This window comes from Pteronotus mesoamericanus, unplaced genomic scaffold (genome assembly GCF_021234165.1).
Source record: "Pteronotus mesoamericanus isolate MK-2021 breed Mesoamerican mustached bat unplaced genomic scaffold, CSHL_Meso_final contig_1242, whole genome shotgun sequence".
Taxonomy (NCBI): Eukaryota; Metazoa; Chordata; class Mammalia; order Chiroptera; family Mormoopidae; genus Pteronotus; species Pteronotus mesoamericanus.
In genome coordinates, this window is record NW_026555053.1 from 2,506,606 (window position 1) to 2,575,931 (window position 69,326).

General features: G+C 50.5%; 3 protein-coding genes across 4 annotated transcripts in view; 2 read left to right on the top strand and 1 right to left on the bottom strand.

Annotated features, from left to right (window-relative positions):
* The first annotated feature begins 4,861 nt into the window (after positions 1 to 4,861).
* On the top strand, positions 4,862 to 27,691 carry CPEB1 (cytoplasmic polyadenylation element binding protein 1). The gene is made up of 10 exons (XM_054588558.1): positions 4,862 to 5,270; positions 14,601 to 14,827; positions 16,658 to 16,910; positions 18,799 to 18,912; positions 19,186 to 19,275; positions 20,145 to 20,281; positions 22,815 to 23,013; positions 24,203 to 24,297; positions 24,814 to 24,894; positions 26,194 to 27,691. Exons 1-10 carry the CDS (start codon positions 5,117 to 5,119, stop codon positions 26,302 to 26,304), a joined length of 1,461 nt encoding a protein of 486 aa, XP_054444533.1. The 5' UTR covers positions 4,862 to 5,116; the 3' UTR covers positions 26,305 to 27,691.
* A 1,919-nt stretch (positions 27,692 to 29,610) lies between these two features.
* On the top strand, positions 29,611 to 32,617 carry RPS17 (ribosomal protein S17). Its single transcript, XM_054588570.1, has 5 exons — positions 29,611 to 29,718; positions 30,001 to 30,152; positions 30,741 to 30,846; positions 31,387 to 31,452; positions 32,495 to 32,617. The coding sequence occupies exons 1-5, from the start codon at positions 29,716 to 29,718 to the stop codon at positions 32,573 to 32,575; spliced, it is 408 nt and encodes a 135-aa protein (XP_054444545.1). The 5' UTR covers positions 29,611 to 29,715; the 3' UTR covers positions 32,576 to 32,617.
* A 19,524-nt stretch (positions 32,618 to 52,141) lies between these two features.
* PDE8A (phosphodiesterase 8A) overlaps positions 52,142 to 69,326 on the bottom strand; it is an 81,526-nt gene continuing 64,341 nt past the window's right edge. For both annotated transcript variants that reach the window (XM_054589154.1, XM_054589158.1), the window contains exons 12-23: positions 67,547 to 67,624; positions 65,680 to 65,750; positions 65,248 to 65,412; positions 63,982 to 64,030; positions 63,633 to 63,768; positions 61,957 to 62,155; positions 60,793 to 61,010; positions 59,023 to 59,155; positions 58,373 to 58,540; positions 56,678 to 56,807; positions 55,685 to 55,796; positions 52,142 to 52,480 (exon numbers count right to left, since the gene is read on the bottom strand). In XM_054589154.1, the coding sequence (XP_054445129.1) occupies positions 52,444 to 52,480; positions 55,685 to 55,796; positions 56,678 to 56,807; positions 58,373 to 58,540; positions 59,023 to 59,155; positions 60,793 to 61,010; positions 61,957 to 62,155; positions 63,633 to 63,768; positions 63,982 to 64,030; positions 65,248 to 65,412; positions 65,680 to 65,750; positions 67,547 to 67,624 (1,496 nt within the window). In that variant the 3' untranslated portion in view covers positions 52,142 to 52,443. The remainder of the gene's footprint in view (positions 52,481 to 55,684; positions 55,797 to 56,677; positions 56,808 to 58,372; positions 58,541 to 59,022; positions 59,156 to 60,792; positions 61,011 to 61,956; positions 62,156 to 63,632; positions 63,769 to 63,981; positions 64,031 to 65,247; positions 65,413 to 65,679; positions 65,751 to 67,546; positions 67,625 to 69,326) is intronic.

The window sequence follows — 69,326 nt, forward strand, 5'->3', positions numbered from 1 at the left end:
ACTTTGAAATAATTTGCAGAACTCCTTTGAAGATTATTAAAAGCAGTCAAGACCAAAATAACCCAGTGATCATATTTTTACGGTGGGATGTACAAAATAAACCTTAACGTTTGCTGTTACACCTTAATCTATAATGTGACTTCTAACGTAAGCGAAAATTAGAAGGCAGCTGTCCTTGAGTGTCCTAGCCATTATGTGCCTTCTCTCCTCAGCATCACTTTTGCAGTTCCTAGAACATAGATTAACAAGAAGTCGTTCCCTAATGTGAGCATCCAGGGAGCTCAGCCTTTAGCTTTGGTGAGTAGTGTCACAGACAGTTAACAAGTGAGCCAGGGTCTTTGCTGAAAGGCCACAGGGAGCCCTCGGGGGTCCTTGTTTAGGAGGATGAGCACCATGAAGAGAGAGGTGGAGTGAGAAGGGGATGAATTACCTGGAAGAGAGAATCTGGGGTACAAAAACCATTTTAAACTTCTCTAAGTGCGGTCAGCAGATCAATAGCATCGTCAGCACTTGGGAGTTTGTTAGAAATGCAGATTTTGGGGCCTGACCCAGATCCACTGACTCAGAATCTGCTTTTAAAAGATTCCCCAGTCGTCTGCATGCCCATCAGGGTATGAGCGGTACTGCTCAAGAGAGACCTGCCGTCTCCCGGCTTTCGGGGTCAGAGTGCACTCAAACTGACCCTTGACAAGGGTCTGACTTCCTGCACGTTTGCTCTTTAAGTTGCCAGAATGGTTTTGCAGTCGTCATTTTGGTTTTCTTGATGTTGGGGGAGAAAATAATTCTTTTACATAGTCTTTTTAGAGGTGTAATGTTACACGTGCTACTTTGCGGACTTGCTAGAATTTGTCTTCACCAAACTGTCAAGTCAATCAGTCATTTGAAAGAAGCTAAAGGGGACAAATGACCTCCCCATCCTGTCTCTGCCATTCGTGGGGACTGGAATTTGGGGAGGATATGTTTGTAGTATGTACTATAACAGCGTGCTTGTTTAAAATCTAAACAGGAAAAAAAGCAGGGGGCAGATTTTATTTTGTATTGTTATAATGTTTGTTCAGTAACTAAAGGAAAATAAATCTATTAGAGCCTGCTAGCCTCACACAGTAGCTGCATTTTTTTGTTTTATTTATTTTTTATCAACGTTGTCCACCAACATACAGACTTTTCACATAGTTATAATTATGGTATAAGATGCAGCTCCCAACTCCTGCAACTATTTCTCTCCCTCCTCGTCTTCCTCTCATCCCTGGGCTCCCTAGCTCTGATCCTCCGGTTCATCTTGGGCCTCTACTGCCCTATTTTTTGTTTAAGAGTTTACACAGATTCCTCACTATGTGCCTGAGCATCAGTTTGATATCCCAGCCTTGGCTCTTCCTGACTTGACTAGCCTTTCTCCCCTGTCGCCTCCCCAAAACTACATCTCTGGTTTCCTACGATCAGCTTGTGACATGTCTGCCCGGGACGCCCAGGGCCCTCCAGATTTCCTGCCGTCACCACCTGCCTTTGACAATGGAGTCAGCCCTCACGGTTTCACAAGGCACAGTTCTCTCCTCATCTTGCTTCCCTGTTTGCCAATGCTTGAGAAGGATGGTGGCAGAGACCCCTGAGCACATGTGTGCAGACGGTGCTAGAAGAGGGTCATCAGAGGACAGACAGGTCCTGTGCTGAGGATGCAGAACTCTGAGCCCTGGAGCTGCGTCCCTGACTCATCTGTCTTTTTGAGTCCACCAGGGGATGCGTTAGCTTACACTGGCGAACTTTGAACCTCAGGTCAATTTCCCTGAGTTCTGTTGCCTAAGGAATTTGGCAGATTAAAGAAGATAACTGGTATTTTCAAAGGGATATGATTTTTAAATATCAAAACAAATGAAGGAACTTCAATCAGAAACTTTGTCTAAGTGTTGATAAAATAAACTTAGAGGAGAACGTGTTTAAGCTGAGATGTTGTTCAGATAGGTGACCTCAGAATGAGAATCAGCTCTCCACCTGTGCTGGTTACCAAAGATAGCTTTGAGGATCCAGCTGGTGCTTCACAAAAGACTATCAAGAATATTCTCCGATAAAAGGACGGAGTTCCTGCCCAGCATCACATGTGGGTTTGAGAGGCAAAGGTGGGCTTTCGCACAGGAAGATCAGCCTTTCCCTTTCAGACCGTTAAACTCCGCGTGTTAGCCTGTGTCGACAACTTCTCCCACTTTCTCCCAGTGGAGCAAAAGGGGTAGGTTGGGAGAGATCTAATCGGGAAGCTGTTAAAAAGGAGGCCTTTGGAGTAAAACGTTTCAGACCACAAGTGGCTGCAGATGATAGAGCGATCCTGCCTGCCTTTTGCCCAGGACAGTCTCTGTTTAAGCTGCTGTCCTGCCGTGATTATTACTATTTGCTCCCTCTCTCTCTCAGACGTGTCTTGTTTGGGTGATAAATCATATGGTCACCCTATGGAAAGTAAAATACTGATAAAATTTTTTGTGCCAGACACTGTACTGAATGCTTTGTGCCGTCCTCACGAAATACCTGAAAGGTCGCTGCGGCTGTCCCTCGGCAGGTGAAAAGATGCTTAGAAAGGCTCGGTGACAAGCCCAAGATCACACAGTGCAGACCTGGTGAGCAGGGCACGGTCTGTCAGACCTGCATAGCGAGGTCATTTCTCCCGCCCACCGCACTGAGGGTTCGGCAGCCTCCCGGGTTTAGAAACCAGTGAAGGAGTCCTTTATGTGGAAGGAACGGTGGGAGGGAGGAGGGACCCCAATAAAGGTGACATCTGCTGTGGCGTGCCACGGTGAAGGCAGAGGGAGCCATGTTTAGATCCACCAGCTTCGTTTGTTCCTAAACGTCCTTCCACAGAGCCGCCACTCAGGCCTGGGGTCTTCGGGGGCAGCGTGAGAAGGCAGCGGTCGCTGTATAGATCAGTGCTGCTCAGACTTCCTGTGCTACATATTCAAGGGAACTCCTGTTGGGCTGTGGACACATCCCACAGACTTCAGGCGGGGCCTGAGGGTCTGTGTTTATAACAGCTCCCCGTGATGGCGATACTGCTGGTCTGCCACATTAGACGCTGGGCAGCAAGATAATAGGCACTGATTAGGTTCTGCCTGCGTGGGGCCCGGTGACACCACATACGTGGATGCCCTGATTTGAGAGGAGAGGGGACATTGAAGTGGAAGGGAGGGACCATACAGGCAGCTGGTTTACGGGGGAATGGGTACTTAAGTCTGGATGCTTTAAAAGGAAGCGTCATGTTCTGTAATTGATACCTACAAACCATTTTAAAAAGTCTATCCTTAGCTTGGAGGAAGGGTGGGTGTGGAGAGCAGGGTGGGGTGGGAGCAGTGCCGGCCCGTGCGGCAGTGAGCCGAGGCCCCGGCACACACGGACGGGGAGCCGGACGGGGACCGCGGGGATGGATGACACAGCAGCACAGCTCTAAAAAAACCCTCCCGGGGAGGCGTCCCTCCCACAGGCTGGCCATGCCCTCTGTGCTGAGGCTGGGCGCCGGTGGACACGGGCGTGCTGCGGGCAGCACCGCTGGCATTCCTGCATCGCAGCGTTGTCCCCCCTGCTGCCCACCTTGGACCCTGTCAGGGTGGGCAGGTGGGCAGGCGGTCCCAGGTGGGCCTGCTTCCAGTGTCGGGTTACTTCTGTCACATGGGGAACAGCGGGGTGGGTGCTGCCTGCCGGGCCGGGGGGCCGGGCCGGGGTATTGGCTGCCCCTCCTTCCTGAGACTTGTGTGGGAGAGGGACTGAGGCAGGGAGGACGCTGGCGAGGACGAGATGATGGAGCTGGCTTTGTGGCTGCAGCTGTGAGTGGTCACAGAAACAGGGCCTTGGTCCTGGCAGCACCCCTGATGCGAGGGGACCAGGCAGTGGATGCAGTCAGGGGTGCTCACAGCCGGCAGGATGGCTCTGAGGCCCCCGGACGGGCAGAGCAGGCAGACAGGAGGTGCCGAACAGGGCTCCTCTGGGGCCTAAGACCACTTCTGAGGCTGTTGCTCGTGTTTTGGACTTGGAGATGCTGGGGAATATTTCATCCCTCTGGGCCTCGAGTGGCGGGGGGGGAGGGTGGGGGGCACTGGGCCTGATACATGTATGGGCTCCTGATGGATGCCCGTCCTGCTGGGGGAGATGACCAGCCATGGGTTGCCGTAGTCAGGGCAGGTCTCCCAAGGCGTGCCGTGTGGGCCGTGGGCCATACTTCCCGCAGCCCCGTGACTCCCCCGCCCCCTGCCAAGGCTGACCCCTTTTCTCTGTGCTCAGCTGCTCCAGACACGCCCGGAGCGCCAGGTGTTGTGCCCAGGGTGCACGTGTGCAGTGTTTTTCTGAAGGTTATCCCATCCCTCAGTGGAAAACGCTGCTGTGTCAGGGTGCTGCCCAGGGGCCACTTGGAGTCCATGGATGTTTGCTCGCAGGACCGCGGAGCTTTGCATTGGGCTGCAAAACCAGGGCTTGAGCAAGCAGCTGGAGGGAGTCCAGGACTAGAGTGTTTTTGGGTTTGGGGGTGGAGAGCAGAGAGAGGGAACGGGAGGGGCAGGAGGGCAGCGCCACAAGCCGGCAGGCGCAGCTTTGGCTCTGCTGTCGGCGGCGGCAGCGAGGACCTCAGTCCTGCCTGAGGGCCACTGAGCCACCATTGCTGGAGACCGGAGGGCGCTGCCTCGCGACCCTGACTTACCGGCACCGCACCGGCTGTTCCAAGTAGCTGCTCTGCTGCCTTTTCCCTGGGAGGCGAGTCTCCTCCCCGCCACCGTCCCCTCCCGCTCCTCCCCGTGCTGTGAGGGATGATGCCGCTCTCTGCTGCACGGCTCAGCCGGCTGATGTCACTGGCAGCGGGAAGCATCAGCAGCCTGATCACATGCTGGCCAGTCTGTAATGCGGACGGGATGGGGTGTGTGCGTGGGGAGGGGGCTGCATGGCCGCTGCTCTCGCTCTAACGCCCCCAAAAGTGCAGAGGCAGCCGCTGCAGCATCCTGCCCGCTTGGGCGTTTGGTCTTTAAGCCTGGGGAAACTATTATTAATATTATTTATCGTTGCTAATACTGGGGCAAACAGCCCTTAACTCTGGGGTTTTCCTGTCGTCCTGTCCGAAACAGACTTCCCGGACTCTGAAGAAACAGTCACAAGCAGGATGCTTTTCCCCACCTCTGCGCAAGATTCTCCCCGGGGCCTCCCAGATGCAAATGACTTGTGCCTTGGCCTGCAGTCCCTCAGTCTCACGGGCTGGGACCGACCCTGGAGCACCCAGGACTCAGATTCCTCAGCCCAGAGCAGCGCACACTCGGGTGAGTGCCAGGAAACGAGTTGGCTGGGGGAGGGGGCGCATGGGTGGCCAGCGGAGATATCCACAGCAACAGTTGTTCTGTTCCCTTTTGCATCCCCCCCCCCCCCCCCGCCAACACACACACACAACATGGAGCTGTTTTGCAAGAGATGGAAATGCTGGCCGTGAGCGTGCAGGACAGATGGTTGCTTGTAAGGGCAGGCATGGCTTCTCTGCTTTCCCTGACAAATTCCCCGGAGTTGTTAGTCTGCACCTGGGGTGGCCCTGAGAAAGGTCCCCAAGGTGACAGCCCCAGGCAGAAAAGATCCAGATCAACCCCCTGTGCTCAGGCCTGTCTTAGAGATGATGAAGCAAAACACTTTTGGGTGGGGGAGGGGACTTCAGGGGCTTGCTTACTGGACGCCCAGATGCTATTTTTCAGTGGCCCCTAAGGCTGGGGAGCTCTCGTGCAGGATGGGTGGTCCCCGCGTCCTGGCGAGTGAGCTGGGTAATCCTGGGATGTCGGAATTGGCTCAAGACAGGTTAAGAGCATCGATCCTGGAAGGGGGTAGGCAGGGCGAGCAGGGTGGAGTAGCTCTCAGCTACAGAGGCCCTTTTTCTTTCTTTGTGTTAAGGGTGACCAAGTGGATGGAGGGCGGGCCACTCCCCTTTAGGAGTGATTGTCACTTGGAGGGATTCACTGGGGATAGATTGAAGGGGCCTTGGCCCCCTTGAATGGCTTCTCCTCAGACCTCCCCTCTTCCCTCTTGTGGTACAAGGTGGGGGGGGGGGCTTGGTCACAAGCAAGTCTTAGAGTATTCAGGAAGAAATGTGAACTTAAGAAATACTGTAGGTATACTTAAAAATCTGCGTATTTTGCTTTATGGGAATTATGCCTTAATAACGAATACGGGCAGCAGCCACTTTAGCCGAGGGGGAGGGGGGCAGCCATTTGCTGTTGGTGCTGAGGGAGCCGCTGAGCTGCCACCCTTCCTGCCTCCCCGGCTCCAGACCCTGGCCGTCGCGGCAGCCAGGTGCTGCCTCGTGGATTCCTTGGGCCTCCACCCTCTTTAGCGCAGGTCTTTTTTTAGTACTTTTCAGAGCCTGGGACTGTTGTGTCTGCTGGCATTTTAGTGCCCATTTATTTCAGTAAATTCCCATTGGATTGGGGCTCGGGGTTTGGGTGTTTCATATTGGGTTGCAGGTGGGGAAGCGCTTTGCCGTGACTCCCTCTGGGTGGAAGCACTGGCCTTCACCTACACGGGCTTTCCCAGAGCGGCGGGGCAAGGCCCTAGGGCAGCACGGTGTCACTGTGGTGTTCTGGGCTTGCAGGTCTCGGTCCACAGCCCTGGTGGCTGCTTTTTGGGGGTCCTCTGAAGCCAACCTGTGTGGCCTGCAAAGCTGACCTGGACTCTGTCCCGCTGTTTCTAAGCCACAGAGAGAAGAGCTCCCCCAGGAAACAGACTTGTCTGTGGTGATCAGGGTCCAACCAGGGCTCTGTCTTTCACTGGTGTCAGGCTGGGGTGTGGCCCCTCTTCGGCTCTGGTTGCCTTTGCTACTAGGGCCCTTCCGAAATGTAATCACAGCACCCAGACGTGCAGGAGGGCCCGTCTGGGGGCTGGGAGAGCTTGGCCTGAAAGTCGCTGTGAAATTAGGCTGTAAAAATAGCTTGGGATATTACTCAGCAATAAAAAAAGAGTGCAACCCTGCCATTTGCAACCACATGGATGGACGCAGAGAGTATTATGCCCAGTGAAATAAGTCAGGCAGAGAAAGACAAATACCATATGATCCCTCTTATAGGTGGACTCTAAAACACAAAACAAACAAAACGAAGCAGAACCAGACTCACAGATACAGAAAACAAACCGGTGGTTACAGGGCGGGGGTTGGGAAGCGGGTGGAAAAGGTAAGAGGGAATAGGAAGTTCAGACTTCCAGTTAGAAAGTGAGCCACGGGAATGTCATATGCAGTACGGGGAATACAGTCCATTTTACTGTAGTAACTGTGTATGGAGACAGACAGATACTAGACTCACCAAGGTGAGAACGTTATAAGGTATAGAAACGTCAAACTGTTAGGTTGTACACTTGAGACTAACATATAGTACGTCAACTACACTTTAATTAAAAAAAAAAAAAAAAAGAATGGCTTGGGTCGAGCCTTCATTTCCCCAGCCCTCCCACCCCTGAGAGGCCTGTGCTTGCAGCTGTCTCTGAAGTGGGGGTGGGTCAACGTCGCCGCCTTCCGTCTCCGGCTCTTGAGTGATAAATGTTGCATGACTCTGTGGACCAGGGAGGGACTGCGGCGTGACCTTTGCGTTCATAGGGACCGAGGGGTGGCCCTGCTGGTGCCGTGTCCTACAGGCAGAGCTAGTGTGGACACGTCTTTCTCTCTGAGGGGTGGAGGCACACTGTCCCCAACCCCCATGTTGTCCTTGGATTTGGAGCTGTGGCGAGGGCCGTGTCCTCGTTTCCTGCGTCCTGGGCCTTCTTGGAAAGCCCACGCAGGCGCTGCCTTCTGGAGTGGGGTGCAGCCCTCCCACCACCAGCTGCACTCTCGCCCGCCGTGCGGGAACATGCAGCCCGCGTTCCAGGGCCCACCCTGCGTTCTTGGCTGAAGACCAGCTCGCTCCGTCTCTCCAGGGTGGCCCTGGGCACTGGGAGTCGCCCTTGCAGGCAGCCTGGTACCCGGCCGCTTCTGCCTCCACATGGACTTAGTCCACGGGCTCTGCTCAGCGATGTGTTGCCCAGGCAGCCGTGGCTTCCCCTCCAACCGTCTGCCACCACCCCAGGTGCCCAGCACTGTGTGGGGCAGCAGGCTGGGAGAGGGCAGGGCTCTTGGCTGAGACGTCTTGGCTAAATTCATTCAGCAAACATGCATCACGAGGCACTGTGCAAGGCGCTGGAGGTAGCCGCAGTGAATAAGACTGTTACCCTTAAAAATCCCCGACTGTAAAGGGAAAACGATAAGAAAGTGTACCAAATGCAGCGGGGTGGTTGCTACAGTGGGTTGGTTGGCTTGTGTTTGTTTTTTGCACTGGGATGACCTTTTCATTCGGTTCTCTGCAGGAGACTGGTACATGGGGCCTCCCCCTAGGGGTGGGTCCTTCTGCTGCGCGGATGTCGTGGGCCCCACTGGCTGCAGCACGGAAAGACCCTGGGGTAGAATCTGTGTTGGAGGCTGTGCTTGCGGGGCCAGTGTTGGATCAGATGGGAGGGGTCCCACTTTGTGGGGTCCCTTCCTTTTAGACATTGTGTACCCCGTGATCGCTGTCCTCAGTGTCCTGGGACGGGGGTAGCATGACTAATCGCCAGCATTATTGACTGCTTCCTGTGCTAAGTACATCACGTGATTGTATTGCTTCCCGGTCCTGGGAGGTGGGTGCCGGTGCTGGTCCTGTCACTCCCAGAGGCTGCCAGGCGCCCAAAGCAGTCCAGCTGCCAGGTTCTAGCCCAGGTCTTGGTGGTTCCGAACCTCTTCTGCTTTCTGTTACGCCCGTGTTCCTATGTACAGAACCCTAATGTGTGGGGCAAAAAGACAGAGTAGGGGGCCCCCATGGACAACTCTGGGGCTACTGAACCACAGTTACGGTTGCCGAGGTCCCTCAAGACTGTGCCACCCGAGGGATGGTCTTCCAGCCTCCCCCAGCTGACTCTTGTGTGCGGCACAACTCGGCAGGAAGTGGAACAAGGACTCATAGGGATGCCTGTACAGAAGCCCACGGGCAGGCCAGATGTGGGCCCGGATGCCCGCGCGCGTGTCCTCTTCCGCCCTTTCCCGGAGCAGGCCCTGGGGATCGGCTTGCTCGCGCGTCTGGCCTCTGCCGTGACTGCCGACCCGGGATGCTGGGCCCCGGCTGGGGACCCCTGGCTGCAGGCGGGGCGGCCTGGGCTGAGAGGGGCCGGCACCCTCTGCATTTTGCTCCCACAGCTGCTGTGCTTCCAAACGGCCTTTCTGACGCGGCATCCAGATGGGGGATGGGTCCCCCTCTGTGTGACATGGCTGTCCCGGGCCCAGGGTCTCCTGCAGCTCTGCCCCAGCTGCCCAGCTCCGGCACCGCGTTCCCAGCACACAACACAGTGCCTGGTCATGGCTTTCTGATAAGCAGTTCCTGACCGAGTGGCGAGTGCTGACCACCGTGCTAATCCCTGGTACCTCTGAACTGCAGGGTTCAGACAAGGTCTCTCCCCTTCTCCTGCCTCCTGCTCATGTTGATCAGCTGGATGGGCAGGTTCTTCGGTCCCCAGGGCCTGGTGACGCACTCCCAGGAAGTTGTGTGGTGCGCTGGAGTGGGAGTCCTTGTGGTGGGGTCAGGTAGTCTGTGGAGGAGTCACTCTGCGTGGAGGGAGGAGGGGCCCTTGGGAAGCCCCGTGACAGAGTGGGGTCCCTCCCAGGTGAGGTGGGTGGCTGAGGGCATGTCGTTTCTCCCATCAGTGAAACTTCTAGAGATCGAGGTCGGGGAGAAAGGCAATGTCAAGGGCCACCCTGGACCTGTGGGACCCACAGCCAGAAGAGGGAGTTGACACTGAGGCTCTCCCCCTGAGTTGCAGGCTGGGGTCTGGGGTGAGTGCCGCACTCCCACTGCCGACCTCTGTTCCTTCAGATCGAGTTTGGACACAACCTAGAACCAAGGGTTGGAGGAGGGAGGAAGGGCTCCAGGGACGCAGCCTTCTGTCTCAGGGCAGGGCTGCCAGCTCCCGCCTGCGTTTCTCCTGAGACTTCTCCCGTTACGTAACAGGCGTCTGACTGTGTGTCTGGGGCCGTGTCTTCCGTCTTCCGAGCTGAGCTCAGGTCCAGACTGTGTCTTCCACACAGGCCTCCCTCCGGCACAAAGCTCCCACTGCCATTGCTGCCTCCACCATCAGACTCTGGGTGCCTTTGTCCTCTTGGGCAAGGCTTCAGAAAATTCCCGCAGTGACTCAGCTGTGAAACCCACAGGAGCTGGCAGAGAAGGATGGCAGTGGAGAAAGTTAACAATCGATCTAAAAATACGACTGCTGATTTGGTCTCTTGCACTCGCTAAGGGAGCGCTAATGAGTGGAGCCCTCTGCCAGGCCCTCTCCCCCGTGACATCCCCGAGAGCTGACTATGGCCGGTGCCGATTGCTGCCAGCATGTGAGCGGGCATGGGCGCCTGGGCTCCAGGGAGACCCCACTGTGCTCCCTCATCACTGTTGCACCCCGGGGTCACTGTGTGCTTGGCCACCAGGGTTGGAGGCACTTGGCAAGCCTCCGACTTTTTGTCGACGACCCCTGAGCAGGGCAGGTCAGGACGGGAGCCCAGCAGTGGGGATGGTGGGACCCCGGCCTTGACGAAGCTCGTGCCCTGTGCTGGGGAGTGGGGTTTGAGAGAGTCACTGGCCTGCAGCATAGGGACCTGTGGTTTCCACAGGATTTTAGGTTCCGTGGCTTCATGAGAGTGCCTTTCCTGTCCAGCCGTCCCTCTTTCCAGTTAGGAGGAAAGGACCCGCCCATGACCCACTGCGTTGCGTCCTCCCTCCTGACCTGCAGCGTGTGGAAATCAGTGCTGCTCACTCAGCACATGCACAGCAGGGGCGGGGCAGCTCCGAGGGCTGAGCTGGGAGCAAGGCGGGTTCCATCTCTTGACGTGGGGTCTCCGCCTGGGACCTCGTTGTCTTTGCCTGTAGATGCTCAGAGAACCACCTGGCCAAACCCTGTGGGCTTTACGCCTGTAGAGGGACAGTCACTTGACCATGGTGACAGTTTCCAGAAGCTCGGCTGCTTCTGTGGGGGGAGGAGGTATCAAACCCGCTGGGAAACCCTGGGCACTTGTAGTCATACCCCTACTGAGGCCTCGGTCCCTTGTAGTTTCGTCTTTGCGGAACACAAATGCACAGCAGCGCTGACATGTCCCAGGTGTGTGAATTCTGGGGCACCCTAACCTTACACTCTTCCTGAAGGGCATTGCCCATCACCTCAAGCCCGCACCCCCATTTCCCTGTGTGGTTGGCAGAGCTCAGCGAGGCTCTGTGCCTGCTGCCCGCTCTGGATGGAGAAGTGATGTCAGGGGCTGTGGGGTCCCAGCAGATCCTGGAAGCATCGGCAGGGGAGCGCGACTCCGCGGCCTGCCCCTGCACACATCCCGTCGGCCTCGAAGGACGGGTCTGAAGCCAGTGGCTGTGGCATGTAACTGGACTTCTCTCAGCCACAGTGCTGGTGATAGGCTGGGCGGGGGCGCGCTGAGGTTTCTCCCCCCAGCGCTGAGTTGTCTGTAAGTCAGCACTGCGTCCTTAAATCGCGTTGCTCTGATGAAAGGAGTGTGGCCTCAGCAAGCATCCTGGCTCCGAGGCCGGGGCAGCCCCTTTGGGTCCCCACTTTGCAGCAGGTATTGAGCCAAGTGCTGTGGGTGGGGTGTAGGGACGTGGATAATGTGCTTGGTTGCACAGGCAGAACTCCCGCAACATGGGCCTGCAGGTATCTGTACAGGTATATTTTGACATGTTTAAAAGGAGATTATTTCTTCTTCTAGGCGGAGACTCCAAAGCTACTCAGACACCATTTTTCCCTCTGGGGAGTCCAGCCCCTCTCACGGTCTGCTGAGCTCAGTTGCCTCGAAAAAGGCAAAGAGAGTCAAATGGAAATTGACTAGTTTTCTTTCCCATCATTAAAAAAAACAAAAAAACCTTTTTCTGGGAAATAATTTTAAACTTATGGAATTTACAGATATGAAACAGAAATCATGCAGAGGATCCTGGTATTCCCCTTTATCTGGGTTCTCCCATTGTTGACTTGCATGTACCTCCTTATTACTCACTCATTCTCTGTACAGGGTGGGTGGGGCACGAGCAGGTTTACAGTTGTGAACACGCAAAACAGAGTTTGTTCTGGTGTTATTAATCCATGCGAACAACTGTAAATCTTCTTTTACTCCATCCTCTGTGTATCTAATATATGGAATTTCTGAACCATTAAGAATAAAGACATTCTTACATTCATACACAGTAAAACAGCTGTCTGCCTCTCTCCCTGTCATCTCTCCCCCAGCCCTGCTCCGTGTTTTCAGAGTTCCCACGTGGTTCTTTTTTTTTCTCTTGGGCTGTAGTCACCATTGTGCCATAAGAGCTGTATTTAAATAACCGACTGTTTCTAAGTCAAGAGAAATAATTAGACGTGAAAGGTTTTGAGGGTGTGGTAAAGGGGACTGATGAGGAGCTTAAAGTACCAAGCACAGGTTTTGCTAGATCAGTGCTTCTCAAACTTTAATGTGCACACAGGCCTCCTGGGGATTTGTTAAAATGCAGGTTCTGATTCCATGGGTCTAGAGCGGGACCCACGATGCATCTGTAATGAGTTCCCACAGTGGCCAGGCCCCAGAGAAGTGCTCAGCCCTGGATGATGGAGCTCCCCAGGCACGGCCCTCTGGTAGGTGGATGGTCAAGAACGTGAAGACAAGACGATGTGAAGTTCTGGGTATTAAAAAAAACAAAACAAACAAGTTTCTAATGAAGATACAAAACTTGGAATCAGAAAGAATTGGTTCCTACTCTGTCACTCACTAGCTGTTACTTATATAAACGCCTTGGGTTCCCTTTGTTAAAATGGAATACCCTGTTGTTAGATAACACCCCGTTGTTAGGATTCCGTGGAGATTATTTACCGGAAGTGCTTCTGAGGGCGTCCGGCATGTTGTGGGCGTGCAGCACATGGAAGCTGCTGCTGGCGAAGGGCAAGAGCGCGATCAAACGTGGTGCGCGTGAGAGCCCAGGACTGACTGTGCGCTGTGAGCACGCAGACGCAGAGGTCGTTTAGTGGCCAGCGTGGGCTGTCCTGCCTTTTTCTTTGGGACAGGCGTATTATCAGATTAGAAGATGGGGTCGAGATCATTCCTAGTTTTGACACAGGACTCTGACAAAGCCTCAAGATTTCTGTGTGGGCATGGCAAAAAAAAAGAAAAAAAAGGTAGGCGAGTTGACCGATTTGTGGCTGGTAGAACAGATGTCCCAACAGAGTGAACACAAAATTGGTGAATGAGAAAAGTGGTCCACAGTGGCACCCATATTGCTTTTCCACTCTTTCAAATGCACTTTAAAAAAAAACAAAAAAAAAAACCTTGGGTGAAGGCATAGCTCTAGCCCATACTGATTGTGCACAAGCCCTCTGGGCGGCTGCTGAGGGTGGTTATGCCTGCTGCTTTGCGCTGGGTCTCCCTGACAACTCTTGGAGGGCTAACACACTGTCCTTTACCTTGTCTGTCTCTGATGAGTGCTCCTCCCTCAGTCCTCCTCCTCGGAAGGTCTCAGTATCTGTGCTTGTTCGTTTGTTTTAACCCCAAGCCCAGCAATCACCATGGGTTCCTTCATGCCCATGTGGGCAGCCTGTGCAATCTTTCAGACTCCACACAGTCCACTTCAGCCACCCGCGGCCACACACCCTGGGTCTTCCCCCGCCGGTCCTGTCAGCCCGCTGCATTCCTCTTGCAGCCATCAGCCCCCAGAAATGGCTGGATTTCCATTTGCTTCCGATGTGTTCAGTTTCCCTGTCTTTCGCTGATAACACACAGCCTGTTCTTCATCTTTCCTGGGCTCAGCTTCACTCTCTCTGGATGTTTCATGTGTATATTCTCCCATGTGCCGCGCACTTTCCCGACAGGGTGGTGAAATAGTTGGTATCCCACCCAAGATGCCACGGCAGAGCAGACACAGGCAGAGTTTCCCAGAGCACATGGCCCAGTGAGGAGGGTCAGGCCTAGGCTTCGTCCCAGGTTTGTCTCAAGCCAGAGGGGCTCAGCCAGAATGCCGTTCCGCTTCTATCCCGGAGGATCGAGGTTCGGGGCTGCAGTGTGTGAAGGGACCCTTCAGGGGAGAGGCGTGCTCCTGCTGCCTCAGACCTCGGGGGCGGGGGGCGGTGGCACAGAGCCCTCGGGGTTAGCCGTGTAGGGTGAGGCAGTGGGGGCTGGCGTAAACACTTTGGCCAGCGGGGAGGAGGGGTATCGTTTGTGCCGAAGGTGTCTCCGGTGGCACCGTGAGCATGTGTATCCAGACCTTACTAGCAGCTCTGACTGGGGTCCCTGGTGGCACAGTTTCCCAAGTGCTGACACTGACCCCTGAAGCCTGGGTGGCAGAGAGCAGAAGACTTGTTGCTTCTGTAACAGCAGGTCCTCTGGCGTGTCTTCAGAAAGCTGTCCTGTAACTGCCCCTCCTGGCCCCGGGCGGCTGGTGTCGGTACCGGATGTGTGTCTGCCCGGTACACACGGACTGTGGTTCTGGGGTGCATTCAGGGGCTCTGCCTCGGCCTGTCTTACTAGGCGGCCGTGGGAGGAAAGGGAAGGGCTGTGGGCTGGAGAGAAAATGGAGAGGTCATGAGACTCTTTTTTTTTTTCTTCTTCCTAGTACTGAGCATGCTTCACAACCCACTGGGCAACGTCCTGGGGAAGTCCCCCTTGAGCTTCCTGCCGCTGGACCCCCTGGGAGCTGATGTGGTAGACAAGTTCCCAGCGCCCTCGGTCAGAGGCTCCCGCCTGGACACGCGGCCCATCCTGGATTCTCGTTCCAGCAGCCCCTCCGACTCAGACACCAGTGGCTTCAGCTCTGGATCAGACCATCTCTCAGACTTGATTGTATGTAGCTTGTCAGGGGTGGGCCATGGGCACATGTCCCCTCTCACGCAGACTGGGAGGGCAGAGGCCACCATGGGCACATACAGAGCGTTTCGTCCCGACAGACTAGAGGGTTTCTTGTGTGCCCATGAGCAGTGCCCTGCAGGGCCTGAGCTGAGGACGGATATAAGAGTTCCCCCAGGAGCTGCTGGGCAGCAGTTGTTCCATAAGTAGACATGGGAGTCCTCGCAGTGTTCTGTTTCCTGACCAATGCAAGGTTTTCTTTAGTCTTTAAACGGTATCATTTATGTATTTCTATGTATGATATCTCAGAATTTTTAAGTGAGAATTTAAAAAATTCCACGTTAGTACACAAGTTAGCACTACCCGGGTGTCACGTTTTTTTACAAACTAAGAGAAGACCATCCGGCAAAGGTATTTTGACTTGGTTTCCAGTGAATCTCGCTTCAGGGATGACGGTCTGGACCCAGACCCGCAGAATCTTCGCGGTGTGCCTGTCATTCGCAGGGGCCAGGGTTTTAACCGAGACCTGACTGACTCCGGCTCCCGAACCCTCTCCTGACCCACGCCAGTTCTCTGCCTAGACCACTGTGAATCTGTGACAGGCTGCCTCCAAGTTAATTTGCACCCACACTCCTTATGTACAGCCCTGTGTGACGGGGCACCCCTGCTGAGTGGAGCTAGCGAGTGGGTTAGAATAGACGGGGAGCGGGGCCCACCAGGAGAAAGTACGTGGGGACGGCAGTGAGAAATCATCCCACGGTCAAGCGCAACGTCAGGCGCCTTCTCATCCTGGCCTTGCTCCTCCCTGAGCGGACTGTGCAGTGACGGGGGTGGCTTCTCCTGCCCGCTGCTCCTCCGTACCCAGGACCGGCAGCCTCGGTGGTGGTTACAGCGTCCCGTTCCTAGCACTGCTGTTAGCACCCACCTGGTCCCTGTCAGCTGACCCGGGGCGTGAGCTGGCGCCGGTGTTCCCCCCGCGCCCTGGCTCAGGCTGCTTTAGAGGGGTCCCCTGTGCTGCTCAGGGCCGCAGTCGCCTCCCCGGTGGTGAGATGAGGTGCCCCTGCTTTTGTCACTTTGGATGGGGCTCCATCTTAGAAATTCACCTCACGGAGCTTTAGTATTTCGGGATTTTGTTTAAAGAGCTTTCTCAGGTAACCTCACCTCACGGGTGAGTGGGTGAAGGGATTTGGACAGGCAGCTCACAGAGGACGGACTAGAGGCAGTGTTTGAGCTTTTGGGAACTATTCTGTTGAATAATTATTTTAGTGTGGGTTTTTCTTTTGTTTTTGTTTCGTTTTTTGATAATGTGATATCATTTACCCACTTAAATCAGTGCAGTTTACAGCCTGGGCACAAGCTTGTAGTGAGACACTCTGATACATTTCTGATAGAGCCCCTCCCCTCACACGAATAGAAGGCATTTTGACATTTTAGACCGAGGAATCTGACCAAAGAAAACACGAAATGTGAAGAAGCCACACCTTAAAGTATTTATTTATAATCCTGAAAACTTGGCGAGTATCTAAATACTGGCAGTAGAAGAATAGTTCAGGGAAATGTAGCTTGTTCCCGAAATAGACTATCATAAATTAATTAACATTTATGAAGACTGTCGGGCAAAATGAAAAAAAAATGTGTTGACTTGGGGGAGAAAAGAATCTGTTTAAATTATAGTAAGACAACTAATCTTAACAATGCTTAGGAAGAAAGTCTAAAAGAAAATATATCAAATGCTTAATGGTATTTTCCATAATTTTCATAGTGTGATTATCACTGTTACAACAAAACTGTCCTCTAAAACCCGTGCCTTCCTCTTTCCTCCCCTAGTCAAGCCTCCGCATCTCCCCGCCTCTGCCCTTCCTGTCTCTGACAGGGGGTGGCCCCAGAGAGTCTTTAAAGATGGGGGTTGGGTCCCGGATGGACCAAGAGCAAGCTGCTCTGGCCGCCGTCACTCCTTCGCCAACCAGTGCATCAAAGAGATGGCCAGGAGCTTCTGTGTGGCCATCCTGGGACCTCCTGGAAGCTCCCAAAGACCCCTTCAGCATTGAGAGAGAGGCCAGGCTGCACCGGCAGGCCGCAGGTGAGCGGGCGGTGGGCAGGCTGGGGCGCGAGGCCTCATTCTGGGAGCAGAGTGAGCGGCCTCGGGTCACAGACTGGAGAGCTGTCTGTGAGGAGGACTGGGTTGCATGGCGAGGTCTCTGGCTCTGCAGAGCCGCTCTGGTCTGTGGCGTGAGGGCTCATGGGGACAAAGGCAGGGATTCTGCGAAGCTAGCAGAGAGGGAGGAGGCGGAGACCCTGGGGCGCAGCGCTGTGCCCGTGAGGGTTGGATCCATCTCATTCGGGCCCCTCTGTGTGCGGCTGTCCCTTCTTACTCTCTCAGGGGTGGACGGGCATCTTTAAGAGAAACCCTGAATGTGACGCTCAGAGTTTCGTCTGCCTCCCTCCTTCTGGTTCAGGGACTTGATGGACACAACTCTGCTGGATCTTTCTTCCCCTGAGGCTTTCTGTCTAGTAAAGTCAGAGGTGCACTGGAGTGGGCGACCCCTAAGGGTAAGGGCTGTCCCTGGGTGTCCCGGTCTCCCACAGACCCCGAGGTTCTGTCATTTACATGATCTCAAATACACGTTACATTTGCCTTTCATCTTACTCCAGTGCTTGGAAGTCAGTGAGCTGTAGCATCACTGTTTACTAAGGCTTCCGGGGCGCTCCCCCTCCCCCGACCATGGTTCTGGGTGCTGGAGTTGATGACCAGGTCAGCACTGAGGGTCTCCGTCCCACACACTTCTAGTGCTGGGCCTGACCTCATCCTCCCCGAGAGCGCTGCGGCCCTGTTTACTTAATGGCCTTGGCAGCCATCTCACTCCAGTGTCATTGTTTTCCTGTGAAATGACATGGCCACACTTTTGGGCAAGGCCATTGCATTGCCTTCTGTTTCTGTTCGCAAAATATTGCTGGTGGTGCCCAGTTTCCTGCAGTAGCAACACACCCAGCCTGTGCTTTTCAGAGAGTGGCTTCCATGTCGTTGCCCCAAATGACAAGGACTCCCTGATCTGTGCTGAAGGCGGGGAGCCCAGTGGGTAAGGCTGGACCCCCCCGCCCGCCCACGAGGCCAGCCTCTGGTCTGGAACGGCACAGACTGAGTGGGGACAGGCCAAAGGACTGACAGAAGGCCGAAGTGGTCCCAGGAACAGAGTGGCCTCTAGAAATCATCAGGGCCAAACAGGAGAGTAGTTCCACTCCTTACAGCAGCAGGGGTTTCTTAATGGGGTGTCCGGCTGAGTTGGGAGGACCTCGCAGTGGACGTGACCAGCTTCTTTCTGGAGTCACAAGGATGCTGAGGGGTTGGGGACCCGGTGTCTGTCTTAGGGAAGGCCCAGTGCCAGCTTGGCACTGCACGGATGGCTATGGCAGCGGTGGGGCGCGGCCCTGACTGGGGCCCTGGGGACAGCTCGTGGGGTGGCTGCTGGTGGGCTTTGCTGGCAGTGTGCTGACTTCCATGATCGGCGGTGAGTTCAGAGCAGAGACAGGGAACAGAGAGTTGAATGCTTCTTGTTTGGACGTTGGGGGACAGAGCCCTTTTGGATCAGTCAGTCTTTGGGATATTGTATACGAAATTGTTCTGTTTACGTTCCAGTCATTTTAATTTAAATTAATTGGTATTCTAAGCAATGACTAGATATAACTGCTTTGTGGTTAAAGAACCAGTTGTATGTTTGGAAATAGCTCTGTGTGGTGACCATTTGCGCCCTAGAAATTTCTCAGCTTTCGTGGAGGCAGAATCAGTGAATGTGGCTTCTCAGGCTGGAGAGGTGTAAGTTTTCCTGCCTTTAGGAGTGGTGGTGGGTGTGTTCTCCCAGCAGCCATCTATGACTGTGGCCTGTCCTGTTCTCCCTGGACAACTTCACCGGAGAAGGGCAGTGACTTTGTTGAACTCTGACCCTTGTTTCTCTCTTTCTCTTCCACCACAGCTGTGAATGAAGCTACCTGTACCTGGAGTGGTCAGCTTCCTCCCCGGAACTACAAGAACCCCATCTACTCTTGCAAAGTGTTCCTAGGAGGTGTTCCTTGGGATATTACGGAAGGTGAGTTGCCTCAGCTGCTGCGTCCAGCGTTGCAGGTGGGGCCTGTTTTTCAGGCGCATGGAGCGTGGGCTGGAGGCCAGGGCCTTGATGTGCTTCCTAGACTCCCGTTGTGCTCAGTGTCTGTGCTCACTCTTGTCTCTGAGACCAGGGTCCATTTTGCATTGTTTGTCAAGGGGGATGAGGCCAGGCGGGTCTCGGCGCCGGTGGCCTGCGCTGGGCCGTCCTGGGGAGGGTGCGCTGCAGCTCCCGCCGTTCTTTGCCATCTCTTCGCAGCTGGATTGATTAACACCTTCCGTGTTTTTGGCTCTTTGAGTGTGGAGTGGCCTGGTAAGGATGGCAAGCACCCCCGGTGTCCTCCCAAAGGTAATATGCCTAAAGGTAATACAGACATGGTAGGAGCTTTTTTCTTCCCCCCTAGCACCTAATTGCACTGAGGTGTTGCCGCTGCATGCCGGGACCATGGTTTGGGCACTCCGGGCACACAGCTTTCCGTCTCAGCCCTGCCCTCCAACCAGCACATCCCTCCATTTCTTCTGAGCTAACTAACGGTCCATCTGTCCAAACTTACCTGCAGCTGGAGCTGCCTCGAACCCCTGTGTGAATCTTCCTGGTGTATTTCCTGCACCCCCCAAACCCGAGCCCGGTGGCTTTTTCCTCTCGAAGCAAGGCATTTGAAAAGCTTTTCATCACCCACCTTCCCTGCCCGGTTGCGTTGTCACTCGACCTAATTCTGAGCTCCCTTTGGAGTTGGCATGAACGAGGGCCAAGCATCTGATTGCTCACTGGTCCGAAATGAGATCCCTTCCCTGTAGAAAGGAGCGGGTGCTATTTTCACCCTGTGCCGTCTTCACTGGAAACGTTCTGAGGAACTGGACCAGTGGTCTAACTAGGCTTTTAGAGCAGCACCCCCACCCCCGCAGGTGGCCCACAGACCTGCCCGCCCTGCGGCCAGGAAGCCTGGCTCCCCTGACCCGTACTGCGTCCGGGGCGGAGAGTTGAGTGCTCTGACAATCTCTCCCCCCGCTCGGCTGGGAGATGGACACGTCTCCCCCCTTGGCCTGGACGGTGGGCAGAGCAGGGGCTCCATTCAGCAAGACTCCCCGGGAGTGGGACAGGGCCGTGTCTTACACATGAGGTCGTCTCTCTCGGCAGACACTCCCTGCTGCAGAAGGCAGGCTGAGGAGTAGCCACCTGAGGGATTTTAATGCCGTTTTTCCTTTCCTTGGGAATAGGGTATGTGTATCTGGTCTTCGAGCAGGAGAAGTCTGTCCGGGCCTTGCTACAGGCTTGCTCTCATGACCCGCTGAGCCCAGATGGCCTGAGTGAATACTATTTCAAGATGTCCAGCCGAAGGATGCGCTGCAAGGAGGTTAGTTAAGCACTGTGCCCTCTCTGGGGTGGGGGCCGCTGACCTGTGAGGCCACAGGCTTCCTCGGGGTGGGTGGACACAGAGACTGCAGGTGAGTGTTGCTACTGAGGCAAGAAGGCCTCTCCTCCTGGCTCACAGCAAATACAATAAAACATTCTCAATCACATTAAAACAAAAACAAAAAAATAAGCAATCTTTGGGCTTTAATGGAGTGTGTGTGCTGCTGCCCATGGAAATCAAACTGTCTCCCAGCCAACTTTCGTCTGTGGGGGGTAGATACTGTAGCCCACATCTGCCCGTGGTCGCTGCTTCCCTCCGGGTCAGGCTTTGCTAGCTGCATGGCTCTCTCTCCGTATGTTACCTTGCTCCTCACGCCTCACTTGGGGGCAGCCTTTGTGTTCCTCTAAGCCCAGGTCTCCAGCCTGTCTTCCCCACCTGGAGCCTTGTGGCATGTTCTCGGGCTCCTTCTCCAGACGTATTGCATCCATTTGGGTGGAGCTCAAGGACCTCCTCTTCCTCCAAGCTGCCCACGGGGCTCAAGCAGATGGTGCTGGAGAAACAGGTCTTGAAGAACAGCGCTGGGTCCTGAGCGCCAGACTGCCTTCAGCTCATGAGGACCCTTCGTTGCCATACATCTCTCTCTTTTTTTAAAGTTTTTTTTAGAGAGGGGGGGAGAGAGAGATGGTGCCCCCTACTGGGTACCTGGCCCACAACCCAGGCCTGTGCCCTCACTGGGAATTGAACTGGCGACCCTCTGGTTCGCAGGCCAGCGCTCAGTCCACTGAGCCCCACCAGCGAGGGCGCCATACATCTCCTAACAGGAGTTGAGCTTAGTTACAAACCGATGTTCGTTTTAATTCCGGTTCCAGAGCACATCACTTTTGTGACACTGGATTAGATACTTAATATCATTGAAACTTCCTTTCCTTAATTATAAAACAGGGAACTGAAATGCATGTTTTTAGTAAAAAGGGGAGTCATTTGCAGAGGTCACGGGGAAGGAAGGGATGGGTAGACAGGTGTGGCAGCCACTCTGTGTGACACTACAGTGGTGAATACATGTGTCAAAACCCATGAAGTACACACCACAAAGCTTGGGTGGGCAATGACGTGCCCGTGGAGGCCCACTGATGGTGACAGAGGCAGCCCCGTGCCGGGTGCTGATGCTGGAGAGGCTGTGTGCAGGGAGAAGGGGGAGGAGGGAGCTCATTGCACTTTAGCTTCTTTTTGTTGTGGACCTGATACGACTTTAGAAAGGAAAGTCTAATAAAATCTGTAGAGTAAGGGGCTGGGGGAAATGTCTACTTTGCTGAGATGGTCACATCAGAATTAAATAATCCATGTGACAAAGCTGGCTCTTTGTCGCATAGGTGTTTTCTGGTCTTAGTTCGCATTTTGTCTCAGTAACAGGCCAGGTTCACCCTCTTCTGGTGAGTGTGAGAAAAAGCTTGCAAAGCCTGGTGGCCCTTGGGGTGTGGACCATAGTGGTGGTACTTCCTGTGGGGTTGGGAAGAGCAAAATGGGCCTTTTCATCTCCTGGTGAAATTGGCTTTCGTGGTAACTTCTGCCGCGCTCTCTCACCCCAGGGTCGTCTGGGCCTAGAACTCGTCAGTCCTGATCCCTCCGGGCTGCCTGTCCCCCTACCCCTAATGCCAGGATGAGCCCTTGGTCTTGGCCGCTCCCTGCCCAGCGGCCCTGGCCTCTTCCAGTCTTCTCTCCTGTCCTCTGAACGACTGTGTCTGCCTTACTGCTGGTTTCTACAGTATCTCATTGTTTCCTGCTTTGAGGCTTGCCTGTCTGCCTTCCTTTTCTCTTTTCTTTCTCTCTTCCCTCTCCCCTCCCCTCCCCTCCCCTCCCTTTCCCTTCCCTTCTCCCCTCCCCTCCCTCCCTCCTTAATCTTCCAAAAGACTTACTGGCTGTCTGTCAGTGCACTTCACTGCGGCGTCTTCTGCTTGTTCTGCCAGTTTGTGTTCTAGGCTTGGGATCCAGAGGCACAGGGTTGGTCAGCGCCCGCCTGGTGTTACTCGGCTCTGTGAGCCTCCGTGGCCACCTGCCTCCCTCCAGTTGTTCCCACAGCCCCTGGTGCCTGGGGCCAGGGACTGTCCCAGACAGATCCCTTCGGCATTCACCCTCCGCCTTCCAGCTCCTGTCCTCACATTTCCCGGGCAGCCCTTTCTGTCCCAGGGACTGTGCACCGTGCCCTCTGTCCATCCGAGTCCCTGGTGCTTTGCTAGAACCGCACCACTGACAGTACTGACCCCGTGCTGGGTTCCGGCATACGGCAGTTTGGTCTCGTTCTGCCTGCTCTCCGGGGTGAGGAACTGCTGTTCAACCACTTGCTTTCACCACATGGACACAGGAACTCAGTCAGAGTCACTCTACCTAGGCTGGGGTGAGGGTGGCCCATGCGCCAGGGCAGTAGGGCCTCCTCATCTGCCCCGCGGCCTCTGCGGCCCCAGGAGTGTGCGCCGCTCCATGCCGGCACCTCTGTCTGGGGGCCTGCCAGGGTGACGCATCTTTGGGTGGTTTTTAGGTACAAGTGATCCCCTGGGTCTTGGCCGACAGCAACTTTGTCCGGAGTCCATCTCAGAGACTCGACCCCAGCAGGACAGTGTTTGTGGGCGCCCTGCATGGCATGCTCAACGCCGAGGCCCTGGCCGCCATCCTGAACGACCTATTTGGTGGAGTGGTTTACGCCGGGATTGACACAGATAAGCACAAGTATCCCATTGGTGAGTGTCCCACTTCTGTGCGGGGAGGCTCGGTGGCCCCTGGGAGGTAGCCCAAGATTGTGGTGCTTCCCTACGGGGGCGGAGAGAGGGAGGCTGACCCAGGTCTGCAGACGGACGCACACCAGCAGCTCAGCGTCTCTTTCTAGGGAAGCCACCGGTATCGGCCCCTCTGCACCCACCCTCCCCCACCTCCCCTGAAGGGGAAGACACACAGAGGTAGGAGGCCTAGCGGCGGGGGAAATGAGACAGGAGCGTGGGTGGGAAGCTCCGAGCCAAAGCGTCTGGGACAGGCAACAGGTCATGTTTCGTTTTAAGGCCGGAAGTTTTCTGAACTTGCCTGGCTTGCTCTATTGAGAGTTCTTGAATAGTGGCCGTCATGTGGGGCCAGACTAAAGGAGAGCCTTGGGTGGCTCAGGCAGCAGTGCAGCTGCGCTGCTGCTGCCCCAGCGTGGGGAGCCTGAGGGCCAGCCCCGGGGTCGGCCCCCAGGCATGGCAGAGAGATCCCCAGGGCGGGCTCTGGAGGTGGAGCGGAGCCTGAGCTCCCTGATCTGTCGCGGCTCACCTCCTCCCCAGACACTTGGCTTGCCCATCCACTGCGCCTCTGGTCAGGAAGGAGCCGTGTGCTCAGTGGAGCTGCACTGCAGACCAAGAACAGGGGCAGAAGCGGCCCCTGGCAGCACAAGGCTCTCCGGGCTTCCTGCCAGGTCTCGGAGGCCCTCAGAGGAGGGTGTGGCTGCTGGGCCACCTTCAGAGAGAGCTGCTCTCTGCATCTGGGTTTCCACCCTGAGCCCTTTCATCTCACCTGTGCGCCTGCCTGCTCCAGAGGGCTCCCCTCCCTCCCCATTTCAGCATCAAATCCTCCCCCATCCCTGCGGGGCTCATGCCGTCTGATACGGTGGCCAACAGCCGAGTGTGGCTACTGAGCGTTTGAAATGTCGCCAGTGCCACATGTTGAAATGGTAAGATTTTGGATATGTGGGGTTAAATAAAATAAATTACTAAAATTAATTCCACCACTTTCTTGTTCACTTAAACGTGGCTCCTAGGAAACTTAAAATTACGTAAGTTGCTCTCATCACATTTCTAAAGGACCTCACTGGTGTAGAAACAGGGTTTCCTGAGTGCTGACAAGTGGCATTTTGGGAGAATCCGGCTGGACGGTACACGTGTTCTGTTGTTCCCACACCAGGGTCTGGTCGTGTGACTTTCAATAACCAGCGTAGTTACCTGAAAGCCGTCAGTGCTGCTTTTGTGGAGATCAAAACCACCAAGTTCACCAAGAAGGTGAGGTGCGGGCCTCAGCCTCCTCTGGGCCGTTACTGCCCCGGGCAGGCCCGAGACGGGGGCACGCCCAGGGCAGGGGGCCAAGCCCCTGGGGACCCTCGGGGGTCAGGTCTGGGGGTGAGCCTGGGCTCGGTGACTCTGGAGAGCGGGGCCAGCGCTGTTGCGCCCTCTCCGCCTTCCCTGGCGTGGCCTTTGACCGGCATTGCTAGGTAGCCCGGCGTCCTCCTCCTGGTCTGTGTCCTCTGAACGCTCCCCTGGGGCTGGGTGGAAGCGCGTGGGTGACAGTGTGCTGGGAAGCCCAGGCAGGAGTGCACGTGGTCACCCAGCTGCAGGGGCCACCAGCCAGGCCCTGCATGGTGCGTTCATCTGTCCCCTCCGCCTGGAATTCTCTCCAGGCCCCTGTAACCCAGGAGACACCCTGCACCACACACAGAGCCCAGCAGTGCACCCGCCCTCGTAGCCCACTGGCCTCCTGGTGGGAAGGGCCACTTCCTTCTCCTGTTTTGCTTTGTGCAGGTTCAGATCGACCCCTACCTGGAAGATTCTCTGTGTCATATCTGCAGTTCTCAGCCTGGCCCTTTCTTCTGTCGAGATCAGGTGAGTCCCCTGGACATTTGAGATGTCCAGGAACTCCCCACCCTTAAATAAAAAGGGTCACACCACGGTCGTCACATAGAGTGTTGGCCTTCTCATGTACCTTGTGGTCAGCTCAGCGCAGGGGAAGAGGAAGTGCTGATGGTCAGGCCAGGGCACACTTTGAGAAATTGAGCCAAACCTCTCGGGAAAGCTCGCTGAGTTGTCCTGATACTTGGGCCTTCCCCTCGTGCAGGACGTTGGCCGGCAGAGCGGCGCACTTGCCGACCCATCGGTGGGTGTAGAGGATGACAGGGACCTGGGTGGGTGTGGCCAGCAGGACCTGTGAGCTGGATAGCGTTGTTTGAATTCCGAGGCCTTCCAGGCTGATTTCCCAACTCGGGGACCCCGTCTTTACTTCGGATCCTCCAGCCTATTTTGATAATTATACCGGGGTTGTGCCCCCAGTCGTCAGGAACAGGCAGAAAGCAGCATGCGCAGCTTCTGGTCCAAAGTCTGTGGGTGGTGGCGCACAGATCTGGGGATGGGGGTCAGCAGGGATGCTTCCCATGCTGCAGTGTGTATACACACCACCTGAGGATCTTGTTTAAGTGCAGACTGTGTTTCTGTGGGTTTGGAACGGGGACTGAGATTCTGTGTTTCTGAGAGGCTTCCAGGTGGTGCCAGCGCAGCGTGGGCCTAGCAGGCCGTCCACGCCTGGTTTTTGCAGTGGTGCTGTCGCTCAGTTTGGAGCCTCTGGGTAGACAGTGGGTAAACTGAGGCTCCAAAGTGAGGGTATGGGGTGCGTTTGGGGTGCTGGGTCAAGCCCAGGGACCAGCATCTCTCTGATCAGCCTCCATAACAGGCTTTGGGTGTCAGATCTTTCACAGATGACGTCCCATTTTTAGGTAATTGCTCAGAGGTCAGTGGCTTGCCAGGGGTCACACAGCTCAGAGCAAGAAGTAGGACAGAGACCAAGGTGCATACCGTCGCCCATCCTTGTCTGCATCAGGCCCCAGTGTTCTCACACAGGAGCAGCCAGTGATGCAGCTGCTATTGGTGGCCGGGCTAGAGGGGACAAGGGAGGGGGCCTGGGCTCAGCACACGGTGGGAGCCCAGCAAGTTTGATGGAGTCCAGCCCCTGTTTGATGGGAACGCAGACAGCAGGTTTGAGAGTCGGTCAGGCCTATCCCGGGGGTGAGAGGGTTCCGGAAGACTCTCTTCCAGCCCCATGGAGGCCACCAGGAACCCTTACCCCGTCGCGAGCAGAGCTGGCCATGCTGACACAGGAGAGCCCTGTCTCTCTTTTCCTTCCCACGCCAGGTGTGCTTCAAGTACTTCTGCCGGAGCTGCTGGCACTGGCGGCACAGCGCCGAGGGCCTGCGCCACCACAGCCCCCTGATGCGGAACCAGAAGAATCGAGATTCCAGCTAGAGGAGCCGGCCTTGTCTGGTGGCTGGTGGTGCCCGAGTGCCCGCGGCTGGCAGGTCAGGCAGCAAACCTGCACCACCTGGCCACCGGCGACCAGGGAGCTGGCTTCCCGAGGACAAGGGAAGACTGTAGTCACCTTTGCACTTGCTGAGTCTGTCTTTGTTTCTGCACTAATTAATGCACAATGAGTTTCGTCGGGTTTGTTTTCAGGGGCTGGGACAGGGCAAGGACCCTCTGGCTCACCCTCTAAGCGACTCTGTAGTTTTCCCAGATTTTTAGTTCCTCATTTTGCCGATGAAAAGCAAAAAAAAGAACTACGTGTCCAGAAGGTACTGACACGATGCCTACATCTAGGTTTATTTATTAAAAGCGCTTTTTTTACATTCCTTGCAATACTGATGGTGGTGATGCGCAGGTCTCGTTGGTTTCATTCTTGCAGTTGCCATACAGTGCCTTTCCATTTATTTAACCCCCACCTGAACGGCATAAACTGAGTGTTCAGCTGGTGTTTTTTACTGTAAACAACAAGGAGACTTTGCTCTTCATTTAAACCAAAATCATATTTCATATTTTATGCTCGAGGGTTTTTACCGGTTCCTTTTTACACTCCTTAAAATAGTTTTTAAGTCATTTGGAACAAGAGATTTTTTTTTTTTTTCCTTTCCTGGCAGCTTTTAACATTATAGCAAATTTGTGTCTGGGGGACTGCTGGTCACTGTTTCTCACAGTTGCGGATGAAGGAAAAAAAATTGCAACCAAGAAAAAAAAATGTTTTTGAGTTGCATACTGGACCAGGTAAATGGTGTTAGAGCAGCTGCTGTATATAAGTTTAAATGGTTTATTGCACCTTAAGTTGCACTTATTTGGGGGGGAGGGTTGATAGAAGTTTTTAATCACAAAGTCACAGGACTTCTTTCTTTTGTAACTGAGCTAAAAAAGGGCTGCTTTTCGGTGGGGGCAGATGAAGGCTCACAGGAGCCCTTTCTCTCAGAGGGGACAAGTACCCTTCCCTTGTTTCTTTGATTTGAGAAACGTATGGAGCAACAGTTGCAGTGGACGGAAATGCTACTGGAATTTGAAAACTTGACTTTTTCTGTTTTCTTTCTTTTTTTTAAATCTACTTGCCCCTCTTTGGGAAGCTGTGTGCCAAAGAACCAGTGTCATAACCCCCCCTCCCCGCTGAGCTGACGTTGCATTGTTGCATATCCCAGCTACTCTGTGGGTTTTGTGAAGCTGTGTGTGAAGTCTCTACCTCATTGTAGTATATGCAGGCAAGACTGCACTCTCCTGCAGATGTGTGGAGTAAGCTGTGGTGTAGTTTTTTTTGGCACATAATAAACACGTTGCAGCAGAATTCTCTTCTTGTCTCTGTGTCTCAGGGGTGGGGACTTGGGGGCAGTGGAGTCATAAGTAAGACTCTGGAATGAAAACTCGCATTTCCTTGGATTTTCTGTGATGAGATTCCAGCCCAGGTAGGTGGTGGAACCATGTGGGAGGCCGGTCCCTGTAGGTACTTCTTGGTCACTTCCCTGGTCCAGTGCGCCTTGGAGATGCCTCTCTGACACTTGGGTACCACTAGTCAATCCCTCAAGTATAACAATTCCCCACTTAGGCTTCTTAGCGGTCCCCCCTTTCTCAGCCCAGGGCCCAGCTTAGAGGAACTGGGGCGCAGCCACTCAGACATCGACGTGAGCTGCTTGTCTCAGTTTTTCCTGTGAGCCACGGGCCTGTTTCTCCATGTCGGGAGGCGTCCCGCCCTCTTGGACTCACACGTGCTGCCCCAGTTCTTTACTGAGAGGGAGGGAGGGAGTCATTTGTGGTGCCTTCACTGCTCTTCAGAGAGCCCTGCCACCTGCCCTCGAGCTCTCAGGCCCCCAGGGTTGGGGGGAGGACCTGCCGATCTTGTCGCATAGGTTCTACCTGGGCCCACCTGCTGGACTGAGCCTTCACATTTTAGCCCAAGGTGCCAGGAACCCTACGCACTGAAGGGTCCTGTGACAGGTGCCAGAGCTCACTCGGGGCGGGGGGTGGGTGTCCCTCGGCCAAGGAGAGACCTCACCTTCCATGTGAGGCCTGGCTGGTAGCAGCCTGGTCTGACGTTGGCGGGTAAATTAAGTTCCTGCAGGGTGCTCAGGAGTGTCTGCCATCCCTTTTGGTCTCTTCTTGCTCTCCTACTTTATTGAGGGGGCCAGCCTTTTCTTGGGTGGGGAGGGCCTAGGAGCAGGAGCGTTGGAGGGAGGGGGCAGGGTACTCCAGGCTAGTGAGGCCACCAAGGGTGGCCAGCCTGGTGGCTGTAGAGGGCCTGATACTAGGATGGGTGTGTGGCAGGAACAGCCTGAAGGCAGAAGGAGTCCCAATGCTTGGGAGCACTGCAGGTGGACTGGGCCCTTGGCTTAATTTGAGAGCTTGCTTTGTGCTGGGCACTGTTCGGGCAAGTAGCTTAACCAAACGGCCCTCGCTGTCGTGGAGCTCAGCCCTGTAAGAAACGAAGTCACTGTGACAAGTACCATATTTTGCTGTGTATAATGCATACGTTTTTGCCCAAATTTTTGAGGGAAAAATACAGATGCATATTTATACATGGGTAGTACCTGAAATACTTCTATCTGTTCATGTTTTGTAATTGTTACATAAAATTTCTTGTACCATAATATGTTCAAAAATAAACGCTAAAACTCCTTTGTAATATAAAATTATATATATATATATATATATATATATATAATATATATATAAATATAAAGTGAATAAAAACAATTGAAATTTTTTTCCTGAAATTTTGGGCCAAAAACATGGGTGCACGTTATACATGGGAGTGTACATTATACATGGCAAAATACCATAAAGAGATACTAAAGCAGGTTTAGCATAGTGATGCTCTGTAAGTTGGAGGGAGAGCCCCTCACGTAAGGTGACCTTAGAGCAAAGGCTGGGGAGAGGTGAGATAAGCCCTTCCCAGTTGTACCTGGGTCTCCACCAGGCTGAGGGGACAGATCTCTGACCTGCCGACTGGGTCGGGGTCCTGGGTGGGAAACAGCCCCTACTTCCTCGCCTTTCCAAGTCCTCACTAGCCTTTCCAAGGGCTCACCCTCCCTCCCTCGCCCCGGTGTGTGAGGAAGAGGTGCACTCCTCCTGGCCTGGACACATCCAACAGGCTATCTGGTCACAGAACCTCAGGGCTAGAGAGAAGGGGACCAGGACTACGGTAGGCGGGGCGGGGCCCGTAAGCAGGGGCCCCGCTCACCAGTGGCTGCTGCTGGCCACCTGCACTTCCGCCCCGCCCCACCAGGGGTCGCTGCCGTGCGCCGGCGTTGGTTCCGCGCGTCCCGGCCAAGGCGGAAGCGGCTTTCTAGCCTGCTCTTTATAGGCCTCCCTTCTGCTTCCTGTTTCCTCTTTCACCAGGGACCCGTCAAGATGGTAGGTTTTCTGCCACGAAACTTGTCTCCCGCAATCGACCTCCATCCTCTTCCTTCCGCGGCCTCCAGCCCGCAAAGAGGAGCACCGGGCCCTGTCAGGCTGGAGACTCTGCGGGCCTCTGGCTTCCGCGTTGATCCCCGCGCTCCAGCACCACCCGACCGGTCCTTTCCTTTCCCGGGCTTGGCCCCAGCCCGCAGACCCTGCTACGGTTGAGACGTGACGCCGCGCTCTTCCCAGGAGGGGTGTCCCGGCTCGCGATGACCCTGTCTTCTCCACCCGCAGGGCCGCGTTCGCACCAAGACCGTGAAGAAGGCGGCCCGGGTCATCATCGAGAAGTACTACACGCGCTTGGGCAATGACTTCCACACCAACAAGCGCGTGTGCGAGGAGATCGCCATTATCCCCAGCAAGAAGCTCCGAAACAAGATAGCGGGGTGAGTGGGGTGCGTGCCGGCCTGCGGGGACGGGTGGGTGGTGGGGCGCCGGGGCCTCCGGGGCTGCCCTGGGTCTGCCGTTCCCGACGTGGGGCTGGAGGGGGCGTGGGGACAGTGCCCTGGTGGTTCCGAGAACGCGAGTCTTCCCGATGCTCCCAGGAAGTGCTTTTGTAGGGTTTCTTGTTGTGACTGTTATATCTGGCCGTGACAGGATGGCCACGGTCAGACCTCCGGAAGACTTTGAATTTTGAATATATGTATATACGTTATCCTTGTTGGGGTCTTCCATTACCACTTACCCCTTCTGTACCCTCCCAGAAGACTTAATATTAAGAGCAGTAAACAGGGACTGGGAGGAGAGAAAGGGAGGCCCGGGGAGGATCTGATGGCTTTGATAGACTTGGAACGGGGTGTGATAGACAGGCGTGTTTAGATAGCAGAGCGGTGTGCGGTCCAGAGTCGCAGCTCCTAGGATGCCAGTCCTCTCTTCTCACTGTGGAAGAAACTAAAACTGTTGTTGGTCTGTCCGATGCCTTGTGCACCGGCGCCTGTTCTCAGTGTTTTTTCTTGGGCATTTGATCCCTGCAGCTATGTCACACATCTGATGAAGCGGATCCAGAGAGGCCCCGTGAGAGGCATCTCCATCAAGCTGCAGGAAGAGGAGAGAGAGAGGAGAGATAATTACGTTCCCGAGGTAAACTGTCTGGGTGTTGGTCTGGGCCTCTGGCTTCTCCGGGGAAAAGTAAAGCAGGTTCAGAGCCCTTCCAGGTGCTTGTTTTTTAAAGGGACCTCAGCTGAGTTGGAGAAGGAGGTCCTTTATCCATCATCCCTTTTTCAGCTGTAGGTGCCCACAGTCTACCTGCCTGTGGTGGGCTCTGTTGTGCCCTGTCGGGGCCAGTTAAGTTCATTCGGGTTTTCACACGGCTAGCCCTTTCTGGTGTTTGCCTTGTCGTGTCTTCTGGTTTGATTATTCGCCTTACCACAAACATTCCTGAATTAGTAACACAGTCTTAGAATTTCTAAACACCAGTAAGATGATCATAAGGGCACACAAAGGTAAGACAAGAACTAACCTTCTGGGCCTGTAATCCTTAAGCCGACTGCTTACCTTGTAGGATCCCTCCTGTCTCCTTTGCGAGTGCCCCTCTTTTTTTGTTTAAGAATAGTGGGAAAAGGGCAGGGAAGGTGAGAGAACTCACTGATGGATATTTTGGGCATTGCTTGTTCCTTCTAGGTCTCAGCCCTGGATCAGGAGATCATTGAAGTTGACCCTGACACTAAGGAGATGCTGAAGCTCTTGGTAAGTGTTTGCTCAAACCCTATGTGGGACTTCCCAGAAGCTTTCTACTGTCTGTAGTAATACCAGGTATCCTTCTCAGTGCCTTCCATACATTATTTCCTTTCATCTTCAGCTCTATGGCTGGCTCCTCCCATTCGCCCCCATAGTTGCATCCCAGGTCCTCTTTTTCATTCTGTGGGCTAACCCCTCAAGGGAGCTTGGTGTGATTTCCTGATGCTTATTGCTGGGCACTACTTAGATATTGTAGCTGTCCAGAGAAGAAAGTGATATATGGCTCTTCTGTGGCTTCTCTTAATACTTTTTCTACAAGTTTGGTGAACATAGTGTGGGCTTCAGAGTCCACTAGGCGGTTGATGATTTAGAGCAACTTTACATTTTTTATAATCATGAAATGCTTAAGACATTCAAAAAGGTACTAAACTCCCATGTACTCACCAACCAACTTCAGAAAAGCATTTCCAGTACAATTAAAGCCTGCTGTGAAAGCAGCCTTTTCGTTTCAATGTAAAAATTGGTTTTTGAGCCCAGTGTCTCACTCAGACTGAGTTGGCTTAAAGGTTGGCCCTGACCTGTCCTCTGACCCCTCTCCTGGGCCCCTCATGTTGATTGCCTAGGGAGTGCCATTTTTGAGGCAGGTTGGTCCTGGGAGAGGAAGTGGCACCCTGTGTGCCCTAGAGCAGTGATTCTCAGAGGGAGAGATACCCCCACCTCAGGACATTTGTTTTTTGTCACGGCTCAGGGGATCCTAGCGGACTCTGGTGGACAGAGACCAGGGATGCTGCTGAGCGTCTTGCAATGCACAGAGCGGCTCCCTGGCAGCGTACTGTTGAAGTGCAGGGCCCCGGAGATCTCGAGTAGACCCCCTATGAGTATTACTCAGGGGTGGGAAGGAGAAGGCCCTTTGTTGGGTTTCTTCAGGTCCCACTAACTTGACTGGACCCCAAGCTGGTGGGTGCTGACAAGCACAGCCCGGCCGTGGTCCTGGAGCTCTGACCATAGGCCTCACTGGTACAGCCACACTGAACCCATTTTGTTGTTCCAGGACTTTGGCAGTCTGTCCAACCTGCAGGTCACTCAGCCTACAGTTGGGATGAATTTCAAAACACCACGTGGAGCTGTTTGAACCCTTCTGCTGTAATATTATCAATAAACCCATCGACAACTTTGCCTGTGTCATTTGTGGGGTTGGGTGCTGGTGCAACAAAGGGCAGGAGTTCTTTCCCAGGAAGGGTGGGCTCAGCAGCCAGATCCTGGGTGGATGGGATCCGCTGGGGTTGTGGTCCCGCTGTGTGAGCGCGGGGAAGCGGGGAAGCGGGCCGGGCCGGGCCGGGGCTGCTGAGTAGCGGGAGAAGGCGCTGTTCAGTTGTGCTCTGCACACCTGTCTGCTCTTTACTGCTGGTGCTGATCTGGGTGTGTGTGCACCATGCGTATGTGTCAATCTCTGCGAGGAAGTGGCAGGACCCAGGTCTGTCTGCCTGTCCACTGATGGATGTCTGTTTTGTCAGATGCTGCATTCTAAAAATATTTTGTAATTTCAAACTTGGAGAGAAGCTGCAGGAATAGTGCAGAGGAACTTACAAATGTTCTGTATTGATCTACCAATTGTTTACATTTTGTCCCAAGTGCTTTACAGTATATTCTGTACACACATTTTTTTTTCTGATTCTCAGTGGTTCAGAAAATATGTAGATACACAGAAATAACGTCCTTTGGCCCAAGTATGTATTTCAGTGTCTTAGGTAACAACAGAATCAAAATCAGGAAATTTAACATTCAGTGCTTTGTAGTCCATAATCGAGATCTAGATTTCAGGTCCCCTCAGCCTCTTTCCTATGTCTTTCATGACACGTTTTTGAAAAGTATTGGCTGGTTTTGTAGAATGCCCTTCAGTATGGGTCTAATGTCTCTTAGATTTAATGGAGCTTTTTCTGTAGGAACATTACAGAAAGGGAGCCGCGCATAAAGAAGCCGCCCCTCTCCCCGTTAGGTTTTTTGTGTCCGGTGAGGAAAGAATGAGCCTCTTCTGTGTGGGTGAGAAAGCCAGGCTAACGCAACTAGCCCTGAACCAGTAACGAGGGGTGTTTGCTGTGCCGTTAGCCGCAGTCCCCACTAGGGGGCAGTGTGGTCAAGCAGCCGGCTCGCCTGTGGGGGCCTGGCGCGTGGGTGCCTTGGATGTGACGAGAGCAGAATGCGGCAAGGGACAGACACCGGGCAGGCCCTGCGTGGAGTGAATAGGCTCTTTAGGGGCCGAGCTGGAGATCCTCCTGGCGTCAGTCCTCGGCCGGGTACCCGCGCCGTGCTCGTTAACTTCCGGTGGAGTCTGTTAAGGCCCCGCCCCCGGGGCCTGGGGCTCGGGGCTCGTGCGGCGAGTGGGCGGGGCCGGCGCAGGTGTGCCGGGGGCGCGGCCCGTGCTTATCAGAGGCGCCGGGCGCGAGTCTGAGGCGCTGAGACGCCGCGGCGGCGGGAGGCGGGGGGCCGCGTTGGTGGCCCGCGGGGCTGTCCCGGGTTGCCTGAGGCTCGGGTGTGACGACCAGGGCGCTCGGCATGAAATGGATGGACAGACAGCGTTGTGCCTTCTGCGCCGAGACTCCGCTGCACGGAGATTGGGACGTGCCGCAGGTAAAATTTTTGTCGTCTTTGGTTATTTGTGTTAAAGGATAATTTTCAAAGTGAAATACCTCACAGCTAGATATAAGATGCATTTTTAAAAAGTTCGATGAGGGAACTGAAAAATGTTTAAAGAAGTCAAAGACTAATCGGAATGAAGGAATGTTGAAGTGAATTGATAAAGGAACACTTTCTTAAAGTGACTTTATATTTTACTTGAGGTTGCCGCTTTTCCGCTTTCGATTTTGGGGGAAAAACCCGATCCCAGGGGGAGGAACGCGAATAAAGCGGTTTTTCTCTTTCGGCCGGAGGCGTCGCCAGCTGCGGCGGCTGCCTGTGTGCGTGTGAGCCTGGAGCCGAGGACGGGTTCCCGTTTGTAAAAGGCGTCACACAACACAGGAACGTGGCCTGTGGGGTTCTCTAAAATTCGCACCGGTGTCCAAACGTCACCTCTATCGGGACACCCCGCTTGCACGTGTCTACGCGTTGCCGGGCGCTGGTTCCGCTAAGATGACTGAGTGCAGGGGTCGTCGCTGGTACCACTTTGACTGGACTGCGCTTACACGTTTATAGCTGAACAGTGTTTCCACCTGCCTTAAAGCAGCTTGAAATTTTAAAGTGTTAAATTTATTTAAAAAAAAAAAAAAAAAAAAAAAAAGGCAGCCTAGCCCTGGCCGGGTGGCTTGTCTGGTTGCAGCGTTGTCCCGCGCACCAAAAGGTGGCGGCTCTGAACCCCCGTCCGGGCGCGTACGGACGCAAACGATCCCTGTTTCTCTCTAAAAAAAATAAAATAAATCAGTAAACTATTTTCGCGAGAGGATTTTTAAAATATTAAAAAATAAAACCAATTTAAAGTGTTTCGGGTGACCTTTTATTTTTTAAAAAATTGGTGCATACTCAAGTTATAAAAAACAACAACTGGGCTTTGAATGTTGTGCTTTTAAGGTATGGGTAGCTTATTCGTTGACTAAGCATGGAAAGCTCTTTATTAATGTTGAGTTAATTTCTCTGAAATATATCCAGAAAAAATAAACTTCTTTTAAGACGGGAACGGGTGCTTGAAGAGGTGAGAACATTTGAAATAATATCAATAGTTAATCTGAAACAAGGCAAATCATTTTTGAATAGTTTTCCTTGGCACTTAATGAGTTACAAAATGTCAGCTGTACTGCTGTTAATTCAGCGCTCCGCTCCGTGTGAAGACGAAGAACCACTCCAGGTGAGACTGTTTAAAGCTGAGAAATCCGTAATTCAGTGTCCTTTTAAATGGGAATTGGCTGAGTTAATGTTATAGCTGATGGTGCTTAAGGTGTGTGTGGAGCAGAAAAAGGCTTATTTGGGTACATTTCAAACCTTGCAAAAGTGTAAAGTGTTTAAAACCTATGCTATTTATTATGTGGCTCATCGGCAGCTATTGGTACAAAATATCTAAATTTATCCATTATTGAACAGTACTGTTGACAATGAATCTCAGTCACTATTACAGAATTTACCAAAATTCATGGAACTGATGATGGTTAAGTCTTGTTTTTAATTGTGGTTACGGACTTTTTGGCCCACCCAGTATTTATCATTTTAACCATTCCTGAGTGTACAATTCAGTGGCCTTAAATACATCCACAATGTAACCATGTTCACTGTTTCCGAAACTTGTCGTCATCCCAACAGAAACTCTGTACGCATTACACAGAAAGTCCCCACTCTCCCTTCCCCCAACTTCTGGTAACCTTTCTTCTGCCTCTGTCTCGAATTTACCCATTCTAGGTACCTTGTTTAAGTGGAATCATGTAGTGTTGGTACTTTTCCTGACTGGCTTATTTCACTAAGCATAATTTTTTTCAAAGTCCATCTTTGTCGTAGCATATATAAATTACATTCCTTTTTATGGATAAATAATGTATTGGGTTGGTCAAAAAGTCCATTTTGTTTTTCCCTTGAAATAAGACATTTTTCATTTTCACCAGGAACTTTATTAATTTGGATATTTTGATGTGTTGGCTGTCTTCTGCTGTTGGATTCTAATGGGTAGAGGCCAGCGGTGCTGCTAAACCTCTTCTAAAGCGTAAGATAGCTTTCAATAGTACCAAGAAACTTTGCAAACCACTTTTGACACGTTCAGTCAGCCACAGCACCTTCTCCATACGCTGCACCAATCTTTTTTTGTTTCAGTTGCATTTTTTACCTTTCTTGAAATAATAAATGTAATTATTTCAAGATATGCTGAAAATGTTGCAGATATTGTAAATAATGCTGCTATGAACATGGGTGTACAAATGTTTCGATCCCTGCTTTCAGTTATTTTGAGTATATACCAAGAAGTGGAGTTGCTAAATTATTTTATATGCATTTATTTGTTGGTGTATACTTTGGTTAGATGCTTCCACTTTCAGTTATTATGAATAATGCTATTATGAATATGGGTATACAAACATCTGTTTCAATCCTTGCTTTCAGTTGTTTTGAATACATACCAAGAAGTGAAGTTGCTAGATTATTTTCTGTATCCTTTTTTGTTGGTGGTGGTGGTGTACATTTTGGTGGGATGCTTCCACTTTTGGTTAATGTGAATAATAATGCTATGAACATGGGTGTACAAATACCTGTTTCAGTCCCTGCTTTGAATTGTTTTGAGTATATACCAAGAAGTGGAATTGCTGCATTATTTTATATATGCATTCATTTGTTGGTGTACATTTTGGTTGCTTTTCACTTTCACTTACTGAAAATAATGGTGCTACAAACATGGGTGTACAAATATCTGTTTCAATTCCTGCTTTTAATTATTTTGTGTATACACCAAGAAGTGGGAGTTGCTAGATCATAAGGTATTTAAATGTGTAATTTTTTGAGGATGTGCCATGCCATTTTCCACAGCAGCTGCACCATTTTACATTTCCATTCACAATGCACAAGAGTTCCAATTTCTCCACATAATTGCCAACAATTGTTAATTTCTGAGATTTTTAAAAATAATCGCTATCTTCATGGGTATGAAGTGAGTGGTATCGCACGGTTTTGATTTGTTTTGCCTTAATGATTAGTGATGTTGAGAATCTTTTAATGTGTTTATTGAAATGTCTATTCAAGTCCTTTGCCCATTTTTGAATTGGGTTGATTGTTTTTTTGGTGTTGAGTTATAGGAGTTCTTGGTATATTCTGGATATTAATCCTTTAGCATTCACTGCCTTCCGGCGGCGGGGGGGTAGGGGGGAGCAGGAAATTGATTACATCATTGGCTGTTATGATTAATTCAATCGTGTCGCATAATTGAGCTCCCATAAAGACTTTAAGGGATTTGGGTTTGGAGAGTTTCTGAACGTGCACTGGAAGGGTGGCACATCCAAAGTTTCTTGGGGACAGGGCTGAACTTACCTAGCCATTCATTCATGTCCCTTATAAGAAACCAGTAATGGTAGATTTTTCCCTGAGTTCTGTGAGCCATTATAACAATTTCTTGAACCTGAGACGGTGCCATGGGAGCCCCCAATTTGTAGGCAGGTCAGAAGTGTGGGTAACCTCTGGACCCAGTACTTGTGACTGGCATGTGAAATAGGGGCCAGTCCTGAGCGCTTACCCTGTGGGGTCTGTGCTAACTCTGGGTAGTGCCAGAATTGAATGAAATTGTAGTCCACCCAGTTTGCATCTGCAGAGAACTGGGCAATTGCTTGGTGTGGAAAACCCACATATAGGTGTTACTGTAACTGGAATTGCTTCCTTAATTTCCTTTCCTAATTGTTCGTTACTGGTGTATAAAATCACAACTGATTTTTGTGATTTAGTCGCTGAGTTTGTGTTTAAGCCCAAGCAGCTTTCTTGCGCACATTCCTCAGGATTTTCTCTGTTGAGGATCGCATCACCTGCAAACAGAGGTAGTTTTACTCTTTCATTTCCAATTTGAATGCCTTTTCTTTGTCTTAGTTGCTCTGGCTAGGATTTCTGGGATGATTTTAAGTGGCAGTGGTGAAAGCAGCATTCTTGTCTCATTTGTGAAACTGCAGATAAAGCTTTCAGTGCTCCCTCATGGAGCATGATGTTAGTTGTGGGTTTTTCAGAAATGTCCTTTGTTTGTGTTGAGGAATCGTCCCTCCATGCCTGGTTTTCTGAGAGTTTCTGTCATGAAAGAGGGTTGGCTTCTGGAAATGCCTTTTCCTCTGTCGACTGAGATGATTGTGTGGTTTGTCTGCTCAGGACTGTGATGGATTACGTCAGCAGATTTTCTTAAGCTGACCCTCCCTTGCATTTCTGTTATAAATTCCACTTTGTTGTGGTGTGTATTCCTTTTTTTATTTTTGCAAATATTTAATATTTATGTTAGTTTCAGGTATACAACCTAGTGGTTAGACATTTATATAATATATGATGTGCTCCCCCTTCCCTGGTAAATCCAGTACCCACGCAACACCACACACAGTTATTACAGTATTACTGGCTACACGCCCTATGCTGTACTTTACATCCCCATGACTGTTTTCTTCAGTTTGTACTTCTTAATCCCTTCACCTTTTTCAACCAGCCCCCCAGTTCCCTTCCCACTTGACAACCCTCAGTTTGTCTGTTTCTGTTTTGTTCACTTATTCGTTAGATTCCACGTATAAGTGAAATCATATGGTATTTGTCTATCTGTAACGTATTTCACCTAGCATAGTGCACTCTTGGTTCATCCATGTTGTTACAAATGGTAAGATTTCATTCTTTTTTGACTGAGTAGTATTCCATTGTATATATGTACCGCCTCTTCTTTTTCCACTTATCTATTGATGGTTACTGGGGTTTCTCCCATATCTTGGCTATTGCAAATAATGCTGCAGTGAACATAGGGGTACATATATCTTTTCAAATTAGTGTTTTGGATTTCTTTAGATATGTACCCAGAAGTGGAACTGCTGGGTTGTGTGGTAGTTCTATTTTTAATTTTTTGAGGAACCTCCATACCGCTTTTCCATCCTGGCTGCACCAAGTCTGCATTTCCACCAACAGTGCATTAGGATTCCCTGTTCTCCACATCCTCGCCAGCATTTGTTGTTTGCTGACGAATTGGTGCTGGCCATTCCAGCAGGTGAGAGGTGATCTCTTACTGTGGATTTAATTTGCATCTCTCTGATTAGTGACAGCGAGCATTTCTTCATATGTCTATTGGCCCTCTTTATGTCCTTTTTGGAGAAACATCTATTCAGGTTCTCTGCCGGTTTTTTAGCCAGATTGTTTTTTTCTGTTGTATGAATTCTTCATGTATTTTGAAGAATATTAATCTCTTATTGAATGTATTATTTGTGAATTTTTTTTCATTAAGTAGATTGTCTTCATTTTGTTGATGGTTAACTTTGCAGTGTAAAATTTTTTAGATTGATGTAGTCCCATTTATTTTTTTCTGTTTGTTCCCCTTGGATGAGGAGATGAATCAGAAAAATATTACTAAGAGAGATGTCAAAGGGTTTACTGCCTATGTTTTCTTCTAGGAGGTTTTGGTTTCGGTGTTATCTGTAAGTCTTTAATCCATTTGGAATTTTTCTTATATATGGTGGAAGAAAGTGGTCTAGTTTTATCTTTCATTTTTTTGCATGTGTCTGTCCAGTTTTTCCAACACTACCTATTCAATAGATTGTCTTTATCCCACTGTATATTCTTGCCTTTTCTGTCTTAGATTAATTGACCGTATGGAGTTATTTCTGGACTCTGTGTTCTGTTCCATTGATCTGTGTATCAGTTTTTATGCCAGTACAATGCCGTTTTAATTACTATAATCCTATAGTATTATAAAGTAGCATGATACCTCCAACTCTGTTCTTTCTCAAGATTGCTGTGGCTATTTTGGTGTCTTTTGTGGTTCCATATAAATTTTAGGATTATTCTAGTTCCGTGAAAATTGTCATTGGTATTTTGATAAGGACTGCATTGAATATAGATTGCTTTGCGTAGTATGGCCATTTTAATGACGTTAATTCTCCTATTCATGAGCACAGTATGTGGTTCCATTTGTTTGTATCTTCTTCAGTGTCTCATAATTTTCCGAGTACAGGTCTTTTACCCAATTGTTTAAATTTATTCCTAGGTATATTGGGTGTATATTCCTTTTAATGTGTTGATGGATTTGGTTTGCTTGTATTCTGTTGAGGGTATTTGCATAGATATTCATCAGGGATTTTGATTTCTAATTTTTTATGTGATGTCTTAATACGGCTTTAGTATCAGAAATGCTGGCCTAATTGGATGAGTTGGAAAGTGTTATCTCTTCTTCCTTTCTTTCAAAGAGCTTTAGAAGAATTGTTGGTAATTTTTCCTTAAATGTCTTTTTACCAATGAATCCATTGTGGTCCTAGCATTTTCCTTTGTCGGTGTGCTTTTGATAGTGATGCAATATTTTTACCTTTTAAAGGTCTAGTGAGATCTTGTGTCTTCTTTAGTCAATGTAAGTCATTTGTTCCTAGGAATTTGTCCACTTGACCAAGATTACCCAATTTTTGCCATACAGTTGTTCACATAATTCTTTTTCTATTTTGTGGTAATGCTCTGCTTTTATTTCTGATTTTATTTATTTGTATCTTTTTTTCTTTTTTCTTAGTCTAGCTAAATAAAGGTTGATAAAAAGTATTCTTTTGAAAGAACAAACCAAACAAACTTTTGGTTTCTTTGACTCTTGGCATTTGTTTCCATTCTCTATTTACCCCTCCGTGATCCCCCGCCACCCTGTCTACCCTTTCTTCTTTACTGTTAGCTTTCAGTTTAGTTTGCGCCTTTTTTTTTTTTTTTTTGGTTCCTTAAGGAGCATTCATCTCTAAATAGTTTCTCATTTAAACTATATTGTTTCTCTGTTTAAGACTCTATTGTTCAGTTACCATATATTTGTGGATTCTCCAGATTTCTTTTTCTATTATTGATTCCTAGCTTCATTCTGTTATGGTCAGAAAAAATGTATTGCATGATTTCAGTCTTCTTAAGTTTATTGAGATTTGTTTTATGGCCTAATATGTGGCTTGTCCTGGAGAACAGAATGTCCCACGCGTCCTTGAGAAATGTGTGTGTTTTGCATCTATTGGGTATTCTGTATATATGTCTGTTGTTTAAGTTATCTATCTTCTGTCTACATATTCTATCCATTATTGAAAATGGGGCCTTGAAGTCTACAACTACTGTAGAACTGTCTATTTCTCCCTTTAATTCTGTCATTTTTTGCTTCATACATTTTGGGGTTCTGTTGGTTAGTGCATATGTTTATAATCATTGAATCTTCTTGGTGAGTTGGCCCTTTTATTAATGTATGATGTCTCTTTTCTCTTGTACCAATTTCGGGCATAGAATCTAGTTTGTGCAATAGTAGCACATCAAACCCAGCACCCCTTTGTTTGCCATTTACATGGAGACGCACCCACCCAGAGGGAGAAGGGGCTGTCTCCTCACATGGCTGTCTGGTGGGAGTGGGGACCGCCTTCAGAATCACCCCCGCAGAGTTTTCTTTGTGGCTCATTGGTCAGCCTCGGGCCCACGTGCCATTCCCAGAGCAGCCACTGGTGGTCCAGCGTCAGCGAAGCAAAGGTGGCGGCCTTCCTGTCGACAGGAACCATGACCCGCGAGCTTTGTTCTTGGGGCCTTGATGCCCGCGGTCCGAGCGAACGCGTTAACACAAGCTCCGTGAAGTTCCGGGGCTGTTGGCAGCCTGCCCACGGGGCCGCCCCGCAGGGCTCTGGTGGGGAAAGACCTCCAGGCAGCCAGCCGCTTCTGTCACCGTTGAGCTGGTTGTGTTCTGTGTTTACTTCGGCTGCTGGGAAACGCTGAGCTAAATTGGCTGTTCACAGTAGCAACTATGGGACATGTAGCTTCTTTTATTCCTTTATTTTGTTTCCTCTTCATTTTTACTCTTGTGTGAAATTCTGGAAACTATAAGTTCTTGGAATGAGTATATTAAAAATATTTTTAATTTTTGATTTTTAAAAGTTAATTTTAAGGAGACTCGAGTCTTCACCCTTCATAAAATCATTCGGAAGGAAAATCATTTTTTTTGTTTTGAAGTAATTTTCCATCTGGGAGTCCCATCCCACCTGTGGACAGTGGACTTGAAGTCAGCTCTCCGGGCCAGATCACGAGGTATTTGGGGGATAATTTGAGGCGAACATGATCGGAGGCCAGTCTCTGTGTCCAGGAGGAAATTAATTTTTAATATCTGAAAATCCTCAGATAAGTTCTTAAACCATTACTTCTGTTTTTAGAAACACTGCCCAGCCCGCCCTCCCGTGGTGAGATTGGCACTTGGCCCCTCTCTCTCAGTGACCAGCGACCGTAACCGCCGGGTTAAGCTGCCTTGATCTTCCCCAGGCCGCCTGCTGCATTGTTCGCAGTCTGCAGTGTTGTTTTTGGCCCTGAAGTTAATGCTATTGCTTCCTGACGGCTGAGTGTGTTTCCTCCTTTTTTAGATTAAATTGGACCTAGTCCATTGGACAAGAATGGGGCCTTTCAGCTGGGGGTTGAGGCTTTGGTGAAATGGGGGTGAGAGGAAATGGGAAGGGTGACTCGTGAAAACACCGCCTTCGTGGCTGGGCCCTTCATTTGGCAAAGGCCAGCGGCACAGGCCCGTGGGAGGCAGACCACAGACGTGCATGTTCCGGGGCAGCGGGGCCGGAAGCAGGGGGCTCAGGCCTTGGGGAAGGAGCAGAGGGACCTCCCTCTCTTCTTTCATGGCAGGAGCCGTGCGAGTGGAGTGATGAGCATGTAATTAACTCTATACATGTGGTGGTTCCTAACTTTCTGAAATTTCCTTTTTTTCATAGTAGGATGAGACACATTGTTCAGGGTTTATTCAACTTCTTCCTGAGCTTGTGCTGAGCCGATAGTTTTAATCATTCCTTCCTCTGTTGTTTCTGAGCGCAGTCCTGGGGGAAAAGGTTTCCTTGTGACTCAGAAGCCACTTGGCCCACATCTGATGGTGTCTGTGAAGAAAACTGGGGAGCCAGCCGCTTCCTCCTTTTCTCTGATCTCTTCCTGCCCCCTTTGGAAAGGTTCGGCTCACGTGAGGTGGACAGACAAACCTGTCTTCCAAGGTGGTCGCTTCCGCTCCTTTTAAAATTTCGTTGTTTCACCCCCCTTGCTTCCTGAGAGACACACTAGCTGAGACCCCGTGCTCCTGTCCTTCCCAGGTGGGGGTGAGAGTCCTGGGTGAGGCTGCTCAGGCAGGAGGTGGACCAGCCTTGGGGGTCTCAGGCCCCTTGGAGCCTCATCCACAGCTGCCGTGTGGACCCCAATAGCTAGGGATACAGACAGGCTTTAAGGCTGTCCCCTCCCCGCCTTGCCCCTGATGAGTTCAAGGCTTGTGTCATGTCCTTGGAACTAAACGGCAGAGCCCGGGGTGCGCCTGCAGCCAGCCCCTGTCCTTGGATGTCCGCAGAGCCTCGGGCTCCCTTCCATCCTAATCTGAACCGCCTCGGCCCTCGCTGGTCCATTCCGGCTCCCATGCCCTCGTTATACCACCTTCTCAGTCGCTCAGATTTTAAACTGTAGGGCTGTCTAACTGCAAAAATAATCAAATGTATTAAGTTTAGCAAAACCCAGGAAAGCACAAGGCAGACAGCAAAGCCCCCGCGTTCCCAGCCTCCAGGGGGAACCGCGGCAAATGTTCATTGCGGGTCCCTCCAGTCTGTTTCCTAATCCCACACACCTCCCCGCCCCCGATGGCTATTCCATATGTGCTGCTCAAGTTGTTTTTACTTAGAAATGCACCCTTGCGAATGAGCTCCTAATGAGCTCCTTCGAATGAGCTCCTAAGTCGTCATTTCTAGTGACTGCAAAGAACAACGATTGCAGAATCATGCCAAACTTATCTTCTTGCGAGTCACCTAGTGTTGGGTATGTTGGTGGTTTCTAACTTCTCAGCCTCAGAAAGACCTGTGCTGAGCGCCTGTGACACGGCCCCGTGGCCCCACCCCACTGGCTGCGGTGTGAGCTAGTGCTGTGCCACCTCCGGTCCCTCTCTGTTCCCACCCATCCCGGGCGCCTGGGCTTTTCTCTCAAACGCAGGCGACGGGAGCAGGGCTTTGTGTGTGGGAACTCTGGGCTCCTGTCAGGCGTTTTTCTCTGGGATGACAAAGCTTTTTTCTTCATGGTTTCTTCTAATACTTATATGTTTAATTTTTAAAGCATTGTCACATTAAGAATTTATTTCTCAAAAGGCTAGTCATCCAGTACCATTTACTGGGACATGTGAAATAGGACCTTTTACCATGTGCTGAACTGTGTGTGTGCGGACCTGTTTCTGGCTCCATGCAGCTCCATCTACTCATCTGAACGGGGTCTGTGCCCCCGCCCCCGGCCTGCCCCGCCCTCTGTGTCCATTGGGCAGTTTCAGGACCTGTTTTCTCTCTTCCGCTTCATGTTCAGGATTTTCCTGACTTTCCTTCACACCCTATGTGAACATAAGCATGAGTTGACTAGATTAAAATGATTTTTCTTCCAATTCGGAATCATTAAATGCATAGGATAATTGTAGGGGAAAAAAATTAAGATTTTTATTAAACTAACTCATCCTGAAAGTAGGGCTTGGCTTTTCATTTTTTCAGACCTTTTGTGTTCCCCAAGAGCACTGTTCAAACTTGAGAAAGGTCGAGCGGACCCACCGTGAAAAGCCCCCCTCCAGCCACGCTCCCCACCTGTCTCCCTCTCCGCAGGTGCCCTGTGCTGCTCTCTTCCTGTGTGTACATCCTGGGCTGTGAAGCTTAGTTAGCATTTAAACAAGTGCTAGCGTCAGTGTACGTTGTTTGGTGTTACGCTTTTTTCCACCTATCAATATATGTGGGCAGTCTCTTCATACCAGCACAGAAGAACGTGCTTGTTCCTTTTAACACCTCCATTGGGGGGCATGCCATCAATGACTGACTTAAACCTTCTGAAACCAAAGCCGCTTAAGGCGTTTCCAGTGTCTTCCTCTTCCCGGCAAGGCCGTCATAAATGCTGCTGCGTGCGCACCGTTTCCCCATGTGTGAGCGCACCTCTCAGAAAACGTTTCTGGAGGTGGACTTGCTGGGTCACAAGGCACACACATTGGCAGCTTGGACGGGTTTGGCGAAGTTGCCCCCCCTCGAGGTGGGACTCGTCCGCACTCAGCTGCCCTGTGTGAGGGTGCCTGTCCCCGCATGTCCTCACGCCGCATCTACTGTTACCAGACTCCTCGTCCTCACCGAGAGCCTTTGCCGACATGCTCTCCTGCACTTAGCCTGCCCTGTTCTGGCAAGAAAAGAACCTGGTGCCAAACCCTTACTTCATTCTTCTGCAGTTATCTAGGATGAAAGCAAACCCTAAGGCTTAATTAATTCTTGTTAAGCCAGTAAATGCTAAACAGCCAATTCTTATATAAAGGGCTCAGTCTGCTCTGCACCTCTCCACCAACAGCATCAGTGCTATTCCCTAGATTTCCCATTACTCATTTAAGGCGAATATAAAAACATCAGTCAGTATTTCTGTAATTTTACCCTTGGCATGTCCAGCTAAATCAAATAACTTATAAAATTGACACAGTCCAGGCTGTTGACTAGAGTCAGTAGGATGTTACCCTGCTGAGGTTCATCTCCCATCTAGGCCTGGCCTTGCCCTCCCTGCCCCCAGAAAACACCCGTGAGGCGCAGGCATTGCCATCTGCCTCAGATGCTAAGCCGGCGAATGCTGCTCATTCTTTAGAGATGGCTTGGGTCTCTCTATTGGCCAGGCTTTTATACACCTCTGTAAGATCAGAAGTTAAATTGTAGAAAATGGAGAGTGATACAAATGAACCATGAACTACAATTGATTTCTGCTCTGTAAAAAAGAAGACCGACCGCTTTAGATTTTATTGTCCTTTAGGTTATAAGCCAGTCTTATATCCATTAGCAAATTCTTTAAACATTTCTAATTGTCTGTTTGTCTCTTTTTCACATTCTCCCTTTTACCAGTTTTAACATCTTATTAGTTCCTTCATTCACTGAGTTCACTGAAATGTTTAAACAACAACAAAAACACTATTGCCTGGTAGATGAGTAGATTAAAAAGATGCCGTACATTTACGCAATGGAATATTACTTGGCCATATAAAAGAAGGAAATCTGCCCAGGCTGCTGTGGCTCAGTGGATTGAGCGCCAGCCTGCAAACTGAGAGGCCACACTGGTTTGATCCCCAGCCTGGGCACAGGCCTGGGTTGAGGGCCAGGTCCCCAGATGGGGGCATGTGAGAGGCAGCCAGTCGATGCATCTCTCCCACATGGATGTTTCTCTCCCTCTCTTTCTCCTTCCCTTCCCCTCTAAAACTAAATAAACAGAATCTTTTTTTTTTTTTTTTAAGAAAAAAAGAAGGAAATCTTACCCTTTGCAACAGTATGATGGACCTGGAGAACATTATTCTTAAGTGAAGTAAGCCAGTCAGAGAAAGACAAATACCATATGATTTCATTCATAAGTGGAATCTAATAAAGAAAATGAACTATGAAAGTGGAGACAGACTCATAGATAGCAGGCTGACAGTTGTCGGGGAGGGGTTGGGGGCTGGAGGATGTGAGCAAAAAAAAAAAAACCTCATGGACACAGACAACAGTGGTGACTGTGGGTGTGGGGGGCGGTGGAGGAGAGCGGGGGAGGGACACGTGGTGAGGGAGGAGCACCTGACTCGGGGCGTGAACACGCACTGCAGTGTGCAGATGCGGTGGTGTGGACTGTGTACCTGAAACCTGTGTAATTTTGTTAACCAGTGTCACCCCAATAAAATCGATAAAAAATGACTTGGATGGAGAAGTAAAAAAAATGTGAAATAGCCTATTATAATAATTACCTTGGCAAAAAATATGTGTTGTTTCATCATGAAAATAAACTTTCCTGAACATGTTATTGTTACACAAAAAAAAAAAATCCCTGCACTTTCTTTTCAATATATATTTGTTGAAGGAAAACACTAATTTAATAAATTACATTTCTTAATTAAAAAGAAACTTCTTGTCCTTTAATCTTAAAGGTGAAAAATGATATCTCACATTGGTTCTAATTTACAATTACTATCAGTGAGGTTTAGCTTAAACTTTAGTTTAATAAACTTTTATGATTCTAAGTTTATGAACTTAGGTTCACACCATTTTGTTTTACTGAATTGTTTATTTCCTTTTGTGAAAAGTTTTAGAAGATCAGTATTGTGGGAGTAAGCTTTTTCTAAAGTGAATGACATTTTCCTGTTTCTTTAGTACTGTGGTTGGTATATACAATATTTTTATTTTTATGGTTGAGTTCATTATAAATTTTTCATATGGTTTCCCTGTTTTGCACACTACTGAGAAAGATTTTCTCTGCTTAAAGATAAACATTCTCCCCAGCTGCCCTATCCGGGAATGGTCTCCACATTAAAAAAAAAAGAAGAAGAAAAGAAAAAAAAGATTATTATGAAATATTTCAACATACAGAAAAGTATAGTAATATATTTTTTAAAAAACTGACATACCCAATACCAGAATTGATAAATATTAATATTTTCCTGCGTCTGCTTTAGGTATTTTCCTCTAAAAACAAAATGTAGAGATAGTTTCCTGTGAGAGTCCTCCTATTACCAGTCCCTCCCCAACCCCTGAGGGAACGGCCTTCATGAAGCTGGCGTGGGGCTCTCTGGCCTTGGTCAGAGTCCTTCACTGTCCGACGGGAGAAGGCCCTCCAGCCAGTGGGAGCGGAAGGCTTATCAGTGCCTGGGCTGAAGAAACAGGCTTGGCTGAGTTTCCTGGAAAGTCTCCCTGAACCCAAAGTGCCCAGGCTCTGCTGGGCCCCCAGAGCCTCTTGCTTTCATCACAGGCAGAAAGTTGCCGCTGAAGCATTTCTGATACTCAGACTGGATGCCTTTATGTGCTTATGTCCATTCGTGACTCGGCTCTTTTTTTAAAAATATGAAATCAATTGTGGTAACAGTACGTAACACTTTTAGGTGTACACTTCTATAGTATATCAGCTGTATATTGCATTGTGTGTTCTACACCCAAAGTCTAGTCTCCTTGTGTCACCATATACTTAAACCTGTTTCCCCTCTTTGTCCTCCTCACCCCTGCCCCTCTGGTCACAATTATTCTGTTGCCTGTGTCCATGAGTTTGTTGGTTTCTTGCTTTCTGATTTATATCCTACGTGTGAGTGGAATCCTGTGGTTCTTATCCTTTTCCATCGGACTTATTTCACTTCACGTGATACCCGTGAGATCCATCCATGTTGTGGGAAATGGCAGTATTTCATCAGTTTTTATGGCTACATAGTGTTCCATCGTATGGACGTGTCACATCATCTCTATCCAGTCATCCGATGAGGGGCACTTGAATAGTTTCCGTATCTTGGCTACTGTGAATAATGCAGCAGTGAACACTGGGGTACATACATTTTCATGGGTTTTTCAATTTGGGGGGTAGAAACTCAGAAGAGGAGTTTCTGGATCATATGGTAGCTCTGTTGATTTTTTTGAGGAACCTCCATACTGTTTTCCATAGCAGCCGCAGCAGTTTACGTTCCCACCAGCAGTGCATGAGGGCTCCTTTTAGCTTTTCCAACACATGTTCTTTCTTGCCTTATAACAATCGTTCTAACAGGTATGAGGTGCTGTGTCATTGTGATTTTGATTTCCCTTATAGCTAGTGAAGCTGAGCATCTTCTCACATGTCTGTTGGCCATCTGTGTGTCTTCCTGGGAACAGTGTTCAGGTTGTCCATTTTTTAATTGGATTTTGTGGCTGAATTGTATGTGTTCTCTATATATTTGGATATTAGCCCCTTTATTGGAGGTATTGTTTGCAAATATCTTCTATTCAGTTGGTTGATGGTTTCTTTTGCTGTGCAGGTTTTTTTTTAGTTTGATGTAGTTCTATTCATTCATTTTTGCTTTTACTTCCCTTATCTTCAGGATCAAGTTCACAGAAACCTAGTGCTCATGTTTTCTTCTGTGTGTTCTATTGCTTCAGGTCTTATATTCAAGTCTTAAATCCATTTTGAGTGAGTTTCTGTGTATGGTGTCAGATGGCAGTCTAGTTTCACTCTTTTACATGCGGCTTTCCAATTTTCCCAACACTACTTTTTGAAAAGACTTTCCTTTCTCCATTGTATGTTTTTATCTTCATTGTTCAAAAACTAGCTACCATAAATGTGTAGGTGTATTTCTGGGCTCTCAGTTCTGTTGCATCGGCCTGTGTCTGTTTCTATCAATATCACACTGTTTTGATGACTGTAGCTTTGTAGTGTAATGTGAAGTCACAGAGTGTGATACCTCTGGCTTTGTTCCTTTTTCCTCACAGTTGTTCTGGCTCTTCAGGGTCTTTTGTGGCACTATACAAATTTGAGTATTTTTTGTTACATTTCTTTGAAAAATGTCATTGGTATTTTCATAGGGATTGCATTGCATCCATGGATTACTTTGGTAGTATGGCCATTTTACTATGTTGATTCTCCCCATCCATGAACACAGAGTATCTTTCCATTTCTTTGTGTCTCAATATCCCTTCACATGTTGTAATTTCTGTGTACAGGTACTCATGTCCTGTGTTAATGTTTATTCCGATGTATTCATCCTTTTTACGCAATTACAAATGAGGCTGCTTTCTTCATTTTGTTTTTTCATCTTGGTATTTCATTGTTAGTATATAGGAACACTGGTTTTTGTACAATGATTTTGTGTCCCACAACTTTGTTCCTAATAGCCTTTTGGTGGAGTCTATTTCTGACTCCGTTCTAAGTCACAGTCTTGCACAGCTGCATGTGACAGGCGAACCTAAACGATATACCCAAGCCTATTGAGGGAGCTTGGAGGGAAGGCCTGTGGCGTTCTAGTGGGCATACACCCGGAGCTTAGCTACTACTGCACAGGCCATCTCACCGCTTAACCTCCGGAACATTTTAACACTCCCACTCTTAATTTTTCTGTGTGCAATAGTGTATTGTTTTGGATGATCAAAAGATTTATGCAGTGGTATCATATTGCAGGTCAGCTTTTTATTCGGTGTAAGCTTTTTCTCAGTTGACATATATTAGGTCTTCATTCTTTTTAACTGTGATATATGGTACACATATTAGTTATTTATTCCTGTGTAACTAATGACCCTAAATTTAATGGTTAAAATGGCATTTGCTGTCTCGCAGTGTCTGTGGGTAGGAGTCTCCGGGTCCCCCACAGGCTGGAATCGTGGTGTCTGCTGGGGCTGTGGTCCTGTCTGTGTCCAGCACACTCAGGTGGCTGCGGACTGGAGGCTGCCCTCACTGCCACGCCTTGTGGGCGTCCCCACAGGGCCCCTCACAGCGTGGCGGCATTCTTCATCGGAGCAAGCAAATAGGAACAAGGAGGTGTGAGCAAGGTGGGGATCATGATCTTTAATGGGTTGAATAGTGTCCCCCACAGTTCAGATCCCCGGAACCTCAGTACGTGACCTTATGTGGAAGAAGGGTCTTTCAGATGGAACTAGTTAAGGACTGTGTGACGAAACCACAGATTCAGAGTGAGCCCTAAATGACTAGTGTCTCCCTAAGAAGAGCAGAGGTCACAGAGATGCAGGCCACGCGAAGGTGGAGGCAGAGGTAGAATCTTGTCTGTGAGGGAAGGGGCGGGGCACGGACTGCTGGCAGCTGCCCGCTGGGGAGCGATGCGTGGGCCGGGTTCTCCCTCGGAGGCTGGCAAGGAGCCCTCCCACCCGCACCTGACGTCACCTGAGAAAACAAGTAGGTTGTTCCCCACCACCAGCTTGTGTTCATTTATTATGGCAGCTTTCGGAAACTAACGCCCTACCTTTTGTAGCTGCATTTGCATGTGACACTCCACCACTGTTGCCACGTTCTGTTGGTTAGAAGCAAGCTGCCAGGTCGAGCCCACCGCTGTGACTACCAGGAGGCAGGGACCGGTGGGAGCCACTTTAGAAACTCGTCAACCACAGGGTACCATAGTCTTGAGTATGAGGTCAGTTTTGGGTTTTTTTCTCTTAAACAGCTTTATTGAAGTGTAATCCACAAACAATTCACATGTTTAGAATATACAGCTCATTGTTTTGGCAGTATTTTGGAAATGTAATTACTTTGTCTTACGCAGGGAAGGAGTCTGCTGGCTGTCTAACACTAGTTCCATGTAAGCGGTCTGTTTTCTAGGCGCTTAGGTTATGCTTTGAACTCAGTGCTCTGCAGTTTGTGTGTCATGTGGATTTATTTGATTGATCCTACTTGGGATCGGTGTGCCCTTTAAATCTGAGGAGCTGTGTCAGTCAAATCCCAAGGGCCTCTTAGGCTTTCTGTGGGTGGTGCGTGTCCCTAGTATGCTCCCTTTTTGCTCTCCTAGTTCAGACACATTTGGAAACATTTCATTCTACTCTATTTTAACTTTTCTCATATTTTCCATTTTTAATCTCTCTCTGCTGCCTGCTGACTACCGTAAGCCTTCCAATTCACTAGTTCTGTGTTTAGTAATGTCTGGTCTTCTGTTAAACCTGTAGAGGTTTGTTTCGATGATGATATTCTTCATTTCTAGATTGTCTGGTTCTTTTTGAAATCTACCTGTTGTTTCGTAAATTATGTTGATTTGCCTTAAGGTTTCTATTGCTTCTTTTCTCTCTTCAACTATATCAAGTTATGTTATGCTTCAGATGGTTCTATTAGTCCTGGTTCTTGGTGGTGCAAATTCTAGATATTGCCTGAACTGCTATCTGTACCCCATGATGGCCAAGTTGCTTGTGGCGGTCACGCCTGGTCTTACCTGGCACGTGGAGGAGGAGGGCAGAGGGCTTCCTTCCCGCCTCAGTCTGCAGTTACCCACTGAGGTCACATGTCTTCACACAGGAAAAAGGGGCCTTTCTTTCCTTAGAGAGACCCCTGAGGAGTCTGCCCTTCAGAGTGCCTGACAGTCACATGAATTAGAGGTAGCTCTGAGGATTTTTCAACCTGTTCCTGACCTTTTATAATGTTGAAATAGTGATTTATCTTACCCGTAAATAGATATTCTTCATTTAGAGGGAGAAAAAAATGAAATATTTTAAGTCCTGTAAAACACCAAAGAAAAGGTGACACATGAATTCTTAAAAACAAATAGTTTAATTTCATTTTTATCTTGGACAAAAAGCAAGTTTAAAATGAAATAAGTATTTTGATATGTCATCATGTTTCATTTTTTTAATGATACTACATTTATTGAAAATGTGAAGATACAGAACCTTTATAAATCTCTGGAATTAAAGATTACCATTGAAGATGAAAACAGATTGGTTTTAAAAAGTCAGTTTAGTAAATATTTCATGTTTGCTGTTTGTTTCTATGAGAATATTTGGTATAAACACTCTACAAAATAAGGCAAACTTTTGGAAAAGTCATTAATAAAATTTTATGAAAAAAGTGTTCAGTTCTAATTTCTTGTAATTTGCAGAGTCACTGGCAAAGTCCATCAAGTGAGTTAGAGCAGTTTCAGAGGTCCGGTTTCTGCAGAGAAGGAGCCCTTCTCCTGTGGAAGACAGGGTTTCCTGATTAGCATAAGTCAGAAAAGAAGTGTAACATACAAATATTTCTAGCCCTGACTGGTATGGCTCTGTTGGTTGGGAATCAGCCCACAGAGCATAAGGTTGCCAGTTCAGTTCCCAGTTTGGTCCCCAAACAGGATGCTTACAAGAGGCAACCAAATCGATGTCTCTCTCTCCTTCCCTCCCTCGCTCTCTAAAAATAAAATCATTTAAAAAATTAAACAGTTGCTTCTATAGTGCAGTAGAAAGGTCATTTTATATTCTTAATTTGCATTATGAAAATAAGTGTACATCAAGTATTACATAATATGAACCTTGTATATTTATTTGGTCATGGCATTTAACGTCAGCTTTGCAGCTGTGGCTGGTGTGGTTCAATGGGTTGAGCGCCAGCCTGCGAACTGAAAGGTCACCGGTTCAGTTCCCCATCGGGCACATGCCTGGGTTGCAGGCCAGGTCCCCAGTTGGGGGCATGTGAGAGGCAACTAGTCCATGTTTCTCTCCTCCTCTTCCCCCCTGCCTTCCCGCTCTCTCTGAAAAATAAATAAAATCTAAAAAAAAAAAAGGCTTTGAAGTATTTTTAAACTCAGAAAATATTAAAGTTGTAATAAAATATTTTAATAATTGATATTAGTAATCAACCTCGAAACTTGGAACACTCAGCAGTGTTCCAAAGTACGTGAGTGTACCTTCTATGATGTGGGAAGTCAGCAAAGGTAAGACTGCCATAGGGTGTTCTTAGTGCTGAATCACAGTCGTGAGAAAGTGCCCGAATACAGAGCAGATTTCAAGGTAAGTCTGAAGATCCGTAGAAGCGTAAGTTTGAGAGGTTTTCACCTCCCTCGCACACTGATCTTCAGCACCTTCTCGACCTTCAGTTAACCACAGCCTTCACCTTGACTTTCAAGATCATCACCTTTATCTATTTAGCTTCACCTTAACCCAACTCCTTCCTACACCTTCACTACCTTCATCATTACCACCTTAACATTCATATTCACTACCTTCATTACCTTCACCACAACCCTGACCACCTTCACTTTGACTTTCACCATCTTTACGTGGACCTCTACTACCTTGACCTTACCATTTTCCCGACCTACACTTCACCATCAACTTTACCTGGACCTTCATCGCCTTCAATGTGACATTCGGCACCTTGACCTCGACCTTCACCCTGACCTCTATCTTCACCATTTCCACCACGTACACTAGCACCTTCACCAACTCCACTTGCACCACCTACACTCACTTTGACTTCACTACCTTCTACCTTGACCTTCAGTGCCTTCAACGTGCACCTTTACTATTTCCCCACCTCACCATCACCACCTTCACTACTTTTACCTCCTTCACTTTGACCTGCACCACATTCACTGTTGTAACCTTTACACTCCTTTACACGGACCCTTTGCCACCTTTATCTTCTTAAACTTCACCGTTTCACACAGTGATTTGCTGCCTTCATCTTCACCTAATCCAAACCTTCACATCCTCACCTTTGCTTACAACACTTGCACCACCCACATCCCATTCACAGTCCCCTCGACCTGAACCAGTCACCTCGACCACCGCCACTGCAGCCTCCCCCTCCCCCTCCCCCCACCAGTTCACGTTCACGACCTTCACTTCATCATTTAACCATCATCTTCTTCACCTCCGCTTCCACCATCTGACACCTCCCCTTACTTTTACCATTTTCACCCTCTGAACTTCTCCACCTCAACCTTCACTGTCACATTCACTGCCTCCTGCTCCTTTACTTTCACATTGAACTTCACAACCTATATTGTCAATGCCTCAGCCTTGACCACCGCTTTTACCGCTTTTCCTCTTGACCTTCATCACCTTCACTTTTACCGTCACCACCTTCTCCACTATCACCACATTCATCTTCACTGTCTTCACCTCCTTCAAAGTGGCCACCCTCACGTCCACCACATTCACTTTTCTCATCCTAACCTTCACCTTCTTCTTAAACTTCACCGTTTCACTCCCTACTTCTTAATCCAAACCTTTACCCTCACTTGAACTCACCACCTTTACTTTCAACACCTTCACCTTGACCACTGTGTTCACTACCTTCACCATCATTGTTACCATCACCTGACGTTCACTACTTTGGCCACCTTCACCCCCTCACCTTCGCCTCGCCCATCCCATTTTCACCACTCATACCTTCGCCATCTTCATCTTGACTTCATAACCTTCAGCGTCACCACCCTTATCTTCGCCTTGACCATTACTACCACTGTCACCTTCACTGTCGCAGCCTTCACTTTCATCACCTTTACCCTAAGAACTTCTCCACGTTCACCACTTTTCTTCACTATGATCTCCATGACCTTCACTTTTACCTTTATCACCTTGACCTTCACTTTGACCACCTGTACTTTCCCCTTAACCCTCACTTGGAACTCTTACACCCTTACTACCTGCCTCTTGACCTTCAACACAACTTTCAGCACCTTTACCAGCTTCACCTTACTGTTCTCACCACTGCAGCCTTCAGCTTGGCGCTACTTCCATCCTCACTTTGAACCACCGTCTCCACCATCACTGCCCTCGCTTTCACCGTGTTCGCACAGCTGCTCCTCCATTGCAGCTCTCACTGCCTTCATCTTTACCTAGTTACCTCCTTCGCCATGACCTGCACCGCCTTCATCCACCTCTTTCACCATTACAATCTTTACCTTTCACTACCTGCACTTTGAACTTGTCCACTTTCACTTTGACCACCTCCTTTGCCACCTAAACATTCACATCCATCGCCCTCCCTTTGACCTATACCACCTGCCCATTGAGACTCACCACCTTCACCATTACCTTCCTGCACCACTTTTACCACCTAAACATTCACCTTCACCTCAGTCCGCACCATCTTGACCTACTCCACTTTCACAGCCTATAACTTTATTACCTGTCCCTTGACCTTCACCACGACCCTCAACGCTTTGAATGACCACTTTCACTTTATCCTCACTTTGCTGATGAAGGGAACGAAGGTTGTGGAAGTGACAGTGCTGAAGGCAGAACCTTCTGCCCAGCAAACTCAGAAACCACACCGAGCCTGATGAGATCAGTGCTGGCTACAAAATGTGGCTCTCACTGGCTGTACACTTTCTGTATCCTGTCTGCTTTTCCTATTTTGTGTGACACTGGTAAAACCAAGGAACAGGGTCACCTACCCTTCTGGTTCTGGAGGTGGTCGGGTGCTCCGCACCTTCATTTCATCGAGTCCTTTCCAGTATTTAAAATTGTTGTCCAGATGCTGCAGTAACTCTGGTAGGTCTACAAAGGCTGGAGAAAGAGGGGAATGTGAGATCTTTTCACAGCCTCAGTTTAGAGGTATAGGCTAAGGTGCGAGCATTGGGAAGAAAAAGGGGATGGGCGGAGGCATTTGCGGAGCGCTAAGGAGCACTAAACAGGCACAGCGCGGGGGCGGGGGGCACACAGCAGCTCCTCGGACCTGTTCCGCTGCCAACTCTGATAAATAAAGCTGAGCTCTGCTTAGTTCCCACAAACGGCACCTTTGGCGCTGAGGTGTCGGAAACTATAGCGAGCCCCCCACCTTATGGCATTACCGGGAGGGAGCAGGCAGTGCCCTTCTCTCCCGGGTGTGCCGCTCCCCCGGGCCCCCCGCTGTAGACCGCGCCAGCACGGCTGCCTGCCCTGTAGCCCTTCCCCCAAGTGCAGCCCCATGGCAGGTGGAGCAGGTTCTCGGGGAGCACTAAGGGGACCTCCGTTCTGCGACACCTGCACCTGATGGGCTCCTTGGCTGGCGCTGAAGGTTAGAGAAGGGCGCAGTGCATCCGCCAGGGACCCGCCCACTCTCAGGCTGTTCCAGAGTGAGGCCTGGCAGCAAATGGCAGAGCTTCTGGAGGAACAGCGTGGCGGTGTGGCATCCGTGGTAGAGGTTTTGAATCCTCAGTTCTCCACTAGGAGCTGTGTGGCCCCGAGGTCAATTCTCACCTAAGAAACTGGCATAAGGACCTCCACCCTGGGGGCGGGTATGAGGATGTGCACAAAGAGCCCAAGCCCCAGGGGCCCTCGGCGATGGCTGCTTGTTCTCCTCAGTCCTGGAAAGCCTAAGTCTCCAAGCCTCACCTAGAGTCAAATACAGCATTTGCTAGTCCCTGTGCCGTTCAGTTATGTCGGAAATGTCTTCTCAGAGTTCTTACCGTCCCAAGCATCGAACATGCCTGTGATGAAGTAGTCAATGAAGGAGATCTGGGACTTGGGGATGCTGCAGGTGTTTCTGTCAAAAACCGGCATCACCACGGGTAAATCCTGTTGCTTTTCTTCATCGGTCTGCAAGGCCGAAAATGCCAGAATTATGAGACTCCAGTGTCGGCTCTACTCCACTAGAGCACCAACCAACACAACCAGACCTGCCACCAGATACAAAGTTGTTTCCAGAGTGGGGACTGCTCTGTGCCGGGAGGGCCTGAAGACACCCGCCCTGTGTTGTCAGCACCCGGAAGCCTCCTGCTGAAGCTCCTCAGTTAAGCTTTGGAATGGCAGCTGAAGTGCAGCCGAGCACTGCCACTGCGGCGCTGTCCCTGTCACAGCTCAGCCACCCCGCATCCAGCAGGTGTTTCCAGGGCCTGACACCAGCACCGCGATGGTGAGCAGCAGCCCCCTTCTCATCAGAAGAGGGGCTAGGGGCTGCTTCTCATCTCAGGCCACAGTACCTTACTTGGAAACTTTCTGAACACCCTTGAGATCCTTGAGGTTTAAAAAAAAAAACAAAAAAAACCCCCTTCATCCCAGAGCCTTTTTAACTTGTTTACATGTAGTCATGCGTCGCTGGGTGACCGTCACAGAGCGCACTTACACCACCGGGTGATGCGGCCCGCTGCTCCTGCGCTGCAAGCCTGGGCAGTGTGTACTGACTGAATTGTAAACAATGGTAACTACTTGTGCATCTAAACATGGAAAAGATTCAGGGAAAATAGGGTTCACCTAAGCAGCGCACATGCCGTGAGTGGAGCTCGCAGGCCTGGAAGTTGCTGTGGGCGAGCAGTGAATGCGTGCGAAGGTCTGGGACAACACTGCACACGCCTGCAGGCTGTAAACCCCATCCCACCCGCCCTCCCCCTGCTGCCTCCTGCTGGGTCAGCAGAGAACGGGGAGGCTGTCAGTGCTGCTCCAGAACAGGGACGTGGGCGGGGCTGACGGGACAGACAGAGGAGGAACCAGCTGCGTGAGGCAAGAGATCACCAGGGCGGTGACTGTCAGGAGGGAGGGAGCAGTGTTCTGAAGGTCAGCAGGGAGAGTAAATGAAGGTGGAGAGAGGAAAACAGACGGGGACTGTGGTGGCGCTGTGGCCTCAGCGACTGCATGCTGGAGCAGCGGTCAAGCTGAGAAGTTTTGTGGCGCTTGTAAGAAAAGATGGTTTCACGTGGAGAGGGTGTGGGACTGAGGCTTCAATATTTAGACTTTGGAAATTTGTTTTTTGTCCCACTGACCTTGTCTCGCACAAGGGGCTCTCCCTGCACTGAAACTAATGGAAGAAACAAAACTTATCTGTGCTCTAACATCCGCACATCCTGAGAATGTTTGCCAAGTACAGCGGCAGTGGCTCCTGTGGGTCTGTGTTCTCGTCCTGGGTCTTAGGTCCGCAACAAAGGACGTACAGAATGTACCCCGAAGGCCACCGAGCCAGATCTGGGAGGGCTGTTTCTGAATGTGCAGCGCCAGGGGACAGGCTCCTCTGTGCTGAGACAGGTCAGTGGCTGAGTGAGTGGGATGTCACCGTGCGCTTAGAATTGAGGGACTGCGAGTGGTGACAGTGAATCTATGCTAAGCCCCACAGATACTGCTCCCATCAGAGGAAAAAAAAAAATTAAGAAACGTAAGAGGCTGTGTCTCACCTGAGAAAAATATTCTTCTGAGATGCGTGCAGCCCACTCAATGCACTGCTCCAAGGGCCGGCAGGGGTTGGACACATCAGCGCACTTAATCAGCATCCGTTTGATCAGAGTCCGGTTCTCTGGGGTGCGGAGCATAGTGTCGATGGCTTCTTGATCTTTATCAGTTTCCTAAAACATTGAGTGGAATTTAAGGCAATCAAAATGGGTCCCCTGGTGCCATGCCCTGTCCTACCGGGGTGGTCCACCTGGAAGCACAGCGAGGCACTGTCTGGGATCTACCGGTTAAGGGGTTCACCAGACAGACTCTGGGCATGGAGCTTGGCCCCTCACTTCACACGGGAACACTGCGGCCCAGTGATAGGTGCTGCCACCGCAGAGCGTGCACAGCGGGGCGTGGCTAGAGAGACCCCAAGGGCTCCCGCCTACCCCAAAATGTCCACGAACTGGGGAGTGGCCCATCCTTCAAGTGCGTTTATCTAAAATTTGACCCTCCCTTTGGAGTTTTTACATCTGTTTTTGGATGTCCTCCTTTCTTTCCTGCCAAGTTTTTGTCCTTTAAATAATTTAACCAGTGGAATTTAAATTCAGTGAGTCAGCGACACACAGGGATACAGGTCCCAAACGTAGGCCTGCCTGGTGGTCTCCCTTACCTCATTTTCTTCTAGTGCTGCCAAGGGCTTGTTGACACTGTTGACAAACTTGTTGACGTGTTCAAAGTGCCTCGTCATCTCCGTGGCCAAGACCATGTCAATAATAGCCTGGCGCAGTGTCCGATAGTCATTCCTATTTCAGACGATAAATGAGAGGTTGCTGCAGATCACAGATCCAGACCGGACAGGTAGGGACTCCTGGAAACTAGCTGTTACCTGGGATGCCTGTCCACTGTGGCCCAAGTTCTAACAGCACTGGAAGGCGCCCTTTGCACAAACGTGGAAGTGATAGGTTAGTGCCTCAACCTCAACAGAAGTGAAAATCAGAAGCTTAAGGGCAGGACGTCATAGATGCAGCATCCACATCATTGTCATCCCGTAGTGCAAGGCACGCGGTGCTCAGAATAGAACAGAAGTGGAGCGGGGCGAGCAGAGCCTGCTGTCTCGGGGAGACGGAGGCCTGCGCTTACGCAGATGCGCCCCGCGTGAGGCCCCGACAGCATTGGTGTCCAGAAACGCGGAGGGCAGACCTCCTGCCAGTAGAGCAAGTCTCAGGGGGTGCTTGATACCGCTTCCTCCAGCAGTGGCTTCATTCCCAAATTTTTATTTTTTGAGGATGCAAACCATATAGTTAAAAATTCAGAAGGTGCGGAGGATAAGAAGTGAAATCTGTATTCTGCCACTTTTCTCCAGTCACCCCATTCCATTCCCTGGAAACAGCCCTTTATCAGGGTCTTGTGTGCTTTCCAGAGATAACTGATCTGCACCTATCCATACACAAGGAACTGTGAGTCAAACCTGCTTTACTTCCACCTCTGAAATTCTAGAACGTGGCAAAGGAGAGTTTTAAAATCAGGAATCTCCTTTTTATAAAACCCCAAATCCCATATTAAAACTTTCCTTTAAAAAACCAAATGAATAAGTAGCTATCTAAATACCGTTGTTCATATGGAAAATAACACAATAATTAAGAAATAATAATACAAGAACAACCTAAGAAATAATAATACAAGAACAACCTATATCGTGTACTCACAACTGTAAATCTATTTTTGCCCACCCCTGTATTCCTCTTGGCAGAATACATTTTCCTTCTTCTGATACTCAGTTCCTGTCGCTAGACGCTGAGGGCACAGTGATGAACAAAAGACATGTGACACCATGATCTCAGCTTAAGAATCGAATCAGACATTAAGTAAGGAATTTTAAAAATGTGACAAGTGCTACAAAGGAACTTGCGGCTGAATAATTAGTGTTGGGGGTCAGGGGAATGACAGGGGAGTGATGTGTGAACAGAGAAAATAAGTTTTTTGGGCGCAGGGGAGCACAGTGGGCTGTCCAGGCAGATGATAGGTTCTGAGTCTGTGAAAGCTCAAGATGTCAGCATTATACTTCCTTGTCTTGAAACATCAAGACACAGAGGAGCTGAACCTTGAAACCACTGTGCTAAGTGAACGACGCCAGTCACAAGAGATGGCATAGTGGATACGTTGCCACTGATGTGACATGTCCAGAACAGGCATATCTATGGAGATGGGAAGTAGCTTAGTGGCCCAGGGCTGGGGAGTGGGGTGAGGGAGGAGTGACTGCTCATGAGTTTGATATGGGGGGATGAAAATGTCCTAAGTTTGATGGCAGACAGGTGGCAGTACTCTGCATAATGACCACTGTACACTTCAAATGGATGAACAGTGCAGTATATGAATGTGTCACAATAGAGCTGTTAACAGAGAGAGGGCCCAACATACTTCAGTAGGTCCCTCTTCTCACCTCTCCATGTTTTTGAAGATGTTGCATTTGTCGTCTCCAGTGGTCAGCTGGAAGGCCAGGGCCGCATGGTGGCTCTCCAGCACAGCGAGGTCATTGTACAGGATGGCCAGCTTGCTTCCAGCGTTACACAGGAAGGAGTTGGTTCTCCCAGGGTGGTCCACGTCATGAACGGTGGCTGCAATGAGGGCCGCGGCCTCGTCGAGTGGATCTAAAGTTTGCTGAGAACAAGAGACCTTTTAAAAACTGGGGCACTGGGCTGAAAGCAAGGACTCCTTCTGTGTAGTTTTCTTTCTGTCCTATTACTTTAACGTAAGAATATTTCAGGTTTCTCAGAAAAGCATATTGTGGAGCAAGTCCAGTTTCCCTACCTCTCTACTGTGAAACTTACATTTTTGCATGTGTTTTAGGAAATGTTACTGGATTCTCAGTCCCCAATTTAAGGACCTACCAAATAAAGGGTGTCCTCAACAGAGAGGAGTAAGTGGCTGAACTGTATGATGTGAATTATATCTCAGCGAATGCTGTTAAATTGAAGTTTGCTTTCTGAATATGTATTTGTTATCTGCAGGGTAGTTCAGAAGCAATAAATTATAGCAAAAAATGTGGGTCCTCTTTGTATGCTGATCCTTGTATGACTGACACAGACATCCCTTTCCTGCCGCTGGTTTTTGTACTTTATGAACTAGTCCAGTCTCTGGACGCTGACCCTGCCTAGGTCTAGCGAATGGCCTTTCTTTTACAACAAAACAAAGACAGGAGAGGGGGCAGCAAGACCCAGCTCTGACAGGGCTGCCTTCAGGGTGAGGAACTAACATGTGGTCAACACATCCATGTGCTAGACATGACCTCGCCCCTTCCCAGACTCTGGGGGGCTAGGTGGGGGCTCTAAAGTGGCGCCAGCCAACACTTAGCTGGCTGGACATGTCTGTGGGTTCAGGGTGAGCCCCCAGGGAACAGCCATCTGCTGTCCAGCCGCTTTCTCCCTGGGTCCCAACTCCTACTGCTCTCACACCCGTGGAAACTGCTGGGCTCACATCCTGAATGAGCGCAGGGACCCCCAGAGCCACAGCCCTCCTGGGCCAGGCTGCACGTGCGTGGGATCACTTCTGAGCGGTCACACCGCGTGGCAACTGGGTGGGGGCAGCAATGGTGCAGACAGCTCACCTTTATCCTCTCTCTGCGGAGGAAATAGGCAGTGGCGTGCAGCACGTCGGCGGAATGTGTAGAGTTGTGGTAGGGGTTGGAAGAATGGTAATTGGCTTCAATCGTCTGTAACCACGACCTCAGTGTTGTCTCGGAGCAGTTTAAGAATCCACAGATCCCAAAATGAGCGAAGATTTTGAGACCAAGATAAATTAAAGGCCTACGAGGAAAAACAAGTGTAGCATTAAGGCAAAGTGTTTGAAGCCTTGGACAGGTTAGATCCGGTGAGCAAACCCGAGTCCAACTTCAGAGAGGGCGAGGGCAGCAAAGGGGCGCTTGCCTCTGTGGCCCTTTCTCTTGGGAGGCAGCACCAAGTTTGACGGGAGCCCAGTTCTAATTCGGGCCTCAGAGTTCTTATCTGGTGCTCCCACTGGCTGGGCTCGGGCTCGGGCTCGGGCTCGGGCTCAAGCTCCTACTTGCGCTACTGGGTTCCTCAAAGTCAACGTGTTTGTAGCCAAGTTAAACTTGCACCACCTTGGACCCTGTCTTCTCTGGACCTCCTGGACCTGTGCCACTGGCCGATGTCCTGCCTGAAGACAATGATGATTTCTAATGACCACACATGAGCCTGACACTGTCACATGCCATGTAATGGTCTCAACTCTCCGGAGGTGGCTGTTGACTCTGAGGAAGTGCCCCTTTAGAAGGTGACCAGCTGGCTACCCCGTCCGTGACCCGGCTTTTGGCTTGGAAGGCCAAGGAATCTGGCTCCGCTGAGGCAGTGCCCAGGGGCGATCCGGCTCATAGGGCCGGAACTCACCTGCCTCGGCCTGGTCCACGTGACGGCCCTGTCACCTGTGTGGCAAGCTCTTTCCCACCGTCTCTGCCCACATCGGGGACATGGGGGTAGAGCACATCAGAAAGCTGACTCAGGGTGAATGAGAGCGAGGACAGGGCCACTGTGGGGACGGTTCCCCCAGGTTGGGATGAGACCGGAGGAGTTACCCCATGGTGACCCCCCGAGAGAGCACACCTGTCCTGGGACTGCTCTTCACCAGCTCAAGAGACTCCCACCTGAAGGGCGCCCAGGCCAGCCTCGGCTCTGTCACATCACGCAGCTGGTGCCAAGTCAACCACACCCCTGTGGCTGAAAGTTCTTTCCCACCAAGGCGCACAATTAAAGATACAACCCCAATCTCCCGCAGGCTATGGTCACACCCAGTCCAGGGTGACTAGAGTCTTGGTCCCCATACCTGGCACAGCAACCAAGATCTGGGGACAGCTCTTCTCAAGGGGGGGGGTGTGTGTGTAATTTTTAGTTCTAGGCTCTGTGTGGGGGCTCCTTGCTACTATTTCAACATATCACTACCTTCAGGAGAAATCAGTAACTGTATTTTACAGAAAAAAAAAACCCCGCTATCTGGAGGCCTAGCCACTTGCTCAGTTTCACAGTTCCTGTCCCGCGAGTCTGCTGTGTCCTCAGGAGTCAGGGCCAGGCAGGCTTGCCCCAGCTTCTCACGGATGCCCCCACTCAGACTCAGGGGCACCTGCTGCCCTGCTCCCCTTTCCTGAGCCTCCTCCTGAGGACCAGGGACGAGCTTGATGCAAAACCCACTCCAGTCCGGGGGCGGCTTCCCACACACAGGCCCGCGGCATCGAGCGCTCTGCTTGCTGAGGGAGGCCCCACGAGAACTCACCTATTCTGAGTGGCAGCCTCGAGTTCAAAAATATCGAAGTCCCAGTGGTCCTCATTTTCCATGGCCTGAGCGACGCGCGGCGGGACGTCGTGAAGGGAGATGGGAGTGATCATATGGCCCGAGGCTTGGTGCAGGCCTGGGGAGTGGTTAATTTGGAGAATGGCATTAACAAGCTTTCTGGCATTCGCTCTTCCTGAGGAGGGGCAGTGCTGTGTTTCTGAGGTTTTAGGATATGCCGAGAAAACTGCTAACAGCTGAGAAAAACTATCTGAAAAGTTTATTATTTTCATCACTTAAGCTTGACTGTAATGTAAATAGCAATCCAAAAAAGGAAAAAGGAAAAACTTACCTTTTGCTGAAAGAACATATTCATTCCCAGAGAGCCTTCGCAAACCATCCTGATAAAAATCAAGAAAACAAGAAAAAGGGAAGTCACAATCAGGTCACAGCTGCCCTTTACTTCTTGAGGACCCCAGGACAGTTGGTCCCGGAGGACAGGAAAGGGCAGCATGCCTCATCAGTGCGCCCCAGGGAGCCCGTGCCCCTTCTGGAGGTGCACAGCCTTGCCGGGGAGGCCTGGCTAGACCCAGGATAGCGCCGGGCCGGGCAGAGGCCGGGGGCAGGCCTGGCTTTCCCACGGGCACGCCGGGTGGCTCTGTTTCCCAGGGACAATGCCCCTCTGCCCTTGGTCCCAGTGGACACCAGGCTTCCTACAAGAGCTGGAGTCTCCCTTGCTCCGAGCGTCCTCTCTCTGCCCAGCCATCTCGGGGGTGAGAGCTGCTTCCAGACCACCATCTGGGCCCTGCAGCAGCCCCTTCTCCATCCCGTGGTGACTCCCCCCGCCACAGTGCCCCTCTGCTCCCCTCGCCCACAGGCCGGAGAAGCCTCTGCCACAATAGGCCAGACCTGTGTTACACAGGATCATCCCTGCGGACCATGCCACCTTTTCTGAAGTCACTGGGTGTCTTAAAAATTACATTTAAGACATCAAGACTTCATAAAGCAAGAACTGCGAGGGAAGGTGAATTTTATTTCTGACCAACACAAAGATGGCAGCAATGGACCGATCAGTTTTCCACCAGGTCGTATTTCCCTTGTAAGACCCCTGCCCTAGATGGGCTAGAGGCGGCGCCGAGGGCCTCTCCAGAGCCCGGGGTACAAAGCCCCCTTCTGATCAGATGGTCCCAAGTCATTCTTGCCCCATCAAATCACCAAATCTGTAGAATGTTTGGAGGGAAATCATGCCCCATCTCTGGGGTCCTCTTTAAGTGTATATATTTTCTCTGTTTTGTAATGTAGTATAGAACATTTCATTTTTTTTCTGCCCCAGTTTTCAAAATCTTTAAAAACAATTAAACATTATTTAAATAAACCTCCTGCAGAACCCCAAAGCGAAAGTGGAGCCCTAGCGCCGCAGACAGTCTAGAACATGCCCCTCCCTGCTCTGCTCCAAGCCGAGGTCTGGGGTGGGGGCAGCCAGTGGTGCGGGCTCCGGGCAGAGCCTACCATGCAGACAGGCAGGCAGAGGGCTCCACGTAGCCCAGCCCAGGAACAGGTAACAGCGGGACAAACAGCAAGAGCAGGCTCCAGCCAGCAGACCGGCCAGCGCACTTACAGACATGAGGCCCCCAACCAGGTCGTTGGCGTGAGGATCGTCATCCTTAGCACCGAATTGCGGTGAATATAATTCAGTGGTTCTCAGAATTTCAAGCACGCGGTCTAAGGCTTCTGTCACAGGCATGGGACTGTTTTCCTGGGCAGCGTTGATAATATTGATAACCTACAATGTGGAAAGAAAGGCTTGAGCTTCCTCACCATAAAAACAACGGGAAAGCCACCTAGAGCCAGGCTGGCAGCCGAGCTCAAGGCTGCCTGAGGCCTGGCTCGCTCTTCACGCCTCAGTCCTCTCCCTCCAGAGGAAGCCGCTCCCTGCCCTTGGGGAGCACTGTTACTGTTGCGGGTCCCTGTTCGTTCTCACTGGCAACAATCAACTGGGGGAAGCAAGGGACATCCCTGCTCAGCAGACACCGACCACGAACCGCCTCACCTTGGTGATGGGCGCCTCAATGGTCATGGAATGTATCCGCGCCAGGGAGGAGTGTCGTCGCTGGCTGGCCACTGTGGAGAGAGCACAGGAGCAGAGATCAGGGTAGGCACAGCCTCACACACCTGCCCCGGGCCAGGGCTCCACGTCCCCCTCTCCCTGGCCTCAGTGTGCCCATCTGCAGAACGAGGGCGCAGGGCCAGAACCGCCCAGCTCACTGAGCTCCCTTCCCGTCCCAACAAGCCCCCTCTGCTTCCTTCGGTTCTAGGCACTAGGATGCACGTGCCCCCCCAGTCCAAACTTCTGACGTCAGAGAGAAAACAGGAAACAATCTAGCACGCCAAGGCCAAAGACAAGCCTCTTTTTGTCCTTATAATAATACAGCTTTATAACTATACAGCTTGCTGCTATCCAGGAGTGAGAATGTTCTGGAAGACAATGCGACCCAGGCTCTCTGCGTGGCAGGAGCTATAACTACAATTCACCATGAACTGAAGCACATAAATTTCTCATGAGTTTTCAAAGTACCCTGCGGGGTTTTCCACTGTTATGCTTAATCTAATCAGGTAAACACCTTAACCAAGGTGAGCAGCAACTCCAAGGCTCTGGAATTTAACTTTTTGTTGCTCCTGCAAGATGTGGTTCCTTTGGGTGGTGGCGGGGGAGCGGAGCCCAGCAGTACGCAGGCAGGAAAACACAGTCACACAGAGTTCTGTGTGTCTCCCTGAAAGCGCCACTGTCGGGCCGAGTGCTCTTTACCAAAGGCCTTACAGGAACACACAGTGTTCACAGACTGGCGTGGCCGCTCACATTGCCAGCCCAGTGGGAAAAACTGCGAGACAAACCAGCTCAGGGGCTCTCAAAGGCTTCAAATGCTGGCGACCAACAAAACGCTTGCAATCTAATTTTGGTGACTAGCATATGGTTGCCAACTTTCCACTTTACCCAGTGCGGTTATGAAACCAAAAATAAAAACCATGTTTTATCACCATGTCATAGGAAGACTTGTTGTTTAAAAATATGATAGTGAACATGCTTGCAAAAAACAAATGGTATAAATGCAATAAAGTTAGAAAAAACGTATAAAGATTGTTCTGTGTGTGCACAAAATCCCAGAGAATCTACAGACATCTGACAATCAGTGTATCAGGATTATTTGGCACAAAGTCAGTACACAAAAGCCAACTGTAACTCTGTATGGAAGCATATTTCTGATGACAAAACATCACCAAACTTACAAATAAAAACAAAACACACTTCCAGTATTAAACACTGAAGTGTGAGCTACACACGAGATCAATATTTTTTAACCCGCTTATTCCAGTTTAGGGTCAAGAATGGCCAGAGCCTCCCTGGCAGCTACGGTGCAGGCGGGGCCCCTTCTGCACAAGCCCCACCCCCACCAGAGGGGGCACCTAGACGTGCCCATTCATCTCTGGGAGGTGGGAGGAAACCAGAGGACCAGGAGGAAACCCACGCAGACGCGGGGAGATCTGGTACCCTCTGCACACACAGTGACCTGGCCAGCAACTGCTCTTTTTCTATCAACATTGAACAAAATGAGGTTATTCGAGGACCTGCTGTATATTGTTAATTTTCAAATGCATTACTCATACCATTACAACAGATGAACTACAGAAGAGATCGTAAAACGTACCTTTCCCTCCTCTTTATTCCCTGAGTCCATCAGAAGGCTCAGGATGGAGCCCACTGGCAGGAGTGGGAGGAGGGGAGATGACACAGGTGGCTAGAAGGCGCCCTCCCCATCTGAGCCAGAGGCAGCCAGTGACGCGGGGATGGGGGGGGGGGTGTCGGGCCGCATGTGCTCCGCACTGTGTGGCCAACACCTCCTCTCGTCTCGAGCACCTACCTTCATTTGTTCGAGAGGCCAGGCTTCTGACGTCCAGTGAGCTTTTTCTCTTGTCCTTATGTTTGCCCGACTGAGTATCTGTGGAAACAAATTATAAATCACCTGCTCAGAGGGATGTTAACACATTAATTACCGATGTAAAAATTTAAGACAAAACTTAGGATTTAAATTGCCACAAAAACCCACACAGTGCTTCCCAGATATGACTATGAAAATGAGGTTTTTAGGGCCTGAGTTTCTCAGACTGACCCACATGGTACAATTATGTAATTAGAGCCTCAAGATGTGACGTGAGAACTAGTAGAACTCCTCCTATTACAGCTCTGTAAGACTGAGTAAAATGGTAGGAAGATTCTGATCGCCACCCATACTTCCCCCAGAGGAAAAAAAAATCGTTTATGTATTTTTTTCTATAATACAAGATCTAAGAAGCCCCGGGGAAGAACATGCTCCCTCCCGAGGTAGCTCCAGCCCCTGGTTGGGGGTGCGGGTCAAAGGCCCATTTCTCTCCCTGTCCCCTCGCCCAGCCCCACTGCCTGTGAACGGGACCACTGCTCTTCTGGCTCCAAACGGGCTGCCTCAGCGGTCTCCCTGACCCCATGCCAATCAATGACAAGGCAGCGCTGGTCCTCCTGTCCCCTCCTCTGTGCACCTGCTGGGTGCCATGCGTGGTGCTGAGCCTCTCCAACCTGTCCCCATTTCACAGACGAGGAAACTGGCTCCGGCCGTCCACCTGCAGGCCCGTGCGCTCCGCCCCGCGGTGGTCCCGCCCCAGAGCTGCTCACCAGCGGGCCGGGTGCATCCCCACCTCCGAGACACCTTTGCACTGGCTATTTGCTCCTCTCCCCTTTCCGTGGGCACTGACCGCGAGCTTGTCACCCTCACTGCTGACCTCTGTGCTGCTTCACCTGAAGGACAATTCTTGCCTGACTTGACCTGTGGCACCAGATACAATGGATCACTCTTCCTGCAAACTCCTGGTTTGCCTAAGTCCATGCTCCTGGTTTTCCTTCCATCTCTCACTCCTCCTCCCTCATGGTTCCCTCTTTCCTAACCAGTCCCCATCCCTTGTGTTCCCAGATGTCTGTCCTGAGCCCTTCTCTTCCCAGGAAATACAATCTCCTTGGGAGGTTCCATCCTTTCTTCTGCTTTAAGTAATTCCTGGGTTGCTGCTTTATCCTGAGCTCTGGACTTACATCTTACCTGGTCACCTCCATTTGGGCACCCCTCAGGCACCGGGGAGCATCTCCCCAGCCCCGCCCCCTCCCCATGCGGCACCATGAAGGATGGTGTGTTGAGATTCCTTCTGCCCCCGTCACACAGAGTCCCCCACGTTCACGTCGGTGGCCTCACACCAGACGCAGGCCTGATCCAGACCCACTCCAGGTTTACAGCACAGACACTTATCACACCAAGTGTCTTTGGTGAGGAAGTATGATGTGAAAACAACACGTAGGACACTTAAAAGGGGACATGTGCTGGGAAATGTGCTACTTTTCTGGACACCCAGAATCTGAGCTCCTTGTTCTGTGACTCCCACTACAGAAGGGGAGGCCAGAGGCCTCCTTACTCCCCGCCCAGAGCCCGCCCCCGGCGGGGAGGCCATGGGGGAGGCCGCCTGTCCCGCGGTGCTGGCAGCACCCCGTGCCCGGCCCCCGCCACGCTGCTCCGAGGGCCGCCGGGCCAGTCAGCCGGCTTCCCTTGGCTCCGGCTCTTTTCAGAGCAGCTCTTCAGCTTCCTTGTCCAACCTGTGAGCCACCCCGTTTCCTTCTAGTAACTC

Coding starts and splice junctions, on each gene's coding strand:
- CPEB1 (XM_054588558.1), top strand. CDS start 5,117: ATGCTTTTCCCCACCTCTGCGCAAGATTCTCCCCGGGGCCTCCCAGAT. Junction 19,276..20,144: donor CCCCCGGTGTCCTCCCAAAG/GTAATATGCCTA, acceptor CCTTGGGAATAG/GGTATGTGTATCTGGTCTTC. Junction 23,014..24,202: donor TAAGCACAAGTATCCCATTG/GTGAGTGTCCCA, acceptor TTCCCACACCAG/GGTCTGGTCGTGTGACTTTC.
- RPS17 (XM_054588570.1), top strand. Junction 30,153..30,740: donor CTCCGAAACAAGATAGCGGG/GTGAGTGGGGTG, acceptor TGATCCCTGCAG/CTATGTCACACATCTGATGA. Junction 30,847..31,386: donor GAGATAATTACGTTCCCGAG/GTAAACTGTCTG, acceptor TGTTCCTTCTAG/GTCTCAGCCCTGGATCAGGA.